A 66759-nucleotide genomic window follows, 5' to 3' on the forward strand; every position below is an offset into this window, starting at 1 on the left:
AGCCCTAGCCACAGCAGTCAAACAGGAAAAAGAAATATTAAGAACAGGCATCCAAATCAGAAGGGGAAAAGTAAAAGTGTCACTATTTGCAAGTGACATGATACTATATATAGAAAATCCTAAAGTCTCCACAAAAAGACTATTAGATCTAATAAATGAATTCAGTAAAGTTGCAGGATACAAGATTAATATACAAAAATTTATTGTATGTCTGTACACTAATAATGAATTATTAGAAAGAGAAAATAAGAAAACAATTCCATTTACAACCACATCAAAAAGGACAAAACCTAGGAATAAATTTAACCAAGGAGATGAATGACCTACACTCTGAAAACTAGTAGACATTGTGAAAAGAAACTGAAGATGATAAAGATAAATGGAGAGAAATTCAGTGTTAATAAATTGTAAGAATTAATCTTGTTAAAATATCCATACTGCCCAAACTAATCTACATATTTAATGTAATCCCTATCAAAATACCCATGATAATTTTCACAGAACTAGGACAAATAATCCTAAAATTTATATTGAATTACAAATACCCCAAATTGCCAAAACAATCTTGGGAAAAAATAACAAAGTTGAAGGTATCATGGTCCCTGACTTCAGACCCTGCATCCGAGGTCAGTGGCGGCGGCTGGGAGGAGCTACCCCGTATCCGAGGTCAGGGGTGGCCGGGAGGAAACACCCCGTGTCCGAGATCAGGGGAGGCCAGGAGAAGCCACCTCCCGCCTGAGGCCAGGGGCGGTGACCTTGAGGAGCCACCCTGAGCCCGAGGCCAGGGGCGGCAGCTGGGAGGAGCCAGCCATGCCAGAGTCTAGGGCCTGCTGCAGGGAGGAAGAACCCGAGGAGTGGTGGCTGCGCAGGCACAGGAGGGCCTAGAGGAGCTATGCTACATTGAAGATCAGGAATGGTGACAGTAAGGAGATACCCCTCGTCCAAGGTAAGGAGCAGCAGCTGTGCGTTGCTGGAGCAGCCGTGAAGAGATACCCCACGCCAAGGTGAGAGAAACCCAAGTAAGATGGTAAGTGTTGCAAGAGGGCATAGGAGGGCAGACACACTGAAACCATACTCACCGAAAACTAGTCAATCTTATCACACTAGGACCACAGCCTTGTCTAACTCAATGAAACCAAGCCATGCCTGCAGGGCAACCCAAGACAGGCAGGTCATGGTGGAGAGGCCTGACAGAATGTGGTCCACTGGAGAAGGGAACGGCAAGCAACTTCAGTATTCTTGCCTTGAGAACCCCATGGACAGTAGGAAAAGGCAAAATGATAGGATACCAAAAGAGGAACTCCAAGGTGATTAGGTGCCCAATATGCTACTGGAGATCAGTGGAGAAATAGCTCCAGAAAGAATAAAGGGATGGAGTCAAAGCAAAAACAATACCCAGCTGTGGATGTGACAGGTGATAGAAGCAAGATCCAATGCTGTAAAGAGCAATATTGCATAGGAACCTGGAAGGTCAGGTCCATGAATCAAGGCAAATTGGAAGTGGTCAAACAAGAGATGGCAAGGGTGAATGTCGACATTCTAGGAATCAGCAAACTAAAATGGACTGGAATGGGTGAATTTAACTCAGATGACCATTACATCTACTACTGCGGGCAGGAATCCCTCAGAAGAAATGGAGTAGCCATCATGGTCAACAAAAGAGTCCGAAATGCAGTACTTGGATGCAATCTCAAAAACGACAGAATGATATCTATTCATCTCCAAGGCAAACCATTCAATATCACAGTTATCCAACTCTATGCCCCAACCAGTAATGCTGAAGAAACTGAAGTGGAACAGTTTTATGAAGACCACAAGATCTTTTATAACTAACACCCAAAAAAGATGTCCTTTTCATTATAGGGGACTGGAATGCAAAAGTAGAAAGTCAAGAAACACCTGGAGTAACAGGCAAATTTGGCCTTGGAATGTGGAATGAAGCAAGGCAAAGACTAATAGAGTTTTTCCAAGAAAATGCACTGGTCATAGCAAACACCCTCTTCCAACAACACAAGAGAAGACTCTACACATGGACATCACCAGATGGTCAACACTGAAATCAGATTGATTATATTCTTTGCAGCCAAATATGGAGAAGCTCTATACAGTCAACAAAAACAAGACCAGGAGCTGACTGTGGCTCAGATTATGAACTCCTTATTGCCAAATTCAGACTGAAATTGAAGAAAGTAGGGAAAACCGCTAGACCATTCACGTATGACCTAAAGTAAATCCCTTATGATTATAAGGTAGAAGTGAGAAATAGATTCAAGGGCCTAGATCTGATAGATAGAGTGCCTGATGAACTATGGAATGAGGTTCATGACATTGTACAGGAGACAGGGATCAAGAACATCCCCATGGAAAAGAAATGCAAAAAAACAAAATGGCTGTCTGGGGAGGCCTTACAAATAGCTATGAAAAGAAGAGACGTGAAAAGCAAAGGAGAAAAGGAAAGATATACCCATCTGAATGCAGAGTTCCAAAGAATAGCAAGAAGAGATAAGAAAGCCTTCTTCAGCGATCAATGCAAAGAAATAGAGGAAAACAACAGAATGGGAAAGACTAGAGATCTCTTCAAGAAAATTAGAGATACCAAGGGAACATTTCATGCAAAGATGGGCTTGATAAAGGACAGAAATTGTATGGACCTAACAGAAGCAGAAGATATTAAGAAGAGGTGGCAAGAATACACAGAAGAACTGTACAAAAAAGATCACGACCCAGATAATCATGATGATGTGATCACTAATCTAGCACCAGACATCTTGGATTGTGAAGTCAAGTGGACCTTATAAAGCATCACTACGAACAAAGCTAGTGGAGGTGATGGAATTCCAGTTGAGCTGTTTCAAATCATGAAAGATGATGCTGTGAAAGTGCTGCACTCAATATGCCAGCAAATTTGGGAAACTCAGCAGTGGCCACAGGACTAGAAAAGGTCAGTTTTCATTCCAATCCCAAAGAAAGGCAATGCCAAAGAATACTCAAACTACCGCACAATTGCACTCATCTCACACGCTAGTAAAGTAATTCTCAAAATTCTCCAAGCCAGACTTCAGCAATACGTGAACTGTGAACTCTCTGATGTTCAAGCTGGTTTTAGAAAAGGCAGAGGAACCAGAGATCAAATTGCCAACATCCACTGGATCATGGAAAAAGCAAGAGCGTTCCAGAAAAACATCTATTTCTGCTTTATTGACTATGCCAAAGCCTTTGACTGTGTGGATCACAATCAACTGTGGAAAATTCTGAAAGAGATGGGAATACCAGACCATCTGACCTACCTCTTGAGAAATCTGTATGCAGATCAGGAAGCAACAGTTAGAACTGGACATGGAACAACAGACTGCTTCCAAATAGGAAAAGGCTGTATATTGTCACCCTGCTTATTTAACTTCTATGCAGAGGACATCATGAGAAACGCTGGACTGGAAGAAACACAAGCTGGAATCAAGATTGCTGGGAGAAATATCAACTCCTCTGGGAGTTGGTGATGGACAGGGAGGCCTGGCATGCAGCGATTCATGGGGTTGCAAAGAGTCAGACACGACTGAGCGACTGAACTGAACTGAACTGACTTCAGACTATACTACAAAGCTACAGTAATCTAAACATCATAGTACTGGCATAGAAACAGATACATGGATCAATGCAAAAAATAGAGAGCCAAGAAATAAACCCACATATCTACAGTTGATTAATCTACAATAAATGAGGCTAGAATGGAGAAAAGATGGTCTCTTCTTTTAATAAGTGGTGCTGGGAAACCTGGATAGCTACATGTAAAAGAATGAAATTAGAACATTCCATCATACCATATACAAAAATAAATTCATGTTTAAAGACATAAGTGTAGGGCCAAAAGCCATAAAAATTCTAGAACAGAACATAGGTATAGCACTCTTTGATATGTCATAGCAATGCTTTTTAGACCTATCTCCTCAAGAAATGGAAGCAAAAGCAAAAATTAATAAATTTTACCAAATTAAACAAAGATTTTGCACAGCAAAAGAAAGCATTGGTAAAATGAAAAGACAAGCTACAGGATGGAAGGAAATATTTGCAAATTATATAACCAATAAGGAGATGAGATCCAAAATATAAAAACATCTCACGCAAATTAATATTATAAAAACAACTCAATTTTAAAATTGGCAGAAGACCTGAATAGACATTTTTCTAAAGAACACATACAGATGGCCAACAGGCACATGAGAAAAATGGTCAACATCACTAACTTTCAGGTAAATACAAATCAAAATCACAATGAATATCAACTCATTGTCAAAATGGCTATTGTCAATAAGACAACAAATAAATGTTGATGAGGACACAGAGTAAATGGAACCTTGATACATTGTTGGCGGGAGTGTAAATTAGCACAGCCACTATAGAAAACAGCATGGAGGTTCCTCAAAAGACTAAAAATAGAACTACCATCAGTTCAGTTCAGTTCAGTCCAATCGCTCAGTCGTGTCTGACTCTTTGCAACCCCATGAATCGCCACATGCCAGGCCTCCCTGTCCATCACCAACTCCCAGAGTTCACTCAGGCTCATGTCCTTCGAGTCAGTGATGCCATCCAGCCATCTCATCCTCTGTCGTCCCCTTCTCCTCTTGCCCCCAATCCCTCCCAGCATCAAAGTCTTTTCCAATGAGTCAACTCTTTGCATGAGGTAGCCAAAGTACTGGAGTTTCAGCCTCAGCATCATTCCTTCCAAAGAAATCCCAGGGCTGATCTCCTTCAGAATGGACTGGTTGGATCTCCTTGCAGTCCAAGGGACTCTCAAGAGTCTTCTCCAACACCACAGCTCAAAAGTATCAATTCTTCGGCGCTCAGCTTTCTTCACAGTCCAACTCTCACATCCATACATGACCACAGGAAAAACCATAGCCTTGACTAGATGGACCTTAGTCGGCTAAGTAATGTCTCTGCTTTTGAATATACTATCTAGGTTGGTCATAGCTTTCCTTCCAAGGATTAAGCGTCTTTTAATTTCATGGCTGCAGTCACCATCTGCAGTGATTTTGGAACCCAAAAAAATAAAGTCTGACACTGTTTCCACTGTTTCCCCATCTATTTCCCATGAAGTGATGGGACTGGATGCCATGATCTCGTTTTCTGAATGCTGAGCTTTAAGCCAGCTTTTTCACTCTCCTCTTTCACTTTCATCAAGAGGCTTTTTAGTTCCTCTTCACTTTCTGCCATAAGGGTGGTGTCATCTGCATATCTGAGGTTATTGATATTTCTCCCAGCAATCTTGATTCCAGCTTGTGTTTCTTCCAGTCCAGCGTTTCTCATGATGTCCTCTGCATAGAAGTTAAATAAGCAGGGTGACAATATACAGCCTTGACGTACTCCTTTTCCTATTTGGAAGCAGTCTGTTGTTCCATGTCCAGTTCTAACTGTTGCTTCCTGACCTGCATACAGATTTCTCAAGAGGCAGGTCAGATGGTCTGGTATTCCCATCTCTTTCAGAATTTATGATCAGGCAATTCCACTCCTTGGTATATATGTGAACAAAATGAAGACACTAATTCAAAAAAGCTATAAGTACCCGAGTGTTCATAGCAGCATTATTAACACAGCCAAGATATACAAGCAGCATTGGTATCCATCAACAGATGAATGGATAAAGAAAATGTAATATAACTACACAATTAAATACTACTCAGCCACAAAAAACATAAAATTTTGCCATTTGCAACAACATGGATGGACTTGATGGGTATCATGCTTAGTGAAATGAGATAGAGCAAAGCAAACACTGTATATTTTCACTTACACGTGGAATCTAAACTATAAAACTAATGAATCAATACCAAAAAAAAGGCAGAAACAGACTCACAGATACAGAGAACAAACTAATGATTATCAGTGGGGAGAGAGGTCATGGGATAAGATAAAGAAGGGAATTAAGACATATGAACTACTGTGTATAAAATAAGCTACAAGGATACATTACACAGCACAGGAAAATGTAACCATTATTCTGCAACAACTTTAAGTATAATCCATAAAAATATTGAATCACTATATCATACACATGAAATTAATGTTAATACTATAAATCAACTATACTTCTAATTTAAAAAGTAATGTTTGGGTCATCCCCATGCACCAGCCCCAAGCATGCTGTATCCTGCGTCAGACATAGACTGGCGATTCAATTCTTACATGATAGTATACATGTTAGAATGCCATTCTCCCAAATCATCCCAGAGAGACGTTATGGGGAGGGAGGTGGGGGGGGGGGGGTTCATGTTTGGGAACGCATGTAAGAATTAAAGATTTTAAAATTAAAAAATAAAAAAATAAAGTAATGTTTGCTATCGAAATCAATAGAAATTATTCTTGTTCGTAAAAAAGCAAATGAATTTTGTCCCTTTATAGGATAAAAATCTCTGCAAAAAAAATTGTCAATTCAGCTCAGTTCAGTTCAGTCACTCAGTCACATCCAACACTTTGCAACTCCATGTACTGCAGCACACCGGGCTTCCCTGTCCATCACCAACTCCCAGAGTTTACTCAAACTCATGTCCATTGAACTGTTGATGCCATCCAACCATCTCATCCTCTGTCAGCCCCTTCTCCTCTTACCTTCACTCTTTCCCAGCATCAGGGTCTTTTCAAATGACTCAGTTCTTCTCATTAGGTGGCCAAAGTATTGGAGTTTCAGTTTCAGCATCAGTCCTTCCAATGAATATTCAGGACTGATTTCCTTTAGAATGGACTGGTTGGATCTCCTTGCTGTCTAAGGGACTCTCAAGAGTCTTCTCCAACACCACAGTTCAAAAGCATGAATTCTTCCATGCTCAGCTTTCTTTAGAGTACAACTGTCACATCCATACATGATTACTGAAAAAACCATAGCTTTGCCTAGATGGAACTTGTTGGCAAAGTGATATCTCTGCTTTTTAATATACTCTCTAGGATGGTCATAACTTTTCTTCCAAGGAGCAAGTGTCTTTAATTTCATGGCTGCAGTCAACATCTGTAATGATTTTGGAAGCCCCAAAAGTAAAGTCTCACTGTTTCCATTGTTTCCCCATTATTTGCCATGAAGTGATAGGACCAGCTGCCATGATCTTAGTTTTCTGAATGTTGAGTTTTAAGCCAACTTTTTCACTCTCCTCTTTCAGATTCATCAAGAGGCTCTTTAGTTCTTCTTCACTTTCTGCCATAAGGGTGGTATCATCTGCATATCTGAGATTCTTGATATTTCTCCTGGCAATCTTGATTCCAGCTTGTGATTCATCCAGTAAAGCATTTCTCATGATGTACTCTGCATGTAAGTTAAATAATCAGGGTGACAATATACAGCCTTGACATACTCCTTTCCCAATTTGAAACCAGTCTGTTGTTCCATGGCCAGTTCTAACTGTTGCTTCTTGACCTGCATACAGATTTTTCATGAGGCAGGTCAGGTGGTCTGGTATTCCCATCTCTTTCAGGATATTCCACAGCTTGTTGTGATCCATACAGTCGAAGGCTTTGGCATGGTCAATAAAGACAGAAGTAGATTTTTTTCCGGAACTCTCTCGCTTTTTGATGGTCCAATGGATGTTGGTAATTTGATCTCTGTTTCCTCTGCCTTTTCTATATCCAGCTTGAACATCTGGAAGTTCACAGTTCACATAGTGTTGAAGCTTGGCTTGGAAAATTTTGAGCATTACGTTCCTAGCATGTGAGATGAGTGCAATTGTGCAGTAGTTTGAACATTTTTTGGCATTGTCTTTCTTTGGGATTGGAATAAAAACTGTCTTTTTCCAGTCCTGTGAGCACTGCTGAGTTTCCCCAATTTCCTGACATATTGAGTGCAACACTTTCACAGCATCATCTTTTAGGATTTGAAATAGTTCAACTGGAATTCCATCACCTCTACTAGCTTTGCTTGTAGTGATGCTTCCTAAGGCCCACTTGACTTCACCTTCCAGGATGTCTGGCTCTAGGTGAGTGATCACATCATCGTGATTATCTGGGTCATGAAGATCTTTTTTGTATAGTTCTTCTGTGTATTGTTGCCACCTCTTCTAAATATCTATTGCTTCTGTTAGGCCCATACCACTTCTGTCTTTTATTGTGCCCATCTTTGCATGAAATGTTCCTTTAGTATCTCTAATTTTCTTGAAGAGATCTCCAGTCTTTCCCATTCTATCCTCTATTTCTTTGTATTAATCACTGAGGAAGGCTTTCTTACCTCTCCTTGCTATTCTTTGGAACTCTGCATTCAAATGGGTATATCTTTCCTTTTCTGCTCTATCTATTGCTTCTCTTCTTTTCACAGCTATTTGTAAGGCCTCCTCAGACAATCATTTTGCCTTTTTGCATTTGTTGTTCTTGGGGATGGTCTTGATCCCTGTTTCCTGTACAGTGTCACAAACATCCATCCACAGTTATTCAGGCACTCTGTCTATCAGATCTAATCAGACAGTGAATCTATTTGTCACTTCAACTGTATAATCATAAGGGATTTGATTTAGGTCATACCTGAATGGTGTAATGGTTTTCCCCACTTCAATTTCAGTCTGAGTTTGGCAATAAGGAGTTCATGATCTGAGCCACAGTCAGCTTCCAGTCTTGTTTTTGCTGACTGTGTAGAGCTTCTCCATCTTTGGCTGCAGAGAATATAATCAATCTGATTTTGGTATTGACCATCTGGTGATGTCCTTGTGTAGAGTCTTCTCGTGTTGTTGGAAGCGGGTGTTTGCTATGACCAGTGTGTTCTCTTGGCAAAATTCTATTAGCCTTTGCCCGGCTTCATTGTGTATTCCAATGCCAAATTGCCTGTTACTCCAGGTATTTCTTGATTTCCTATTTTTGCATTCCAGTCCCCTATAGTGAAAAGGACATCTTTTGGGGGTTAGCTCTAGAAGGTCTTGTAGGTCTTCCTAGAACCATTCAACTTCAGCTTCTTCATCATTACTGGTCAGGGCATAGACTTGGATTACCATGATATTGAATGGTTTACCTTGGAAATGAACAGAGAACATTCTATCGTTTTTGAGATTGCATCCAAGTACTGCATTTCAGACTCTTTTGTTGACTGTGAGGGCTACTCCTTTTCTTCTAAAGGATTCTTGCCCACAGTAGTAGATATAGTGGTCATGTGAGTTCAGTTCACCCAATCCAGTCCATTTTCGTTCACTGATTCCTAAAATGTCAATGTTCAATGTTATCAGTTCAAATCATTTTAATGTTTTATGGGTTACCTTGCAATGAGTTAAATGAAATCTTTGACATGTGCTCATTTTATATGAGTATGAGTGTTGTGATTTTTATTGAAGTTTACCTCTTAAAAATAGTGGAATCTGGGCTCTGCCTGAAGTATGTTCTTTGCTCTGCCCTGCAGTACCTGCCAGGAGGAACATCTCTGCCCACGGTGCAGGTGGTCAGTGAAGATGCCTTCTGTTTCCTGTCCCTACTCAGTGTCCACATCTGAGGTGGACATTAGAGTATCTGCTCTCTTCGGTGCTGTAGGTTTTCCATCTCCCCACCATCAGTTCAGACTAGGGGAGCCTCAGGGCATTTTGGAGGGCTTCTCAGGTGGCTCAGCAATAAAGAATCCACCTGCCAATGCAGGAGACATGGATTCCATCTCTAGGTAGGAAAGATCCCCTGGAGGAGGAAATGGCAACCCACTCCAGTATACTTGCCTAGGAGATCCTATGGACAGAGGAGCCTAGCAGGCTGTACAGTCCATGGGCTTGTAAACAATAGGACATGACTTAGTGACTAAACAATAACAACAACAACAATAGGGCTTATTGAAGCTAGTATCTGAGTTTCTTTGGCAATAAAAGTCCCCCAGGAACTTGGGAAGTTTTGTGTATTGACTTTGAACCAGCATTATGTACTTGGAGCCTTAACTGAAGTTGTATTCCAGAGCGAATATTTACACCTGTCTTGTGTTTACTAGTTCATTGCTTGTGTCAAGGATTTCTCCCCCATTTTTTGAGGACTACCTTGATGCCCACAATATTATCTGAAATAATAGGCTTGAGCTGGATAACAATCTTTTAGCCTGATTTTGCTATAAAGCAGGAGCGTTTTATTTAGCTGATAAGATGCTGAGTAAGTTTTGTCTCCAAAGTTTGAATTTGGAAGCATTTGGATTTCAAACCTAAACCCATTTGCTTCCAAATATGCTTCAAAATGAACCAGTTCTTGCCAGCTCATCCCATTTTTATTACACCTTGTTAAATGCAACTAGGAGAGGCTCCTGGCAACCCCTTCCGCTAAGCAATAGGCACCAAAATCTCATGATCTGACTTTCAAATTATCATGGGTGGGAGCCACATGCACCAACTGACTTGAGTCATCTGATTCCAGTTTTCCAGAAATAATGTTCCTCACCATCCACTGCCCAACCATTAAGCCAATGCCATATGGCTTTAACTTTTTATTACAGCAACACTCTGCCTGCAGAATTAATTTCTGTATTAGGGTTAAAAGGCTGTCATAATTGTTTTTACTGGAGTCACTTAAGTAAGATAATGGTCTAGCCCCTCATGTGGTGTAGTAGCTTTGCTTTCATGGACACTTAAGGTCACAAATTCATTTTATTTTTTGTTTAGCAATATTCTAAGTAGATGTGGGCAAGTTTTTTCCTGGAAAGGGCTAGATAGTAAGTATTTCACACTTTGCAGGCCATAGCATCTTTGTTACATCTATTCAACCCTGCTGCAAATGCAACCACGTAAGTGAAAAAAAATAATGAGTATGGCTAATGGGTATGGCTAAAATAATGAGTTCCAATAAAATTTTATTTATAGACACTGAAATCTAAATTTCATATAATTTTCATGTGTTGAAATATTATTATTCTTCTGAGTTTTTCCAACCATTTAAAAATATGAAAATAATTCCATAAAGAGCCAAGGGCTATAGTTTGCTGACCCCTATATGACCAGGTTGTCCTCCTCTGCATGGTTGAACCTGGGTCATGGGCATGGCAAGGATCAAGCTCATGTGATAGGAAAAGAGGGACTTCAAAGCAAGCAATATTTTTATTGTTGTTGATAATAAATAGAAATGTATATCTCACAGAGGCTGAAAGTCTCAGATCAGGGTGCCAGCATAGTTGGGTGACATCCTCAGCCAGGGGGCAGATTTTTCACTGTGTCCTCCATGGTGGAAGGGCTAGGAAACACTCTGGAGTCTCTTTTATCAGGACACTAATCTCATTCATGAGGTCTCTACCCCCTTGACCTAAGCACCTTCCAAAGGCTGCATCTCCTACCATCACTTTGAAGATTAGCATTCCAGCAAATGAATGGGGGGAGGAGGGGAGGGGAAGCAGACACAGACATTCAGTCTTTAGCACACAATGAACTATCACTAGACACTTGCCAGAATAGTTAAGTTTTTAGAAGGAGACAATCCCCAAAGTTGATAAGGTGGAGCATCTGGAATTCTCATGCACTGCTAATGAAAAGGTAAAGTAGCAAATAACCACTTAGGAAAATTATTTGATTGTTTCTATCAACACAAAATATGTATATATCCCGCCTGCATGCTAAGTCACTTCAGTCGTGTCTGACTCTTTGTGACCCTAGGGGCTGTTCCCCGCCAGGCTCCTCTGTCCACAGGATTCTCCTGACAAGAATACTGGAGTGGGTTGCCATGCGCTTCTCCAAGGGATCTTCCCAACCCAGGGATCTAGCCCACATTTCTTATGTCTCCTGAATTGGCAGGCAGTTCTTTACCATGAGCACCACCTGGGAAGTCTTAGCAATTTCATCTCTAGGTATATATCCAAAATATATATGTATTTTCACCAAAAGATGTGTACAATAATGTTCTTGAATGCAACACTCTTAGTTGCCAAATAGTAGAAACTTTCCACATGTTCATGAACAGTACAAGGGATACACGGTCACATACAAGATGCTACAGTCATATGCTGGAATGCAGCAACAGGACTGAGTAAAGTACTGCTACTAACAATGTAAGTAAATCTCTCAACGTGATGTTGTCGAAAAGAAAACAAAGTGAGGCAAACTGCCTGGTTCCATTTTATATAAAGTTCAAAAACAGGCAGAAGCGACCTGCAGTATTCGAAGTCAGGACAGAAATCAATTTTAGAGAAGAGGGAGGAAGTAGTCACTGAGGAAGGAGTGGGGAGTGCTTCTGGGGTCCTGGGAAGAGCCCGCTTCTTGACCTAAGTGGTGATGACACAGATCTGTTCCCCGTGACTGCATCCTCACCTCTCAGCTGAGGCATCATCCAGAGTAGGCCTTATCTGCACCCGTCTCCTTACAGACTCTTCTTACAAAGGAGCGCAGGTCTGCCTCCTGGGTTACACTTCCTCCTTCCTCGTGTGGGAAGATCTTCCAGTCCAGGTGGTACACCTGCTTCTCTTCATCAATCACAGTCAGCAACTTGAGGGCACGTCTGAGCCACATTTCTAACTGGTCCATCCCTTCCAGCCCTCAATGAAAGCCCCTGCCCAAGAACAGGCTCCACACTCCCAGGACAGTGCCTCTCTAGTTGAACATGTGCACCCTCCTTCATCCCATCGGATCAGAAAAGCTGTGTGGCTTTGGAGGCAATCAACCCAAATTTGTTTTGAATGAACACATGCAGCTGGGACAACAGATGCCCTTGGCATGGGACCACTGCCCCAGCTCACTCCACTGAAGCCACAAGGGACAACAAGCTGAGCTAATAGATTTCACAGGTTCAAGACAAGAACATGGGTGCAAAGCCAGTGCTCTGGTTCTAAGGCCACAGGCAGAAGAGCAAAAGTGCTAGGGAAGAGCATGAGCACAAGCTGTTACGTCTAATGCAGGCATCATACCCAGTTATGCCAGCAGAGAACATCACTTTCCATTGGCTAGAACTGGGTCACATGGCCCCTGGTCACAAAGGACACTGGAAAACAAAGATAAAGCTAGGTGTCCGTGTGCTCAGAAGACCAGAAGAATATCTGATAATCAGCTGTCCCCACTCACCCCCAAGATGACTTCCTAAGAGCATTGTTAGGGTCACCAGCCTGATGTACTTCCTATAAAGTTGCTTGAGACCCATGGCCTGAATTCTATAGGTCCCTAGCTCTAGTTTTGCCTTAATAATATCTCTTCCATTCTCCCAGCTAAAAGACCACAACTATGCGAGGTGAAATTCTCTCCACCTCTATGTGTCCATCTTCTAACAACCACATCCATCCAGAGAGAAGCTAAAGATTCTTGGCTCTAGTCTAAGAATATACTATACACAGAAGGCAATGTTAAAGCTATGAAGGTTGACAGATTTTCATGTCCTAGATGAGCCCTCACATATAGCAGTTAAAACTGCATAATAGCTACTACATACGAGCTAGTGACCCATGGGATCGTGTGTTCCCATGCAGTAATCTCTGCTTTGGCACCCCAAATACAGCTGGATTTTTTTCCTACCCGCCACGCACTAGGAGTCCTACTCCCACAGCCTTTGAAGTACGAAAGTATTAATTGCTCTACCGTGTCTGACTCTGCAACCCCATGGACTTTAGCCTGCCAGGCTCGTCTCTTCATGGAATTCTCCAGGCAAGAATACTGGAGTAGGTAGCCATTAACTTCTCAAGGGGATCTCCCTGACTCAGGGATCTGACTCAGGGATCTAACTCAAGTCTCCTGCATTGCAGGTGGATTCTTTACTGTCTGAGCCACCAGGGAAGGCTGCAACTTTTGGACTTACAAATATCCTGGAACAAGTTTCCACATACAATACAGAAAGGTGCCGGGGGCCAGCGTGAGGAATTCCGCCCATGGCAAATGTCATGAGGAAGGAGGCTTGGCATACGCAAAGGCGTGATCAAGCCTCAGGAAACCCCCTGTTCCCGAGCATCTAACCCCAAAACCAGAGTCTGTTTTATGCTCTCACCTACACCTCTGACTTTACGGGGGGCTCTCCCCCATAACCGTTTCTCTCGGAGAAGGAGTAAACGTGCAGCTCCAAGGCAATAAAAATTCTTGGGCATGACAAGAGTGTTTCAGCTTACGGACTCCTCTGAAGGTTATCTAGCCCACCTGTATAGGTTTGTCCGGCCACATGTGATTGCTTGCAGCCTCCCAACCTGAGAGGCACGAGATGTTTTAGACTTACTAAAGGCAAATTATTTTGGGGAGTTAAAATTATTAGTATAGTTGGTTAGGAATTATATTGGTGAAGGGTTTTTCATTTGTTGTGTCAATAATTGCTACTAATTCCCTGCTCTGGGTGGGACAAGGATGTCTCAGGTCAAACCTCTCTGCTGACAGACTAGCTTGTGTGACAGGATTATCCTTACTGCCGCCACTAGGCACATGACTGTTTACTACCTCTCAACCATAAACAGCACAGAGAGTTTTGGAGTATTTTGAGAGTCTTAATTAGCCTAGGACTTTTTCTTCTTGTTGAGTCAATGATTGCCGCCAGGCTTCTATATCCTTAGGTACCTGGGAATATATTAATCAATGTATTTGGAATATAGCAAAGGAAATATGGTAGTTTTTGATGTTAGCAATACTAGACTTTTTGAGTTAATGGATTTTCTCTTTTGTAGTAGATCACTGTACTTTGTTATATATCACTGTGTCCTTGCTGTGTAAGAATGTAACTTTATCATATCTTAAGACTAAATAGATCTTAAGGGGAGCACTGGTGAAAGGATTTTCATTTGTTGGGCTGATGTTTGCTGCTAAATCTCCATGTTCCCTACTCTTATAATGAATATAACTAGCATATAGGAAGAAATAAGTATTAACCTTTAAGCATATAGGAAAAATAAGTATTAACCTTTAAGACTAATCATGGTAACCTTGGGTTAAATAAATTCCTTTCTTGATTGTGACTCACTACACCCTCACCCTATAGGAATGTAACTTTATTTGGAGGGTGGTGCCTGGTTTAAGAAAAAACACCCTTGGAAGAAATAAGTTTTTTTGGTTATCAGAAAGAAAGGATCATAAAATGTAAGCAGGTCTCACTCATGGCCAGAAGATGATGTAATATCCCTAAGACCTTTTTTTTATATTTATGTGAACACCTGATTTTGACAAAGGTCAGGACTGCTGACCCCCACGTGACTCTGTATTCATCCCTATGTGTAACAAAAGGTATATAAGCAAACCCAAAAATAAAGAAATCGGATCAGTTTCCGGAAAGACTGATTCCCCCATGTCGCTTCTTTCTTGCTCCCGTTTTTCTGGCTGAATTCCCATCTGGAGCATGGATGCTATTCCACGTAATCCAAGTTATTCAGCCTCTTTTTCTCCACTGATCTTCCTACTACACTATCCATTTCTAATCTCTCTATATCTGTGATTAAATATGTATTTTTCCAAAGACGCCGACTCCGTCCCCACCTTCGAATCACCCTGGATCCACCGGGGCTGGACCCCGGCAGAAAGGTGTCCCACTGGCCTGTCAATAGCTGAGATAATGGTGCAGGTGAAGCAGAAGCCCTCCAGATCTTCAACTGGAATATCCCCCAATTGTTGGCTTTGGTAGTGGGGATTCAGGTAATGGGAGGCTGCCAGAACCCACAAAGTCAGCCTCTACCAGATAAGAGCCAGTCTAAGCAGCTGCACTGACATTAGTCTAACTTTGAGAAATTGGATAGAATGTAGATGGTTGGGATCTGATTTTCTGGGAAGGTCACAAATGAGATGAAATCTTCCAAGTGGTAAGAGAACTACTGGTCAAAACTGAATTGTGGCAGGGAGGGAACCCTGAAAGTGTAACTAGTTCATGGAAAGGGCCAGATCTGATGGAATTATATTTAGGAAGCAGATCCTTTTTCCCCCATTTTTTGGCCGTGCCACCCGGCATGCAGGATCCCAGTTTCCAAACCAGGGACTGAACCCATGCTCCTCACAGTGGAAGTGCAGTTCCAACCACAGGACTGCCAAGGAAACCCTGGAAGCAGGTAAATTTTCTCCTTACTGCCAACAGACAGACTCTGTGGGCTCCCCTTTCCCTGCCCCTTGACAAGACCTGGGGCAGACCGCAAAGTTTTGGGGTCATTTAAGGACAGCCTCATTCTCATATATAGGAAGCTCAGCCTCGTATGACTTGAAACCCTAGTCTTGTCCAGTCAATCCACTACGGCAGGCCAATCCACAGCTGCTGAACACCGGGATGAGCAATTCCCTGTTGGGCCCACCACCTCTGACCATCCTGCTCTGGGCTCCCATCCAGCACTGCAGCATGCTCTAGTGAAGTATGTGTCCACTCTCCTCCTGAGCCTTGGCTTTCTTACTTATTTGTAAAGGGTTCAGAGCTTTTTCCTGTCATACCACCCATGCCTCCAACCCTCTCACCCCACTCCTCCTGGCAGATTCTAATTTACTTGGTAAGAGGCAGAGCCCAGGAATCTGAATTTTTAATAAGCCCTTAAAGTGATTCTGATGCAAATAATCCATGGAACAGGATCTGAGAAACAGTGCTCCAGGGAACAGCTGGCATAACAACGAGGACACACATCCCTGTTTTCCTCGGTTCCTGTTCTAACATTAAGCCTTTTGGTTATTTACACACTCTTATCACACAAACGGAGAAGGCAATGGCACCCCACTCCAGTACTCTTGCCTGGAGAATCCCAGGGAGGGTCTGTGGGGTCTCACAGAGTCGGACACGACTGAAGCGACTTAGCAGCAGCAGCACCACACAGATAACCTGTGTGACTACTTCCTTGAGCAACTCACTTCTTTTCCACCTCTCAAGCCTCTGTAATGGCTGGATCATCACAATTCCTTCTGACCTTTAAACTTTGTACCACGCTCCCTGGTCTTACCAGGCTCTGGCTTTGCTGCAGCCTGCGTACCACTGCAGATGGCTACTCCTGTAGCTTCCTTAGGCAACAATTGCCCATCCTCCTACACCCCACTTACCTTGCACTTGAGAAATGAGGTTGGCATCTTCATTTCTCCCAAAACCACATCCACACCATGGCTCATACACTTTCTTCAGCGGGCCCTACTCCCTGGAGACTCAGGCAATCTGACCCCCCTCTATATCCTGTCTCTGGGCACACTCTGCATCTGCCTTTGCTGCCACTATTATGGGCCAGCTTCCTTCACTGCCAGGGCACCCAGCTCAGAATATTTTTCCCATACCAAGTTCCAGGGAACCTCCCATCTACAGAAGCCTCTGTGTTGTGCTGTGCTTAGTTGCTCAGTCATGTCCAACTCTTTGTGACCCCATGGACTGTAGGCTGCCAGGCTCCTATGTCCATGGGATTTCCCAGGAAAGAATACTGGAATGGGTTTCCATGCCCTTCTCCAGGGGATCTTCCCAACCCAGGGATCGAACCCAGGTCTCCCATATTGCAGTGGATTCTTTACCATCTGAGCCAGCAGTGAAGCCCAAGAATACTGGAGTGGGTAGCCTATCCCTTCTACAGGGGGATTTTCCTGACCCAGGAATTGAACCAGGGTCTCCTCTATTGCAGGTGGATTCTTTACCAGATGAGCTACCAGGGAAGCCCACAGAAGCCCCTACCTTCACATTAACCATCAGCTGTTTTATTGTGTCCCATCACCTGCACCCTTTTAGATACAATCTCAACTCCTCTCTTCCTAATGTTTGCCACAGACTGCTCATTGCCTCCACATGCAAAACCCTGATCCTGGATAGATACAGCTACCCCTTCTCATCTGTGTTTGCACCCCAAATGCTAAATATTAATAAAGAAGAAACTAATTCATAGTGTAGACTGGTCCCAACCTGTAGTTACCAACCTCAAATGGGCCTATGTCACTGTTCAGGGATGCTATACCACTGCTCTTTTTTCCATATTGAACATTCAAATCCTGTTCTTTCATATCAAATGCCCAATCCTCCACATCCCCCTTCTCCTTCATCATTTGACCTCCTAATTCTCTAGAAAAATAAATAGATAAGCCCTCCTATACCTGCAACAAGATTTTCCTATTTCCACACATATGTCTGTACACTGGGTGGCAGGTGGTACAGCAAAAGTTAAAAGACCAGAAACTTAAAACAATCTTGGGGTGGGATGGTGTGGGTGGGAGAGAGGTTAAAAAGTGTAGTATACTTATAGTTGATTTACACTATTATGAAACCAACATAACATTGTAAATAAAGCACTTATTCTCCAATTAAAAATAAGTTTAAATAAAATAAAGGAAAACAAAAATCAATACATAAAAAATAAAATAATCTTGCTTATATATAGACTGCTCTATCAAAACCTCATGGCAACCACAAACCTAACATCTATGATAGATGTGTGCATGCATGCCAAGTCGCTTCAGTCATGTCTGACTGTTTGTGACTCTGTGGACTGTGGCCTGCCAGGCTGCTCTGTCCATGAGACTCTCCAGGCAAGAATACTGGAATGGGTGGCCAGGCCCTCCTCCAGGGGGCCTTCCTGACCCAGGGTTGAACCCACATCTGTTATGTCTTCTGCATTGGCAGGCAGGTTCTTTACCACTAGTGCCACCTGGGAAGCTCCCTACAATAGATACACACACACACAAGAGAAAGGAATCCACACACAACACTGAAGTCAAATCACAGGAGAAAAGAACAAAAGAGGAAGAGAAGAAAAAAGACCTACAAAAACAAACCCAAAACAATTAACAAAATGCAATATATCTATAATTACTCTAAATGTATTAAATGCTCCAGCCAAAAGACATAGACTGGATAAATGGTACAAAAACAAGACCCATAGGAACTTCACTGGTGATCCAGTGGTTAAGACTCCATGCTTCCAAAGCAAGGAGTGCCTGTTTGATTCCTGGTCAGGGAACAAAGATCCCACATGCTGTGTGGGGAAAAAATAATTCATAACAACCTAAAAACAAGAACCATACATGTGTTACCTATAAGAGACCCACTTCCAATCAAGAGGCACATACAGTCTGAAAGTGAGAGGAAGGAAAATGGTATCCCATGCAAACAGAAATCAACAGAAAGTTGGAGTAGCAGTATTCATACCAGACAAAATAGACTTTAAAAATAAAGACAGTTACAAGAGAAAAAGAAGGACAGTACATTATGATCAATGTATCGATCCAAGAAAAGATATAACAATTGTAAATATATATGCACCCCACTTAGGAGCACCTCAATATATAAAGCAAATGCTAAAGCTATAAAAGGAGAAATCAACAGTGACGCAATAATAGCAGAGAACTTTAACACCTCACTTACATCAATGCACGGATCATCCAGAAAGAAATCTGTAATAACTAACATCATACTGAACACTGAAAATTTTAAATCATTTCCTCTAAGATCAGGAAAAAAAACAAAGATGCCCACTCTTGCCACAATTATTCAACACACGTTTGGAAGTCCTAGCAATGATAATTCGAGAAGAAAAAGAAATAAAAGGAATCCAAAGTGGAAAAGAAAAAGTAAAACTGCCACTGTTTGCAGATGCCTGGATTTGAATGTTTACTATCAAGAACCAAGCAGTAGTGCAGTGTCCCCAAGGAGTAACACAGAACCATTTGAGGCTGGTAAGCACAGGTTGGCACCAATCTACACTATGAATTAGATTCTTCTTTATCAACATTTAGCACTTGTATGATACTATATGGGGCTTCCCAGATAGCGCTAGTGTTGAAGAACATGCCTGCCAATGCAGGAGACTTAAGAGACACATCTTCAATACATGGGTCAGGAAGATCCCCTGGAGGAGGCACAGCAACCCACTCCAGTATTCTTGCCTAGAGAATTCCATGGACAGAAAAGCCTGGTGGGCTGCACTCCACAGGGTCACAGAGAGTCAGACACAACTGAAGTGATTTAGCATGCATGTACACACACATGATACTATACATAGAAAATCCTAAAGATGTTACCAGAAAACTCCTAGAGCTCATCCATGAATTTGGCAGGGTTGATGTATACAAATTAATATGCAAAAATCTGTTGCATTACTATACACTGATAGCAAAACACTGGAAAGAGCAATTAAGGAAACAATCTCATTTACCACTATCATCAAAAAGAATAAGATACCAAAGAATAAACCTGCTAATAAAGCAAAAGAGCTCTATTCCAAAAAACTGTAGACACTGATGAAAGAAACTGAAGACATGACAAACAGAAAGATATACCAGATTCTTGAACTGGAGGTATTAATGTTGTTAAAATGATCATACCACCCAGGATAATCTACAGATTCAAGGCAATCGCATTCAAAATACCAATGGCATAGTCACAGAACTAGAATTTAAAAATTTAAATTTATGTGCAAACACAAAAGACTCTGAATAGACGAAAGTATCATAGCAAAGAACTGAGCTGGAGGACTCAGCCTCCCTGACATTATATTGCAAAGCTATAGTCATCAAAAAAAGGTATGGAACTGGCAGAAAAAAGACAGAGATCCACAGAACAGGATAGAAAGCTCAGAAATAGGCGCACAAACTTGCGGTCACCTGACCTATGGCAAAGGAAGCAAGAGTACACAACAGAGAAGAGACAGTCTCTTCCATAAGTGATGCAGTGAAAACTGGACAGCTACACGTAAAAGAATGACAATAGAGTGTTCTCTAACACCATACACTAAAGTAAATTCAAAGGCATATGAAAATATGGTCAACAACACTAACTATTAGATAAAGGCAAATCAAAACTACAATGAGTTATCACCTCACAGCAGTCAGAATGGCCACCATAAAAAAAAAATGCTACAAATAATAAATGCTTGAGAGCGTGTAGAGAAAAGGGAGCCCTTCTACACTGATGTTAGGAATGTAAATTGGTGATGAACAGTATGGGGATTTCTTAAGAAACTAAAATTAGACCCACCAGATGATCTACAAAACCCACTCCTGTATATATATCCAGTGAAAACCTAATCTTAAAAGATATGTGTACCCTAATACTCACAGCAGCAAAATTTACAATGACCAAAACACTGAAGCAACATAAATGTACACTGGCAGATGAATGGATGAAGAGCGCGCGCGCGCGTGTGTGTGTGTGTGTGTGTGTGTGTACACACACAGTCAATGGAATACTACTCAGCAATAAAGAAGAATGAAAAAATTCCACTTGCAGTAACATGGGTGAACAGAGGATTATCATACTAAGTGAAATAAGTGAGCCAGCAAAAGACAAATATCATATAATACCACTTATAGGTGGAGTCTTAAAAAATTATACAGATAAATTTATTCATGAAACAGAAGTAGATTCACAGACATAGTAAAGAAACTTATGGTTACTAAAGCAGATAACATGGGGATAAATTAGGAGTTTGGATCAAAATATACACACTATTATATATAAAATAGATAAAGTTCCAACTGTATAGCACAGGGATCGAAACTCAAAATTTTTTAATAACTTATAATGAAAGCTGTGATATATATACACAATGGAATATTACTCGCCATTAAAAAAATACATTTGAATCAGTACTAATGAGGTGGATGAAACTGGAGCCTATTATACAGAATGAAGTAAGCCAGAATAAAAAACACCAATACAGTATATTAACACTGTATTGTATTTTTTTTCATATATAGAATTTAAAAAGATGGTAATGATAACCCTATATGCAAGACAGCAAAAAAGACACGAATGTATAAAACAGTCTTTTGGACTCTGGGGGAGAAGGCAAGGGTGGGATGATTTGAGAGAATAGCATTGAAACATGTACATTATCATATGTGAAACAGATCGCCATTTCAGGTTCGATGCATGAGACAGGGTGCTCAGGGCTGGTGCACTGGGATGACCCTGAGAGATGGGATGCGGGGGAGGTGGGAGAGGGTTCTGGATGGGGAACACATGTACACCCACGGCTGAGTCATGTGAACGTATGGCAAAAACCACTACAATATTGTAAAGCAATTAGCCTCCAATTAAAATAAATAAATTTAAAATGAATAAAAAAATATTTAAAAAATAACATATAATGAAAAACAATCTGAAAAAGAATATATATGTTTAACTGAATCACTTTGTTATACACCTGAAACTACACAATACTGTAAATTAACTATTTTCAATTTTAAAAAGAAAAGATATTTTGGAGTCTTATCCCCTAGTATTTAGGAGTGTGACCTCCTTTGAACAGAGTCTCCATGGAGGTAACCAAGTTAACATGAGGCGATGAAGGTGAGCCCTGGTCTAATGAGACTGGTGTCCTTATAAGGAGTTTGACAGCAGGGGCGTGCACACGACAGGGAGACGCCATGTGAAGACAAAGGCCGACATCACGGTGATTAAGCCGCAGGACAAGGAATGTTCAACCATGCCACACACTACCAGCATCTAGGAGAGAGACCTGGAACAGATTCAGAGTCACAGGTCTCAGAGAGAACCACCCCTGCCGACGCCTTCATCCTGTACTTCCAGACTCCAGCCCTGTCATTTTTCTCCATCATCACTTTAAACGTGATACAGCTCCTAGAACAGAGGAAGTGAAGTGAAGTTGCTCAGTCGTGTCCAACTCTTTGCAACCCCATAGACTATAGCGTACCAGGCTCCCCGAACATGGGATTTTCCAGGCAACAGTACTGTAGTGGATTGCCATTTCCTTCTCCAGGGGATCTTCCCAACCCAGGGCTCGAACCCAGGTCTCCCACATTGTAGACAGACGCTTTACCGTCTGAGCCACCAGGGCACTCAACAAATATTTAGAGAATGACAGGGTCCAGAACTCTTGGCCTTTTAATTCATTCTGTCCCCGGGAGTCCTAAGCCAAGTCTTTAAAAGGCAGCCTGAGCTGTGAAACTTGATCACTTGTTCCACACCCTCAGGAGAATTCCTCCTGCGGTTGCTCCTGACAATTTCAAAGTCTGGTCTCTTTGATTTTTCTAACAACCAATTATCTCTTCAGTTTTCAGCTTCTGATCCTCAGGTGAGCTGTCCCTAGATTAGCCCTCACCTACCCTTTCCCACCACACTGGCCACTCTCTGCCTTGAATTTCCAAGCACAGCCTCAGGTCCCCTGCATTTCAGTAGCTGCTCTGATGGGCAGAAGGGGACACGAAGCCTGACCATGTGAGTGGGACTGACCAGCAGCAGAAGAGATCTTTCCTGGGCGAGAATTAGGTGGCAGGACTGATGTGGATCCTTGTTTCGTTTTCCTAGTCTTCAACCACCAAAGGAGGGGCTTGGTACTTGGATCCAGAATGAATTACACACGGTTCATCACAGCCAAGAGTGCAGCCAGAAAACCTTATTCCATCAGAGTCATGTGTGAGTCCAAGCTGCGCCCCTCTCCCCCAGAGTGGAAGTGGAGGGGGGCACCCACACAGCAGCTCCAGGCTGGGTGAACCTGGCTCTGTGCAGACTTGACACAGAAGTCAGGCTGAAATAGGCAGGAGGGCAGTAAATCAGGAACAGAGACCAGGCTGCGGTGGGCATGTCCTGGTTAGGGTCCAGGAGGCTCTTCTGGGCACAGGAGATGGGGTTCAGCACAGCCTGCAGACATGTGCAGAGCAGGGAAGGTGGGTACACAGGACAGGAAAGGGGCACAGGGAGCCTGGCGAGCCAGGAGGGGCCGAGTGGAGGAGGGTTTTCTGTTACTGTGGCCCCTGGCTTGCCGCCTGATCAGTCGGCCTTCTTAGCTGCACCTGTTGACTCCTTACTTCCTCCACCAGTGAGGTCAGCCCAGAAAAATTCATCTTCTACGTTTCTTTCAGACTAGCAATGGCAACTCACTCCAGTACTCTTGCCTGGAGAATCCCATGGATACAGAGCCTGGTAGGCTGCAGTCCATGGGGTCGCTAAGAGTTGGGCATGACTGAGCAACTTCAGTTTCACTTTTCACTTTAATGCATTGGAGAAGGAAATGGCAACCCACTCCAGTGTTCTTGCCTGGAGAACCCCAGGTCGGCAGAGCCTGGTGGGCTGCCATCTATGGGGTCGCACAGAGTCAGACACGACTGAAGCGACTTAGCAGCAGCAGCAGCATTCTATCACTAGACATTATTACACTGTAAAGTTGCATTGCCTTTAACACAACATACTGACCATCTCTGTTTATGAAAGTCTTCACTGAAAGTGTTTCTTCTTCTCTTCCATGTTGTTTAAGATGAGAAATTGGACAAGGCCCTGAAATCTGTCATCTCCTTGGCGACTGGATTACCAAACCCTAACATGTTCCCTTTCAAGACTGCAGTTATCACCATAGAAAACGGGAAAGCTATCCAGTTTGACGAACAGTTGATGAAAAAAGCACTGCAGCATTCTCAGAGTGCTGGGTCCTCATCAGTAGATAATTTAGCTTACTTGATTCATTTTCCTCAGCAATGTTCTACAGCCAGCTGACAGTGTCACTTGTGTCTTTTTAATTGGATAGTCAGCAGGTAAGAAGGTCTGAGAAAGCAGCAAGGACACTGACAGCTTAAGAGCCCTACTGATTGCTTCTAAACCATACATAACTAGGAGAAGGAGAGGAGGCTTTTGAAGGAGATTATCATCTGAGCTGAGACTGGGGGCGGGGGTGAGGGGGGCACGTGGGAAATGAAACGGGGTAAAAAAGGAAGATAAGCCAACTGAAGAAGCAGGCTAGGAGAAAGGAGGAAAAGGATGATCCAGGAAGCAGCCATTTTATTTCCCGGGGGAATTTTTCACTAATTATATTCCCATTCTAAACAGGCAGCTGTGCAAATATGTCGCCTGAAGTTCAGATGTGTTTAGTTTCATAAAGGCAAGTGGAACAAACTTTCAGAGGATTTACCTAGCGGGTCTTCTTCCAGCAATGAAGGGTAACCTACAGAGTATCAATTATACCTTATTAAAGCCTGTTTCCTCTGTGATTAAAGAACAATGCATGTTGGGTGAATAAGAATTGTATTGTATACAATGTACACCTAGGTTCTTCTTTTCATGATGCGAAGAACTTAACCTGGGCTTCTAAGTATACTAAGAAAATCTCCCTAAGGAAAACAAAACAAAAAGAAAAGAAAAATAAATTATACAGGGAGTGCTTAATATAAAAGAAACAGTACAGGCTTTGGAATAAGAAACCCGTGGATTCAAATCTCAGCTGTTTTACACCAATCAATTAACTTTATGTGTATTTCTTAATCTCTGTTACCTTGTCTTTAAAGACATTAATATTGCCAAAAAGCATTTGAAGATTTTTAACTAAAATGTGTAAAGTGCCTGGTATGAAGTAACCATTTAGTTGCTGTCTACTACTATTCTGATTTTCACTACTGTCGATTTTTAAATGCATTTATGCTTTAGAATCCCAGAGCTGTTATCCTGGCTAAAACAGTTACAAGTAAAATTGCATAATCCGCCCACCATCCATTATGCACCCAGCCGAGGACAGATGGACATGTGTGTCACATGTGGCAGTCAGGAAGGTCTCTGTAAGGTAAGACTGGAGGGGAAGGGCACCCACGGCAAGAATCCAACGTGTGCACCCACACAGCCATCTCTCCCTTAACCACAGAGCAGCATGTTTTGTGGGATACCAAGTCTTCACTAGAATCATAAGCAGAACTTGAAGACATTCACCAACCTGATTTCTCTTAAACAGAGAGCCCAGAGCTCTGAGTCCTTGGGACAAGATTCCCTGCAGCTTAGTGAGCACGGATCAGTTTCATGTGGCTCAGAGGTTCAGGCCACGTTGAGTTAGGCCGTGGTTACGTCCATATGACTTTTTAACTCCTCGAGGGTGTGCCCTGACCCTCCTGAGCTGAGGCCTCATCCCTTTGTGTGTCTGCTGCTGTCATCGTCTCTACCAGCTGCCTCTTGTCTCCCTCTTGGCTGTGCTTCTCCAGATCTAAGGGTACGTCTGGTCTGTGGCTGACCTCTCCTCTGGGTTAGTGTCTTCTCTCTCTGTCTCTCTCTCTCTGTTTGTCTGTCTCTCTCCCTGCCCCTCCCCTGGATTCCAGGAAGTCCCCTGAGGTAACCACCACTGGGGGTTCCTCTGATAAAGAGACTGCGTATACAGTTCTCAGTTTCATTTATCATTTATTTTTCTTTCTCTTGAATAATTAGTCTGGGATAAGGAGGTTCTATATTCAGTCTTCACATCGAGATTAAAGTATGACTCTTGTTTCTATCAAATCAGAGTGGTTTTCTTGCTCTTCTCTTTTATGTAAATGTGAAACCTACAATCTAGTTACTTTTAATAAATTTCATTTAAATTATTATTACATAATAACATATTAAAGTAATAACACTTTATCATTTTCCTCCCTCTTTTTGTACTAAACTAGGAAAAAACAAGGATTAGGTGCTGTTTGAGTTTTTCCCTTTTTTTTTTTTTTTTTTTTTTGAGGAGAAATATTTGTGATGCCCGAGACCAGTAGGTAAAAAGTTCTTTTCAGTGAAATACTTATGTGAGGAAATTACACCATGAGCCTTTTTTTCCCCCAGAAACATGGTCTGGAAAGTTCCTTCTTTGTCTATCTCAACATTACTCCTGTCAAAAAGGAAGAGAGCATAAAAGGTCAAAAACATTAGTAACTCACTGGCTTATAGCCATGCTATTGCCAAGACCTCCTGGAAATCTGTTTTAATATTTCTTGCTCTTTTCTCTCCAGGATAAATATAATTTTAGGTGCATAAATCTCAAATAATAAACAGCATTCACTCCTCGTTTAAGATATTGGTCTTTGTCATGTCCCCTTGCCAACAAAGGAAATGTTGGTCATGAATTTTTCATCTGATCCATGGACTATACATGGATTTGCTTGGTCCTAGGAGCTCCTGTAAAATGTAAATCAACTAACTTGTCAGAGGAGGACTGTGTTTGTCATAAAATGCCTAAAGCTCATAAGGAATAGTAAATGGAATATCCTAGGCCAAATCAGGAAAAAAAGTCAGATCTTCTGTCTCAATGGATACTGGCCATGATGTTTCTCAAGAGCTCTAGGCCGTTAAAATGACACAGAGGAGAGGCTTGACCTGGGGATGATGAAACATCACAGGGAAGGAAAGGATGGTTCTGTGCCTTGCGTGAGATTAGTTGGAACGGAACCTTCTGATTCAGGCCGGGAAAATCTCTGTCTGGCTCTGCTGCTGTCCTGAGGCATCACAGCGTCCTCAAGATCTACTCTGATTTGCAGGCCTGGTCTCCCTTGACCTCCACGTCTCCTGAGCCCTTGCTGAAACCGTCCTTTCTGGAAACTCCCCCGTCCTTGCCCTGCCCACCCTGCAGTGTCCATGGTTCACAGGAGCCCCGCAAGACTGGGCCTCAGACCTCTTCCCTTCCCACACACACCTCCCCTGGGCATCACGCCAGGTGCCCCTGCCCACGCCTCCATCGCCAGGCGCCCTCCACACCCGCGTGTCCACCGCCCCCACTGGCCTCACCGCAGGCTGTTTCAGTGGCACCTCACACCAAAACACACTCAGCTGCTCTCCCTCAGAGACAGACAACACCGGGGCGTTTCCCGGTGAAGGGCGCGCCTCCCATCACCTCCTTACTGCACAGCCAGAAGTCCAGAGGCCCCTCCTTACCGCTCCTTCTCCACTTCCCCTCAGCCCACACTTACGTCCCTGCTTCTGGTTTCCTCAAGCCCCTCAGCTCTCTTCAGCTCCACCACCACCACCCCGTCCAGACCTCCCTTGCCTTTCCCTGGGACTGCAGCAAAAACCTCCCAAATGAGCCTAAAATCTTCCCAGACTCCACCTGTATTCTCACTCCTCTCTGATACTTTGATTTTGCGGCCAGAACGACCTTCTCAAATGCCTGTCTGATCTCATGACTCCTGCGTCCCGCCCTCTACTTCAAACTCTCCCTGGCTCGCTTGTCCAAAGGCCTCCAAGGGATGCTCTCTGCCCACTTCCTTCTGACCTCCCTCCACTCTCCTCTTCACACTCCACCTCAAGCCACAGGATTCCTTCAGTTTCTCAAATGTGTACCTATCGTCACCTCTTCCCCAACGCTTCACCTCCTCAAAGAAGCCTTCCCTGATACCCCAAGTCTGCTGAGTGCCCAGGTGCTCCTACAATGAGCGCCAGAACACTGGCATCCACACAGCAGTGCTTATCACGGATCTTACATGCATGTTTATCTGAGCAGTGTCTAGCTCAGTGCTCTGGCACCTTCGTGAGGGTAAAACCATCCCATACAATCTCCACTTTCTCTCCATACATTACACAGGCCTGGCTTATAACAGAGACAAAATTTGTCAAAGAAGGCATAAAAGTGTTTAGGATCCAGATCAGTTCTGTTATTTTTCAGTATAGAAGAGAGGTTGGCAAACTATGGCTTGAGAGCCAAAGAGAATCATCCCTTGTCTGATCCTGTAAGTACAGCTTTACTGGAACTCAGCTTACATGCTGTCTATGGCTGCTCTCTCACCACAGAGGCAGAGATGAGTGGTGGCAACACAGACACCGGGGCCCACAGAACATGCCCCATCTGGCATTTACGGAAAACTTTCCAACTCCTAATCTGGAACCCTGAAAGTGAAAGTGAAAGTCGCTCAGTCATGCCCAGGCAAGAATGCTAGAGTGGGTAGTCTTTCCCTTCTCAGGGGGTCTTCCCAACCCAGGGATCAAACCCAGGTCTCCTGCACTGCAGGCAGATTCTTTACCAGCTGAGTAACAAGGGAAGCCCAAGAATCCTGGAGTGGGTAGCCTATCCCTTCTCCAGGTGATCTTCCTGACTCAGGAATCAAATCAGGGTCTCCTGCATTGCAGCAGATTCTTTATCAACTGAGCTATCAGGGACACCCACTCTAGAACCCTGCTGCTGCTGCTACTGCTAAGTCGCTTCAATCATGTCCGACTCTGTGCAACCCCACAGATGGCAGCCCACCAGGCTCCCCCGTCCCTGGGATTCTCCAGGCAAGAACACTGGAGTGGGTTGCCATTTCCTTCTCCAATGCATCAAAGTGAAAAGTGAAAGTGAAGTTGCTCAGCTGCGTCCGACTCCTAGCAACCCCAAGGACTGCAGCCTACCAGGCTCCTCCGTCCATGGGATTTTCCAGGTAAGAGTACTGGAGTAGGGTGCCATTGCCTTCTCCTAGTGAGCTCAAAAAAAAAAAGAGCTGGAGAGGGTGTTCTAAGACGTGAAACTATATTTTCCAAGCTAACCTGTGTTTCTTTTGTTAGGGGTTTGAAATGATCGGTAATTTGGAGATAATATCCTTGTAAACAAACCTGTTTATTCAGGAACAATTCATGCTGTGAGTACATATTCTTACAAAATGCAAGTCTCTTTCTTATAATAAAGAAAGAGAAACCACTGCACCTTTAAAATTATCTGCCCCGTGAAAAATAAAATAGCATCTTTCTTTTGTAAAGAAGAGAAGTTTTAGCATAAGGAAAATATGCTAAACATACCCTCTGATTATACATTTCTTTTGACAAAATCTAAATGTAAATGTGCTAAAATTCAGTCAGGAAAATCATGTCCCATTTTCTTAGTATTTCGCTTGAAATGCCTCTTAATTTACAAAGACATTTTTCACTACTGTCTATATTACCACATGTCTAAGACAAATCATGTGTCAATGTAATATAACTAAACCTATCAATATGACCAGGACTTTCATATCTAGTGTTAATTATGGGACTCTAGACCCAGAATAAGGAGGTGGATCATCTGCTCTGCTGGGCCCTGGTCAGAATTCAGCACTGTCTGGGGCACAGTACTTTGGGCTGATGTGAACACAGTCAGAGAAGCAACCCACAGTCACAAAGAAGTAGAAATGAGACCATACATTGAATGCTTTTAGGAACCATGCTCTTTCCCGCAGAAAGAGGAGATCCACGGGGACGTGAGGATTGTCCTCAACCATATAAAAGTTAGCCGTGTGACGGAGGAGTTGGATTTGTCTGTGTGTGTCCTTAGGTGGGCAGAACCAGAACCAAAGTGTGGAAACTGCAGGGAAGCAATTTCAACTCAACGTAACAACTTTCTAACCACCAGTCTTACCCACTCTCTGTGGAATAAGGCAGGCCCATCACTGCAGGTGCTCAGAGAAAGCAGCCAGACACAAAAGAACAAACATTGTATGATTTCCCCTTATACAAAATATATAAAACAAGCAAATTCATAGAGACCAGAAGTTGATTAGAGGTGACCAAGGACTGGGAAGGGGAATGGGGAGTTCTTGCTTAGTGGGCACATGGTTTCTGTTTGGAGTAATGAAAAGATTCTGGAATTAACAGCGATGAGAGTTGCACAAACTGAACACAATTATTGCCCCTGAATCACACACTTTAGAATGGCATGTTTTTTAGTAATATATATTTTACCATAACTTTAAAGTGAAAGTTTTAGTTGCTCAGTCATGTCTGCCTCTTTGTGACCCTATAGACTGTAGCTCCCCAGGCTCCTCTGTTTATGAGATTATCCAGGCAAGAATACTGGAGTTGGTTGCCATTTCCTCCTCCAGGGGACCTTCTTGACCCAGGGATTGAACCCGTGTCTCCCACATTGTAGACAGATTCTTTACTGGCTAAGCCACCAAGTGTGCTGTGCTTACTCACTCAGTCAAGTCTGACTCTTTGTGACCCCATGGACTGTAGCCTACCAGGCTCCTCTGTCAATGGAGATTCTCCAGGCAAGAATACTGGTGTGGGTTGCCATGCACTCTTCCAGGGGATCTTCCTAACGCAGGGATCAAACCGGGGTCTCCTGCATTGCAGGTGGATTCTTTACCATCTGAGTCACCAGGGAAGCCCTCAACAGAAGCCCTTTTAAAATGAAAGCAAAATAATTGCCTTTTCTTTGTGATTGGAAATTAATTATTAACTACTTTCCTAAACTCATATGGCATTAGATTAGACAATGCCTATATTAAAAGACGCTTACTCCTTGGAAGAAAAGTTATGACCAACCTAGAGAGCATATTGAAAAGCAGAGACATTACTTTGCTGACTAAAGTCCGTCTAGTCAAGGCTATGGTTTTTCCTGTGGTCATGTATGGATGTGAGAGTTGGACTGTGAAGAAGGCAGAGTGCCGAAGAATTGATGCTTTTGAACTGTGGTGTTGGAGAAGACTCTTGAGAGTCCCTTGGACTGCAAGGAGATCCAACCAGTCCATTCTGAAGGAGATCAACCCTGGGATTTCTTTGGAAGGAATGATGCTAAAGCTGAAACTCCAGTACTTTGGCCACCTCATGCGAAGAGTTGACTCATTGGAAAGGACTCTGATGCTGGGAGGGATTGGGGGCAGGAGGAGAAGGGGACAACCGAGGATGAGATGGCTGGATGCCATCACGGACTCGGTGGACGTGAGTCTGAGTGAACTCCAGGAGATGGTGATGAACAGGGAGGCCTGGCATGCTTCGATTCATGGGGTCGCAAAGAGTCGGACACAACTGAGCGACTGAACTGAACTGATACACGTAAAACTTGCATTTATGTAAATAACTGGATGCACATACATTGTCACATGCCAAAACACAAATCCGTACCAGCCTCTAAGGGAATAGGCTGAAGTTCCACGTGCATTTATCTCATCACCAATTATCAACTTCTTATATTCATGTAGATGTGTTTGGAAAGTCTAAGATCTTTTAAAGTTGATGCAAATATGGTCTAGACTATTCTCAGTGCGTAAATATACATTTGACCTCTAGTAACTATATTTGCACCCCACTCCAGTACTCTTGCCTGGAAAATCCCATGGATGGAAGAGCTTGGTAGGCTGCAGTCAGACATGACTGAGCTACTTCATTTTCATTTTTCACTTTCATGCATTGGAGAAGGAAATGGCAACCCACTCCAGTGTTCTTGCCTGGATAATCCCAGGGACAGTGGAGCCTGGTGGGCTGCCATCTGTGGGGTCGCACAGAGTCAGACACGACTGAGGCGACTTAGCAGCAGCAGCAGCAACTATGTTTGCTTATCCCTTGAAAACTATTTTTCTGAGAAGCTAATCTCAATTATTATTATTTTTAATTTTATTGAAATATAGTTTATTAACAATGTCATTTTAGTCTTAAGTATGCAGGAAACTGACTAAGATATATATATATATGTGCATATATATATACATATTTATATATACTACAATACATATCTGTTCTTTTCAGATTCTTTCCCATTATAGGTTATTATGACATTGAATATAGTTACCTATGCTATAAAGTAGGAAATTGCTGTTGATTTTATATATTGTAGTATGTATAAGTCAAACCCAAATTCCTACTATATCCCTCCCCACATTTCCCCTTTAATAATCATAAGTTGCTAAAATATGTCTATAAGTCTATTTGTTGTGTAAAATAGTTCAAAATAGTTAATTTGTATCATTTTTTAGATTTTTTTATATAAGTGATATCATATAATACTTGTCTTTCTTTGATTTACTTCACTTAGTATGATAATCTCTAGACCCGTCCATGTGACTACAAATGGCATCATCTCATTCTCTTTTTATGGCCAAGTGACATAGACGTGATCAAACAGGAGATGGCAAGAGTGAACGTCAACATTCTAGGAATCAGCGAACTAAAATGGACTGAAATGGGTGAATTAAACTCAGATGATATTATATATACTCATTAAATCTACTACTGCGGGCAGGAATCCCTCAGAAGAAATGGAGTAGCCATCATGGTCAACAAAAGAGTCCGAAATGCAGTACTTGGATGCAATCTCAAAAATGACAGAATGATCTCTATTCTTTTCCAAGGCAAACCATTCAATATCACGGTAATCCAAGCCTATGCCCCAACCAGTAATGCTGAAGAAGCTGAAGTTGAATGGTTCTATGAAGACCTACAAGACCTTTTAGAACACACACCCAAAAAAGATTTCCTTTTCATTATAGGGGACTGGAATGCAAAAGTAGGAAGTCAAGAAACTCCTGGAGTAACAGGCAAATTTGGCCTTGGAGTACAGAATGAAGCAGGGCAAAGGCTAATAGAGCTTTGCCAAGAGAACGCACTGGTCATAACAAACACTCTCTTCCAACAACACAAGAGAAGACTCTATACATGGATATCACCAGATGGTGAACATCGAAATCAGATTGATTCTATTCTTTGCAGCCAAAGATGGAGAAGCTCTATATCGTCAGCAAAGCAAGACCAGGATCTGACTGTAGCTCAGATCATGAACTCATTATTGCCAAATTCAGATTTAAATTGCAGAAAGTAGGGAAAACCACTACACCATTCAGGTATGACCTAAATCAAATCCCTTATGATTATACAGTGGAAGTGAGAAATAGATTCAAGGGCCTAGATCTGAACTATGGAATGAGGTTCGTGACATTGTACAGGAAACACGGATCAAGACCATCCCCATGGAAAAGAAATGCAAAAGAGCAAAATGGCTGTTTGGGGAGGCCTTACAAATAGCTGTGAAAAGAAGAGAAGTGAAAAGCAAAGGAGAAAAGGAAAGATATAAGCATCTGAATGCAGAGTTCCAAAGAATAGCAAGGAGAGATAAGAAAGCCTTCCTCAGCGATCAGTGCAAAGAAATAGAGGAAAACAACAGAATAGTAAAGACTAGAGATCTCTTCAAGAAAATTAGAGATACCAAGGGAATATTTCATGCAAAGATGGGCTCGATAAAGGACAGAAATTGTATGGACCTAACAGAAGCAGAAGATATTAAGAAGAGGTGGCAAGAATACACAGAAGAACTGTACAAAAAAAGAGCTTCATGACCCAGATAATCACAATGGTGTGATCACTCACCTAGAGCCAGGCATCCTGGAATGTGAAGTCAAGTGGGCCTTAGAAGGGATCACTACGAACAAAGCTAGTGGAGGTGATGGCATTCCAGTTGAGCTATTTCAAATCCTGAAAGATGATGCTGTGAAAGTGCTGCACTCAATATGCCAGCAAGTTTGAAAAACTCAGCAGTGGCCACAGGACTGGGAAAAGGTCAGTTTTCATTCCAATCCCAAAGAAAGGCAATGCCAAAGAATGCTCAAACTACCGCACAATTGCACTCATCTCACATGCTAGTAAAGTAATGCTCAAAATTCTCCAAGCCAGGCTTCAGCAATACATGAACCGTGAATTTCCAGATGTTCAAGCTGGTTTTAGAAAAGGCAGAGAGGTGGGAGGGGGGTTCAGGATGGGGATCACGTGTACACCTGTGGTGGATTCATGTTGATGTATAGCAAAACCAATATAATATTGTAAAGTAATTAGCCTCCAATTAAAATAAATAAATCTATATTTAAAAAAAAAGAAAAGAAAAGTCAGAGGAACCAGAGATCAAATTGCCAACATCTGCTGGATCATCGAAAAAGCAAGAGAGCTCCAGACAAACATCTATTTCTGCTTTATTGACTATGCCCAAGCCTTTGGCTGTGTGGATCATGATAAACTGTAGAAAATCCTGAAAGAGATGGGAATACCAGACCACCTGACCTACCTCTTGAGAAACCTATATGCAGGTCAGGAAGCAACAGTTAGAACTGGACATGGAACAACAGACTGGTTCAAATAGGAAAAGGAGTACATCAAGGCTGTATATTGTCACCCTACTTATTTAACTTATATGCAGAGTACATCATGAGAAATGCTGGGCTGAAAGAAGCACAAGCTGGAATCAAGATTTCCAGGAGAAATATCAATAACCTCAGTTATGCAGATAATACCACACTTATGGCAGAAAGTGAAGAGAAACTAAAAAGCCTCTTGATGAAAGTGAAAGAGGAGAGTGAAAAAGTTGGCTTAAAGCCCAACATTCAGAAAACAAAGATCATGGCATCTGGTCCCATCACTTCATGGCAAATAGATGGGGAAACAGTGGCAGACTTTATTTTGGGGGGCTCCAAAATCACTGCAGATGGTGACTGCAGCCATGAAATTAAAAGACGCTTAATCCTTGGAAGAAATGTTATGACCAACCTAGATAGCATATTCAAAAGCAGAGACATGATTTTGCCTACTAGGTCCATCTAGTCAAGACTATGGTTTTTCCTGTGGTCATGTATGGATGTGAGAGTTGGACTGTGAAGAAAGCTGAAGGCCGAAGAATTGATGCTTTTGAACTATGGTATTGGAGAAGATTCTTGAGAGTCCCTTGGAATGCAAGGAGATCCAACTAGTCCATCCTAAAGGAGATCAGTCCTGGGTGTTCATTGGAAGGACTGATGCTGAAGCTGAAACTCCAATACCTTGGCCACCTCATGTGAAAGACTCATTGGAAAAGACCCTAATGCTTGGAGGGATTGGGTTCAGGAGGAGAATGGGATGACAGAGGATGAGATGGCTGGATGGCACCACCGACTCGATGGACATGAGTTTGAGTGAACTCCGGGAGTTGGTGATGGACAGGGAGGCCTGGCGTGCTGTGATTCATGGGGTTGCAAAGAGTCGGACACGACTGAGCAACTGAACTGACCTGAATATAGAAGTAGGCCGTCTTCAATGAACAATGCAAAGAAAAAGAGGAAAACAACAGAAGGGGAAAGATTAGAGACATCTTCAAGAAAATTGGAGATATCAAAGGAATATCTAACCCAAAGAAGGGCACAATAAAGGACAGAACTAAAGACACTGTAGAAGCAGAAGAGATGGAAAGAGTAAACAGAACTGTGCATAGAAGGTCTTAATGACCCAGATAACTCTGATGGTATGGTCACTCACCCAGAGCCAGACATTCTGGAATTTGAAATCAAGTGGGCCTTAGGAAAGCACTGCTATCAATAAAGCTAGTGGAAGTGATGAAATTTCAGCAGAGTTACTTAAAATCCTAAAAGATGATGCTATTAAAGTCATGCACTCAATATGTTCGCAAATTTGGAAGACCTAGCCATGGCCACAGGACTGGAAAAGCTCAATCTCCATCCCTGTTCCCAAGAAGGGCAGTATTAGACAAGGTTCAAGCCATCAGACAGCTGCACTCATCTCCCATGCTAGCAAGGCTAGGCTCAAAATCCTGAAAGCTAGGCTTCATCATTATGTGAACCAAGAACTTCAAGATTTCAAACTGAGTTTAGAAAAGGCAGAGGAACCAGAGATCAAAATGCCAATACTGCCTGGATCATAGAGAAAGCAAAGGAGTTCCAGAAAAACATCTCTCTGTTTCATTGACTATGCTAAAGCCTTTGACTGTGGATCATAACCAACTGTGGAAAACTCTTAAAGAGATGGGAATACCAGACCATCTTACCTGTCTCCTGAGAAATTTGTATGCTGGTCAAGAAGCAACAGAACCTTGTATGTAACAACTGACTCATTCAGGATTGAGAAAGGATCGACAAGGCTGTTTATTGTCATCTTGTTTATTTAACTTATACACAGAGCCCATCATGAGAAATAGCAGCCTGGATGAGTTACAGACTGGAATTGAGATTGCCAGGAGAAGTATCAACAATCTCAGATATGTGATGACACCACTCCAATGGCAGAAAGTGAAGAGAAACTAAAAAACCTCTTGATGAGGGTGAAGGACAAGAGTGAAAAAGCTGGCTTAAAACTAAATATTAAGTAAACCAAGACCATGGCATCCAGCCCTATCACTTCATGGCAAATAGAAGGGGAAAAAGTGGAAGCAGTGAGAGATTTCCTGTTCTTGGGCTCTAAAATCACTGCAGATGGTGACTGCAGCCATGAAATTAAAGACGATTGCTTCTTTAAGAAATGAAAAGCAATGAAAACCTGGACAGTGTGTTTAAAAGCAAAGACATCACTTTGCCAACAGAAGTCCATACAGTCAAGGCTATGGTCCTTCCAGTAGTCATGTACGGTTGAGAACGCTGAGTGCTGAAGAAGTGATACTTTCAAACTGTGGTGCTGGAGAGTCCCTTGGACTGCAAGGAGATCGAACTAGTCAATCTTAAAGTAAATCAACCCTGAATACTCATTGGAAGGACTGATACAGAAGCTGAAGCTCCAATACTTTGGCCACCTGATGTGAAGAGCCAACTCACTGGAAAAGACCCTGATGCTGGGAAAGATTGAAGGCAGAAGCAATAAAAGGTAACAGAGGATAAGTTGGTTGGATGTTATCACTGATGCTATGAACATGAACTTAGGCAAACTCCAAAAGATGGTGAGGGACAGAGAAGCCTGATGTGCTGCAGGCTATGGGGTCACAAAGAGTCGGACACACCCTGGTGATTAAACACACAATATTCCACGTATATATGTACCACATTTTCTTTATGCATTCATCTCTCAGTGGACATTAGGTTGCTTCCATGTCCTGACTATTGTAAACAGTGCTGAACATTGGTGTGGATATATATTTTTGAATTGTCCAGGAGTGGGATCACTGGGCCACATATGTAACTCTGTTTTTAGGCTGTTAGTGAACCTCCATGCAGTTCTCCATAGGATCTATATGATTCACATTTCCATCAACAGCGTAGGAAGTTTCCATTCTCTCCAAACCCTCTCCAGCATTTATTGTTTACAGACCTTGATCATAGCCATTCTGACTGGTGTGAGATACGCCTCATTGTAGTTTTCATTTGCTTTCTCTATAATTAGCCATGCTGAGCATCTTCTCAAGTGCACGTTGGCCAACTGTATGTCTTCTTTGGAGAAATATCTATTTAGGACTTCTGTCTACTTTTTGACTAGGTTGTTTTTGTTTTTTTGATATGGAATTGTGTGAGTTGTTTGTATAATTTGGAAATTCATCCCTTGTCGGATGCATTGTTCTAAATATTTTCTCCCAATCCATAGGCTGTCTTTTCATTTTGTGGATGGTTTCCTTTCCTTCTTATTTACTAAGTCTCATGTTTTTTCTTTTGTTCATCCATAAACATAAAATATGAAAACACAAGTCTTTCGCAAAACTCTGTCTATAAGTAAGGCCACTACTTTTGACTTCAGCCTCTGTAGTCGGTACAGTATTGAAATACTTGCACACCCTTTGCAGAGCCACAGCCCTGATGCTCCTTGGTGCCCCAGCACCACCCTGCCCCACCCCCCCGACCCGTCTACTGAGACCACCCTGAACCCCATACAGTGCAGAGCTAATGCTGGCATGGCAGGGGTCTCCAGGACCCCATTCCACCCTGCTCTGTGTCTGTTGCTCCCATGCTACACCGCTTGTCCAATATTTTGAATATCACCTCTGCTTATAACTTCTTATGTATTAGCACCACAGGTGCTATCTAAGTTGATTTCCTCTCAAAATCATTCCCTAATAAACACCTATTTTATGAACCAGTTCTAATCATAATTGTGAAGATAATGCAGCGTGGGCATAGAGCTGAGGGCAGGCTTGTGTTTAAGGGTGTAAATGGTAGCATTCTCCTTAGTGTAAGAACCCTTGGCGCTGATGTTTTATAGTCATGTCTCCATCTCAGACTTGGTTTCCTCTCTGTACTTGACAGCTGCAACCCCTGGGCTGCAACATGATTAATGTTTCCAGTGATGAGCACGGGATTATCCCAGACTCCCTCAGAGAAACACTCTCCAGATGGGAGCCGGAAGATTCAAAGGACCCCGAGAAAAACTGCCCCAAATTTCTTTACACTGTCCCAAATGGCAACAACCCTGCTGGGAACTCAATAACAGCTGAGCGCAAAAGGGAAATCTATGAGGTATTTTCAAAGAAGGTGTTACGTACTTGTGTTCTTGATTCCTTCTGACTCTAGAAGAGTGCTCTTAAGTTCCTTCTCTTATTAGCCTCTTGCTCTCAATGAAGATGGTTTTTAATAAAACGAAGTCATCTATATCAGTGTTGCCACAAATTTAAACACAAGAATTTACTACAGTCTTGTTGACTATGATATGTTTCTTTCCCTTTAATTGATATTTCCGCTGCAAGAGATGCTTTTCTTGGTGGGCTGTTACAGTCACCTCTTACACCCGTCTCTTCCTTCTGTCTTCTCTTCATCCCCCGCCTGCAGCCCATACAGTGGCTCCCACCACCCACGTTACTCAAACCCACCATCTCCTCGCCCACGCTCCCTCCCTGACCTGTGAGCCCCTCGGAGTCGCCCACCCCGACCCCCACGCCAGCCCGTGACATCCTTCCTGCTCTCGCATGGACCTGCAGTGCCTCCTCCAGCCGCTTCACCCCACACTGCAAACAGTATCAAAAGTCCTTCACCTGCCGCACACGATGATGGAACCTGGGCCTCTGTATAAGGCTAGGGTCTCTGATATCCTTCCTTCTGTCCCTTAAACATCTTGCCTTCTAGAAACTTCTGTCCCTAAAACATGCCAAGCATTTTCTGACTCCAGGGCCAATGCTCCCTGCTCTCAGTCTAAACATCTTCTCCCCCAGCATCTGCACAACTGAGGCTTCCGGTCAGCCTGAGCTCTCCTGCAGCTTCCCTGTCTCTCTCTCTCAAACACCAGCCTCCTCAACCATCTGCCGGGCCCTCCGAACCTCCCACCTAATCCTCCTCTGGTCACTATCTAGGAGCTCAGGTTCTGTCTTTACCACCAGAATGAAAGTTCTGTGGGGACAGAGCCTTTAGGGCTGGTTCCCCCTCCTAGGACAGCGGGGACTCAGTAGTTGCTGGGATGATTGAATGAGTGAGTACAAAGAATTCTGATTCCAAGTGATTTTCATCTTAGATAACTCTTAAGAAATAAATATGCTCCTTTAACCTTTTTGTAGCTCACAAGAAAATATGACTTCCTCATCACAGATGATCCTTACTATTTTATGCAGTTCAACAAGGTAAGTGATGGTGTCAACTCTACAATCAGTAGATAAGTGGTTGTAAGTTATTGCACGGTTTTGATTTTAACCTGGGTCCTGAGTGTTTTCATCTCTGGAGCCTTACTCTTTTTCTAGAAATTCCCTACTATTAGAATAGTGGCTGGCTCTCTGTGTCAGGCACATGAGGAACACGTGAGTGAAGGTGAGTGTCGTCTTGACTCCACATCCTGACCGTAGTTCCATAGACATGGTACCAGGGATGTGCAGTGGGTGCCTCCTGGGGTGTCAGCCTCAGTCTCTGAGGGGAGGCTGATGGGCTGCAGGACTTGGGAGCTGTGGTCAGAGAGAAGGCGGAGGGCTGTGCTGTCAGTGATGTCCTGTGAGCAGAGGAGGGCATTCCTAGCATCATGCTCCCTGCCTGCCATCCCTGTCACGTAGGGACGGGAATGCACCTGCACAATAAAGGACTTCCAGATCCTTCCCCAGTGTCCACGTGCACCCCTGTCCACGAGCATTGTTCCCTAGGAGACAACAGTAATGGCACAGATGCCAACGCCCAGTTCCTCAAAATCTAACACTAGAAATGCTCTCAGGGCTGCAGAGAACAGACACACGGATTCAGTCCCCACTACAAATCTACTGCAAAGAAACACAACTCTTGGCTTTTTATCTATTTGCCTGACTGTCATGTCTGCCTGCCACCCACCCTAAACACAACCATGGCCCCCTTCCCTGTGGGCATTTACTTTGAAATAAACGTGGAAGGTTCAGCATTGCACGCTGAAAACATGGCTCATCTTCATTTATACTTTTTCAGGGCTTCTAGTTTTTCTAAGGGTCAGCATCCCCTTTCCAAACAGCCCTGCATGCTGATGACCCTCTTCCTTGTGGTCTTTTCCAAACTAGTTTTCCTGGAATCCTTCCTAGAAAACTGTTCATCCTGGATCTCAAGCCTTGGGACAAGGAGGTCCTATGTGAAGTTTCCCCACTCTGCACAAAGTAGGGATACAGACTCTAACAGATATAAATATTGTATTTACCTTCCATTTCAAGCCCTGGGCACCAACATTTCTCTCCATGGAAGTGGATGGGTGTGTCATCCGAGCTGACTCTTTTTCCAAAGTCCTGTCCTCGGGGTAAGGCCCTGGCTCTGCCTTCAGGCTGCAGATAAAGGTGACAGGGGCTGCCGCTCAGCATCTTTAGTGCAGACAGTGCTTCTCACCTAAGATGCTTGCATACACTCACCCTAACACATCTGTTTGATTATTACTGTTACTACCAGACTTTCTCCCAATCCATCCCCACTGGTCAAATTAAGTTATAGGTGTAGGGGGACTGGTCAGGTTTTTGGTTGCATGTATGAAAAAACACATTTAGAAATATATGGTCAGATATGCATTCTATTTTAAGTGTACAATTAAATTTAAATGTGTATTTTAAGCAAGAAGTAGTGTCACTAGAAGGTGTTAACTGTCTAGATTCCTTTGTCCCCAGGTTACAGCCTCCTTCCACATGAAATCAGCAATATGATGTTAACTGATGTAGCAGGATTGGGAATATGCCTTTTCTATCTTTGTGCAGGTTGAGAGTAGGGTTTATAACTGGTCCAAAGCCCTTGATCGAGAGAATTGTTTTACACACACAAGTTTCAGCAATGCACACCAGCACTTTTACTCAGGTAAGGACAATTTAGGAAACAGAAATGTTTAAAGTCAGATCATAAAATGGATGCGGGCAAATAAGACAATGTGAAGGTGTCAGGGAGCGAAGTCACTGACTGCTTCTCTATTTCCCTATGGGCTAAATTAGAAGATCAGATACCACAGATGTTTGCTCCAAAAGGCAAAAGAGATTTAAATATACCTGAGCTGTTTCAAGCTGTAGACCCAGCTCCTAGAGTCAGAGATCTTATTCATGTTGTATCTTGGCATCTAGCCCAGGAACACCATAAAAACTCATCAGGACGGAAGAGGTTTGATGAAGTAACACACCATTATTTTGAGAAGCCATGCAGAGCGGCAGTTATTGAATGGATCTGGGCCTGGACATTCTGACTTGAGTCCAGGATTTGCGGCCAGCAGTGATCACAGGAAATTTAACTTCACCTAATGCCTCAGTCTCAATATGAGTAGAGAGAAATAACGGCCTGTCTAATAAGGGTATTGCAAAGACCAACTTTGCTGAAATATATGGTATAGCAGTTTCTCGCATATACCAAGGACCATATAGATATTTGTTATTTTCAGTATTATTGTTGTCACTGTTATTAAGCAACATTGTTATAAGTCATTGGCCCTATAAAGCTTGGTGCAGCTTATTGCATCCTCTTAGTGTGGTTTGTACATAATCAAGAGTGATTTGCTGTTATATTTGACAAAAAGTACATTTTAGAGGATGAACCTTGTTACTGTCTCATGCCTTTTAGCTCCTGGTATCACAACTTCTACATCAGTGGGGAGAAGAGGGCTTTCTAGCTCACGTCGACAGGTACTGTATTTTACGTTCCATAGTTTATATAGAAATGGACTTCACTTGACTAATTTTCTATTTTGAATTATTCCAAAATAATGGAAAAATCACAATGATACAAAGTTTACTACCTGACAGGTCAAACAAATGTGCTCTGTTCCTTCATTGAGTTTCAACATTTTCATCAAAATACAAAACAGGTTCTTATAGACTGGACTCCAGAGCCTTTTGGTTTCTGCAATCAGTGTAGCAAACACATATTTTTCATTGTTTTCTTCCTCTAGGGTTATCGATTTCTACAGGGAACAGAGGGATGCATTACTGGCAGCAGCAGACAAGTGGTTAAGTGGTGAGTGGAACACACATCCTGTCCTGGGATGAGCAGCAGTCCTTCTATGAGTGAGTGATACCACAGACTATTGTTAATAACCCTGGGGAAGGAAATAGGGTCCAGGCCTATTCTGGTCAAGAAAATGTTACTCTAGGGTTTCCCTGGTATGCAGTGGTTAAGAATATGCCTTGCAATGCAGGGGACACCTGTTCAATCCCTGTTCTAGGAAGATCCCATATGCCCCAGGCAGCTAAGCCCAGGCACCACAACTGTCAAACTGGCACTCCAGAGCCCACACTCTGCAGCATGAGAGGCCACCACAGTGAGAGGCCTGTGCACTGCACCCGGAATAGCCCCTGCTTACCACGACCAGAGAAAGCCCACTCGCAGCAGCAAAGAGGCAACACATCAGAAATAAGTACTTTTTCAAAACGAAAGTGGTACCCTATAAACAATGTCAGAAGCAACAGCAATAACCCTGCCACAATTACAGCATTTCTACTACACCTAACTGCTGCACAGAGTATGTGGTTTAAGGAAGAAAAGACCAATCAATCTAACAATCAACCAGCAATAACCTACTGAGAGCCAGATAAAACCTTTTGGTTCTCTGAACCAAAAAGGTTTTCAAATGTTGCTCCAAAGAGAAGGGGAATTGTGAGATCAACAACATAATTCTTTCCTGACTCTATAAAAACAAAATACTACAATCTTTGGCAGGTTTTTCATTACGTATGATTTGCCTTTTAATCATTAACTTCATTTATCTACTATCTAATCTTTTCTATTGCTAATTTGATTTCAGGATGGTTTAGATTTAATTTTCTATTAAGGAAAAAAGTAAAATGAATTTCATAGCTTTAATTACACCACTAAAAATGCCTTTGGCAAAAATAACAGTAAATACGCAGTGAAGTGAAAGTGGCTAAGTCCAACTCTATGAGACCTTGTGGACTATAGCCCACCAGGCTCCTCTGTCCATGGGATTCTCCAGGCAAGAACACTGGAGCGGGTTGCCATTCCCTTCTCCAGGGATCTTTCTGACCCAGGGATCAAACCCAGGTCTCCTGCATTGCTGGTGGACTCTATAGGACTCAGCCACCTGGGAAGCCCTAATATAAGTTATCAATTCCTTATTTCCATCATACCTTCTTCCCTATGAAGTCCTGGTAAAAATACAATTAGTATTTTTTATAAAGTACTATTTTACCACACTGTAAAGTTGAAAAAAGGTTTTAATCAACAGCAAGTTCTTTTTTTTTAAATGGTAACAATTAAAACCAAAATAATTTTGTTCCTTGGTTTCTCTATCCTTATATTCAATGAAACATAAAGCCTACAAATGCACCCAGAATTCCTTAATTTTAAGTATTACTTTTATAACTAATTATATTCGGATAAAAATGTCAATTCATTACACTTCTGAACGATTTACTGAAACACTAGTAATATTCTGGAAGGAGTTGAGGAATCCTCTCCTACAATTTGAAGGAGACATGTGTGTCTTAGGGACAGCTCTAAGGAAGAGAGATGGGCATGACACAGGAGTTCCTGCATGGCCCTCAGTTCAGTCCAGTTCAGTCGCTCAGTCGTGTCCGACTCTTTGCGACCCCATGAATCGCAGCACGCCAGGCCTCCCTGTCCATCACCAACTCCCGGAGTTCACTCAGACTCACGTCCATCGAGTCCGTGATGCCATCCAGCCATCTCATCCTCTGTCGTACCTTTTCCCTCCTGCCCCCAATCCCTCCCAGCATCAGAGTCTTTTCCAATGAGTCAACTCTTCGCATGAGGTGGCCAAAGTACTGGAGTTTCAGCTTTAGCATCATTCCTTCCAAAGAAATCCCAGGACTGATCTCCTTCAGAATGGACTGGTTGGATCTCCTTGCAGTCCAAGGGACCCTCAAGAGTCTTCTCCAACACCACAGTTTAAAAGCATCAATTCTTCGGTGCTCGGCCTTCTTCACAGTCCAACTCTCACATCCATACATGACCACAGGAAAAACCATAGCCTTGACTAGACGGACCTTAGTCAGCAAAGTAATGTCTCTGCTTTTGAATATGCTATCTAGGTTGGTCATAACTTTTCTTCCAAGGAGTAAGTGTCTTTTAATTTCATGGCTGCAGTCACCATCTGCAGTGATTTTGGAGCCCAAAAATGTAAAGTCTGACACTGTTTCCACTGTTTCCCCATCTATTTCCCATGAAGTGATGGGACTGGATGCCATGATCTTCATTTTCTGAATGTTGAGCTTTAAGCCAACTTTTTCACTCTCCACTTTCAGTTTCATCAAGAGGCTTCTTAGTTCCTCTTCACTTTCTGCCATAAGGGTGGTGTCATCTGCATATCTGAGGTTATTGAGATTTCTCCTGGCAATCTTGATTCTAGCTTGTGTTTCTTCCAGCCTAGCGTTTCTCACGATGTACTCTGCATCGCCCTAAAACCCACTAAAATCCTATACATACACGAGTCCTCTTTCTCCCTTTCTTCTTTCAAAACTTCCCGTCACTTTTTGAAATAAAACTCAGAACATCCAATTTCAGGACTCATAAAAATATATTTTTTTAAATTCTGTCACTGAAGGAACTTTTTTGGAAATGCTAGTTTATAGTTACTGTCACTTGTCATTTAAGTGATATAACTGACATCATGAAAACTGGACTCAGAAAATATTTCTTCTCTTCTTTGTAGGTTTGGCAGAATGGCAAGTTCCTAATGCTGGAATGTTTCTGTGGGTGAAAATTAAGGGCATTCATGATGTAAGAAAACTGATTGAAGAAAAAGCCGTTAAGAATGAGGTAAGACAGGAGGAAAAGTTAAACTTTTTCTGTAATTTCTTAATAAAAATTATAAGATGTTTATCGTTGCCAACTAGCACAAGGCATTACATTTGCTTATCAGATACATTATCTCATTAAGATCACAATAGATTTTGGGTTACAGAATTAGTCTCCTAAGTAGGGGAAATACAGTCATTCAGCTCAGCTACTGGTTAGCTTAGTGGCCAAGAGCACAGTTTCGGGAGCCACAGTCCTTGGGTGTGCACCCCAGCTCCAGCCCTTCATGATATGTGGTGTTGAGTGAGGCGTCCTCCTTGAGTCTCATCTGAAAAAAAGAAGATAACAGGAATCTCTCCTTCTTACAATTGTTATGATGAAAGGAGTCAACGTGGAGAAAACTCCTAGACTAGTGCCTGGCACATAGTAAATACTTGATAAGTGTTAGCCATTACTATTTAAAATAGAAGGGTTTTTCCCTTATGAAAGTAAAGCATACTCAGGGTGGCACTGTCCTTCATTAAAGAATAATGTCCCTTTTTAATTTTTATTTTATATTGAGGTATAGTTGACTTACAGTGCTGTGTTAGTTTCAGGTACACAGAAAATTGATTCAGTTATACATACGCATATATTTATGCTTTTCAGATTCTTTTCCCATATAGGTTATTCTAAGATACTGAGTCAATTGCTTGTGCTATACAAGTAGGTTCTTATTGATCATTTTACATATGGATTGGAGAAGGAAATGGCAACCCATTCCAGTGTTCTTGCCTGGAGAATCCCAGGGATGAGAGAGCCTGGTGGGCTGCCGTCTACGGGGTCGCACAGAGTCAGACACGACTGAAGCGACTTAGCAGCAGCAGCAGTGTGTATATGTTAATTCCAACCTCCTGATTTATCCTTTCCACACACACCCCCAACATTTTCCCTTTGGTAAACTTTACTAAATCTTCAAGTCTGTTTCCGTTTTATAAATAAGTTCATATGTATCATTTCTTTTAGATTCCACGTACAGTTTAATCACGTATTTGTTTTTCTCGGTGTGACTTCACTTAGTGTGACAATCTCCAGGTGTGTCCATGCTGCAGATGGCGTTATCATACACATTTTTAGGGCTGAGTAATAGTACCACGTCTTCTTTATCCATTCGTCTGTTGATGGATATTTCGGTTGCTTCCACATTTTGACTACTGTCTATAGTGCTTCAGTGAACAGGGAGGCACATATAACTTTTTGAATTTTGGTTTTCTCCAGACATTTTCCCTGAAGTGGGACTGCTGAATCATACAGTAGCTCTATTTTCAGTTTTTTAAGGAATCTCAATACTATTCTCCATAGTGACTATACCAATTTACTTTCCCACCAACAGTGTAGGAGTGTTCCTTTTTCTCCACACCCTCTCTACCACTTATTGTTAGTAAAATTTTTGATGATGGCCATTCTGACCTGTGTGAGGTCATTCCTTACTGCAGTTTTGATTTTTCATTTCTCTAGTAATTAGTGATGTTAAGCATCTCTACATGTATTTTTTGGCCATTCGTATGTATTCTTTGGAGAAATGTCTATTTAGATCTTTGGTCCATTTTTTTATTGGGTTGTTTGATCTTTCTGATACTGAGCTCATGTGTTGTTTCTATATTTTGAAGATTAATCCCCTGTCAGTCACATTGTTTGAAAATATTTTCTTTCATTCCATTGACTGACCTTTTATTTTGTTAATGGTTTCCTTTGCTGAATAAGCTTTAAGTTTAATTAGGTCCTATTTGTTTATTTTGCTTTTATTTCCCCTACTGTAAGAGGTGAATCCAAAAAGATATTACTGAAATTTATGTTAGAGAGTGTTCTGCCTATGTTTTCCTCTCAGAGTTTTATAATTTCTGGTCTTACATTTAGGTCTTTAATAAATTTTGAGTTTATGATTGTGTATAGTGTTACAGAATGTCCTAATTTTGTTTCTTTATATTTATCTGTTTGGTTTTCCCAATATCATTTATTGAGGAGACTGTCTTCTCTCCATTTTATAGTCTTGCCCCTTTTGTCATAGATTAATGGATCATAGGTGCATGAGTTTATTTCAGGGCTTTCCATACTGTTCCACTCATCTATATTTCTGTTTTTTTTCACCAGTACCACATTGTCTTAATTACTGTAGCTTTGCATTATAGTTTGAAGTTAAGGACCCCAAGTCCTTGATCTCCCTTTTTCTTTCTCAGGATTGCTTTGGCTATTTGGGGTCTTTTGTGTTCCCATATATATCTTAAGATTTATTCACTCTATGTCTGCAAAAAAAAAAAAATGCCACTGGCAATTTGATAGGTATTGCATTAAACTTGTAGATTGTCTTCGGTAGTATAGTCATTTCAACAATATTGATTCTTCTAGTCCAAGAACATGGTGGTGTATCTTTTTACCTGTTTGTGTCATCTTTGATTTCTTTCATTTGCATCTCATACTTTTGGAATTCAGGTCTTTTGAGGCCTTGGTTAGGTATGTTGCCTAGTCATATCCGACTCTTTGCAACCTCATGGACTGTGCCCGCCAGACTCCACTGTCCATGGGGATTCTCTAGGCAAGAATACTGGAGTGATTTGCCACACCCTCTTCCAGCGGTTAGGTATATTCTTATGTATTTTATTCTTTTCAATGAGATGGTAAATGTGATTAATCCTTAATTTCTCTTTCTGATCTTTCATTATTAGAGTATGGAAGTTAACAGATTTCTATGCATTAATTTGTACCCTGCAACTTTACCAAATTCATTGATGAGCTCTAGTAGTTTTCTAGTAGCATCTTTAGGATTTTCTATATATAGTACCATGTCATCTGCAAACAATTTTAGTTTTACTTTTTCCTTTCTGATTAGGATTCATTTCTTTGTCTTCAATTTGATTACTATGTATCTCATTGTGTTCCCCCTTGGGTTTATCCTGTATGGGACTCTGTACTTTCTGGACTTGGGTGAATGTTTTCTTTCCTACATTAGGGAAATTTTCTGCTAATTTCTCTTCAAATACTTTCTCGGGCCCTTGCTCTCCCGCTTCTCCTTCTGGAACCCTTATAACACTAATGCTAGTGCATTTAAAGTTGTCCCAGAGGTGTCAAACTGTCCTCATGTCTTTGCATTTTTTTTCTTTAATCTGTTCTGTGACAGTGATTTTCACTGTCCTCTCTTCCAGCTCACTTATTCATTCTTCTGCCTCATTTATTCTGCTATTGATTCCTTCTAGTGTACTTTTCTTTTCAGTTATTGTATTGTTCAACTCACTTCTTTATGTCTTCTAGATCTTGGTTAAACATTTTTGCATCTTCTTGTTCTGTGCCTCTATTCTTTTTCTGAGATCTAGAATCATCTTTAGTGCCATTCCTCTGAATTTTAGCGGGGTAGATTGCCTATCCCCACTTCACTTGGTTGTTCTGAGGTTTCATCTTGTTCCTTCATCTGGAGCACATTCCTCCACCATCTCACTTTGTCTAACTTTCTGTGTTTGCAGTTCTCATTCAGCAGGTTGCAGGGTTGTAGTGCTTCTTTGCTTCTGGTGTTAGCCCTCTGGCAGATGAGGCAGGTATAAGAGACTTATCCAGGCTTCCTGCTGGGAGGGGATGTTTCCTGCCCACTAGCAGACAGGGCCATGTAAAGGGGTGTGTTCAGAGGTAGTTGTGAGCTGAGAAAGATTTTAGGCAGTCTGTCTGCTGATGGGTGGGGCTGTGTTTCCATCCTATTGGTTCTGTGACCTGAGGTGTCCCAGCACTGGAGCCACTGTTGGGTGGGGCCAGTCTTGGTGTCAAGGTGACAACCTCCAGGACAGACCATGCCAATGAGTACTCCCCGGTACCACTGCCACCAGTGTCTTTGCCCCCACATTAAGCTACATCTGCCACCCACTCACCACCCCCCAGTAGACCTACCAAGACATACAGATAGGTGTAGCCCAGGCTCCTGTGAAGTCACTGCTTTTACCTCTGGGTGCTAGTGCCCCTGAAACCTTCTTTGTGCCATTCAAGGGTGGAGTTTCTGTCCCCTTCAAAGCTGTGGAACTCCTGCAATCATGCCCTGCTGGCCTTCAAAGACAAATGCTCTAGTGGAGCTCCTCCCCCTGATGCTACGGAGAATCTGGTGGGGGTCTCAGAACTCTCACTCCTGTGGGAGAACCTTTGAGCTGTAATTATTTTCCAGCTTGTGGGTCACCCACCTGGCAGGTTTGAGATTTGATTATCTCACAAATGCGCCCCTCCCAGCATCTTGTTGTGGTTTCTTCTTTGACTTTGAATATGGAAATATCTTTTTATTGTGGTCTCCAGTCCATTTTGTTGATGGTTGTTCAGCAGTTAGTTGTGATTTTTGTGTTTTCATGAGAGGAAGTAAACTCAAGTCCTTTTATTCCACCATGTTCTGTGTTACTTCTGAATTTTTTTAAATAGCCCATAATTTTACCACCCAGGTTTTTTGACCATTTATGGTACATTTTCTTGAAAAGCTTGTATGTATCTAATTTTTTTTAATGAAATGAAATTATTTTTTTACTAAAGTATAGTTCATTGACAATATTACATTAGTTTCAGGTGCACAGGTGATTCAATACTTCTAAAATTATACTCTTTGTAAAGTTAATATAAAACATTAGCTATATTCCCTATACTGTATAATATATCCTTATGTTATTTCTTTTATACATAATAGTTTATACCTCTTAATCCTCTACTCCTATCCTGCCCCTCCTCCCATCCCTCTCACCACCAGTAACCACAAGTTTGTTTTCTATATCTATGAGCTTATTTCTTTTTGTTATATTTATTCATTTGTTTTAGGTTCTGCATAGAAGCGATAACATACGGCATTTTTCTATCTCTGACTCATTTCACTAAGCATAATACTCTCCAAATCTGTCCATATTGTCACAAATGGCAGGGTTTAATTCCCTTGTATGGCTGAGTAGTATTCCATCATAGGCATATACCACAAATTCTTTATCCATTCATCTGCAAATGGATATTTATGTTGCTTCCATATCTTGGCAATTGTAAATAATGCTCCTATAAATATAGGCGCCCATGTATCTTTTATTTTTTTTTAGAAAGAAAATCATTTTATTCTAATCAATTCACAAACAATAACATCAGAAAAGCACGCTTAAGAGGCCACAACCGCCTCTTCTGCCCAATCCCAAACTCAATACCATCTCAATGAACTTCTATATAGTGACAATGCCCTCTTCCACTGCAATCGTGAAGCACAAAAGCTATTAATGATTAAGGAGAGGTTTAACAGGTGGTCTCACACTTCACATCTTCACTACTAATTATACTTTAAATGCTAAATCAACATGGTCACGAGAGGTGATTTTTCATATCATGTCTTCAATTGGAACTTCTTGATTAAGCTAATCCGTTGGCCAATCTGCACTGTTTCAGCACCTCGCTGAAACCCTCGCAAAGTTTAAGGTCACCCTGGCTCTGGGCACACTCCAAAAACTGTTTCACCTCATAGAAGCAGGGGCCATTCTGCTGCAGTTGTGCCGGCTGGGTTCCCTGAGGCTCCTGGTAAGTGATGTCAGGCCTTGCGGGTTCAGCACCGCTTCCTCCACTGAACCCCCAGTGATGGCGTGACCCAGTGTGGCCGACGGCAGAACCCACAGCCACGCCGGCAGCAGTGGTTGCCATCTGGGCCATCAGGCCTGGCTGCCGGGGAGCAGCAGCAGGGGAGCCTTCGGCAGACGGTGGAGCCACTGCTGGTGGCTGAGCTGCGGGCGCTGGCCTGGGCGCTGCTCTCATCTGAGGCGCGGCTGGCAGGAGGGGCCACGCGGGAAGTGCGGCTTCGGCTTCCACGAGGCATCTCGACTGCACGCCTAAGCGACGTCCACAAGCCGCAGCCCATGTATCTTTTAAAATTAATATTTAAATTATTGTATATATACCCAGGAATAGAATTTCGGGATCATAGTATAGGTCTATTTTAGTTTTTTGAGAAATCTCATACAGGTTTCTAAAATAGCTACTCCAGTTGAAATTTCTACCGACAGTTTACGACAGTTCCCTTTTCTCCACATCCTCAACAACAGTTTTTATTTGTGGTTTTTTTGATGAGAGCCATTCGGAGAGGTATGATATGATATTTCATTGTGCTTTGATTTGCATTTCCCAGATGACTAATGATGTGCAGCACCTTTTCATGTGCCTATTGGCAATCAATCAGCATATCTTCTTTGGAAAATGGTTATTTGGGTCTACTGCTGTTTTTTTAACAGGACTTTTAATTTGTTTGTTATAGCTATACATTTATTTTACACGGTTAAAATTACATGGAAAGATTTTCATCCACCTTTTTTCACTTAATTAGTCTGCAAGGATGTCTGTACATTTTGTACTTAAACCATAAATCTATTGAGATTTCATTTAGGGGCATTGATAAAGCTGAAAAATCTAAAAAATTTTTGTGCAGCTTCCCAATTTATCAAATAAATCATCCTTTCAACATTAATTTTTTAACATATTCATCAGTCTTATGTAAACACTAAGATATGTTTCTAGTATCATGTTTGTCTTGAGGTACTAAGTGCAAGAGAAAAACCATGTTGATGCTAGCAAAATCCTATGCTAGAACATAAGCGACAAGGCAGGCTAGCAGTCAGAGCAGGAAAATGGCTGTCTGGAAGCAAAAGCAAATCCACTGTCCTGGGAAACTCACTCACCCTCTCTAAGCATCATCCTTGAGTGTAAGACCCATGCTTTATCAATTCTTATAATGCTAATGACAGCACATGGTAATTGCTTAATAAATACTTACATGACTTGAAGAATTGCATTTTAGTTTAATAAGTCATTTTGGACCTCTCACAGGAGAAGATGAGCGCATGTCCTTCTAATCTGCATTCTCATTGTATCAAATTGAAGAAAGTAGGGAAAATCACTAAACCATTCAGGTATAACCTAAATCTAATCCCTTACAATTATACAGTAGAAGTGACAATTATATTCAAGGGATTAGATCTGATAGAGTGCTTGAAGAACTATGGGCAGAGGTTCATGACATTGTACAGGAGGCAGTGATCAAGAGCATCCCAAGAAAAACAAATGCAAAAAGGCAAAATGAATGTCTGAGGAGCCCTTACAAATAGCTGTGAAGAGATGAGAAGCTAAAGGCAAAGGAGAAAAGGAAAGATATATCCATCTGAATGCAGAGTTCCAAAGAATAGCAAGAAGAGATAAGAAAGCCTTCCGTGGTGATTAATACAAAGAAATAGAGGAAAACAATACAATGGCAAAGACTAGAGATCTCTTCAAGAAAATTAGAGATACCAAGGGAACATTTCATGCAAACATGGGCACAATAAAGGAAAAAGATTGTTTCGGACCTAATGGAAGCAGAAGATATTAAGCAGAGGTGGCAAGAACAATCTTCATGGCCCAGATAACCTAGAGCCAGACATCCTGGAATGTGAAGTCAAGTGGACCTTAGGAAGCATCACTACAAACAAAGCTAGTGGAGGTGATGGAATTCTAGTTGAGCTATTTCAAACCCTAAAAGATGATGCTGTGAAAGTGTTGCACTCAATATGCCAGCAAATTTGGAAAACTCAGCAGTGGCCACAGGACTGGAAAAGGTCAGTTTTCATTCCAATCCCAAAGAAGGCAAGGCAAAAGAATGTTCAAACTACTGCACAATTGCACTCATCTCACACGCTAGCAAAATAATGCTCAAAATTCTCCAAGCCAGGCTTCAACATTATGTGAAGCGTGAACTTCCAGATGTCCAAGCTGGATTTGGAAAAGGCAGAGGAACCAGAAATAAAATTGCCAACATCCATGGGATCATTGAAAAGGCAAGAGAGTTCCAGAAAAACATCTATTTCTGCTTTCTTGACTATGCCAAAGCCTTTGACTGTGTGGATCACAACAAACTGTGGAAAATTCTTAAAGAAATGGGAATACCAGACCACCTTACCTGTCTCCTGAGAAATCCATATGCAGCTGAAGAAGCAACAGTTAGAACTGGACGTGGAACAACAGACTAGTTTCAAATTGGGAAAGGAGTACGTCAAGGCTGTATATTGTCACCCTGCTCATTTAACTTCTATGCAGAGTACATCATGCAAAATGCTGGGCTGGATGAAGCACAAGCTGGAATCAAGATTGCTGGGAGAAATATCAATAAGCTCAGATATGCAGATGACACCACACTTATGGCAGAAAGTGAAGAACTAAAGAGTCTTTTGATGAATGTGAAAGAGGAAAGTGAAAAAGTTGACTTAAAACTCAACATTCAGAAAACTAAGATCATGGCATCTGGTCCCATCACTTCATGGGAAATCTATGGGGAAATAGTGGAAACAGTGTCAGATTTTATTTTGGGGGGCTCCAAAATTACTGCAGATGGTGATTGCAGCCATGAAATTAAAAGACGCTTACTCCTTGGAAGGAAAGTTATAACCAACCTAGATAGCATATTAAAAAGCAGAGACATTACTTTACCAACAAAGTTCCATCTAGTCAAGGCTATGGTTTTTTCAGTGGACATGTATGGATGTGAGAGTTGGACTGTGAAGAAAGCTGAGTGCCAAAGAATTGATGCTTTTGAACTGTGGTGTTGGAGAAGACTCTTGAGAGTCCCTTGGACTGCAGTGAGATCAAACCAGTCAATCCTCAAGGAAATAAGTCTTGAATATTGTGTGGAAGGACTGATGTTGAAGCTGAAGCTCCAGTACTTTGGCCACCTGATGTGAAGAACTGACTGAATGGAAAAGACCCTGATGCTGGGAAAGATTGAAGGCGGGAGGAGAAAAAGGGATGACAGAGGACGAGATGGTTGGATAGCATCACCGACTCAATGGACATGAGTTTGAGCAAGCTGTGGGAGCTGGTGATGGACAGGGAAGCCCTCTGTGCTGCAGTCCATGGAGTCGCAAAGAGTCAGACACGACTGAGCAACTGAACTTATAATAAGTCAGTTTTATTACATTTTGTTTGCTTTCTTATCAATGCCATTATCATCCAGAATATTTGATAAGTGGCTATTTCTGCATATCCCTGAACTAAGAGCTAAGGATAGAGACTTCCTATTTTATAGTCGTTTTCTTCAGTCCCCTTCACTTATTCCATTAACCCTGCGGCATGTACTTTAACTTCTAAATAATCTGGAACTTTATCACTTCTGCCTTAGACCAGATTTGTGCCATCATTCAAAGAGATTACCACCACTTCCTCCTTCTCTACAGAAACTTGCTTCTGGCACATCCCATAACAAACATTTTCATTGTTAATGAGGACAAAAAACTCTTCTTCCACCTTGAAATCTTCTTCCCTTAGTTCCCCAAATCATTTCATTCCCAGTTCATCAAACTTCAGTGACCAGAGCCCAGATTTATAACAAGTAATAACAGTTACTTGAACTTCGAGTATCATGATTTTACTAGACAACAATTCCAAAGACTTAACACAAGCCAAGTTTTATTTCTTTCTCCGGCACAATTTTCAGAGGCACGGTCTACAGGCCCTTCTGCTCCCTCCTTGAGTCGGAGACCTGGGCTCCTGCCACCGTCTTGCATGGCATTTCAATTCATGGACCACAATGAAAACAGCATGCAGAGGGTATGGTGGGTCACATGGGGAGATGTTCACAGGCCAGGCCAAAAACTAGCACCAAGACTTCCCCTCCCTGGTTGGGATTCAATCACTTGGCCAAGAGCATCTAGAAAGAGGCTGGGAACAGTGTGTTTGCATGCCTAGGAAGCAGAGGACACTTGCTTGGGGGCAGCAAGCTGGCAGCCACAGAAGTCACAGAAAGGAGACGGTGTCCCAGAGTTTTGACAGAATTACTTGCCATTTTATTCCTCCAGTCTAAGTATTGTTTCCACCTCTTTGAGTGACCCATTTTCTTTGCATCTTCGGGCCTCTACACTCTGTATCTTCTCCCTAAAGGACTCTTTCCTTACATTTTGTTTGGTCAATACCTACTTATCTTTGAAGTCCCAACTTAAAGGTCACTTCCAAACTTGATATCTCATAAAGAATATTTCATTGTTAGAATTCATTTTACTTTTCTAGTTACATTAGATGGTTACTATGTTTATTACAATTTCTGTTGCCTGTAGGATCTGTCCTTCATCCATTAAAGCTAAAATTTAGTGTTTTCCTTCTGCTTCTGTGCATTATTTTAGGGTACAGAGAAGAGACAGGACTGTCATATTTATCCTAAATACTTTTCCTGTTTCTGTGCTTTTAGTTTTGTTTATTGTATGACATGCAGAATTTTTCTGTAAGTTGTTTTTTCTCTTGAAATTTCTTTCATTGCTTTTAAACTCAGAAAGTCCTCTGACACTCTGAGGTTAGATTTACCTCTATTTTTATTTTTCCTTTAATTACCTATTTTCCAAAACTCTCTCAGATATTCATGCTTCCAGGATATGGTTTCTGCATTGATAGTTCAGCTCCTTGCCCCTACTTCAGAGCATCCTTCTCTTCAGCTTCTCCAGAACAGATGGACATGGTGAGTCATCAATTTATTTTTTGTGTTCATTTTGTGAGTTACAACATTTTTTGATGTCTCCTTTGGTTTCTGAAAAATGGGAATAATTGGAAGGTCGTGAAGTACAGCTCAAAGAAGTTGCCAGACTTCTATGGAAAGGTGATGAGACCAACTTGGAGTTGAATTTTATTGATTCTGTGAGTAGATTTCAGACCTAACTCAACAGTGTTGACAGTTCATCAACATGTTATAAAGACAACCTCTTTCCCCCCTGCATAAAATTAACATGTCAGAGTACAAATTCATGAAGCCATCGGACTCTTTCCCTGAAGAAAAAATATCAACAAGGGTCAAATAGACTAATATTGATGGTTAGAATTAACTAATTGATTAATCAAAAAGTCCAGCTTTAATCAAGAGAATATGAAGAAAAGAAGCAAGTTCCTAACTACTACCATGTCAGGAACGCACAGAAGAACCATACACTGAAATCCAGTAACTGCAAGAAGAGTGTATACTTATCCTTGGAGATGGGCTGTTTCTGGGTGTGGGTCTTGATTTACTTGCTTTCTCACATCATTAAATATGCTTTTCCTAAGTTATATATGAGTAGAGTTAGACAACTAAAACTATATATAAGGCATATGCAGATGAGAGAATATTTGAAAAAATAAAATAATTGGTGTTCTGGGAGAAAATGATGATCTTGTGGGAAAAAAAAATTTCTTTTTAATGTCTGGGATTCTGACATGTTTCCATATATTAGTGGACATGATGGCATACAACCCAGATAAACCTGAGGTTAACCCTGAGCTTTCATTATCTGATCTCAACATAAGATGGGACTCCTTTTTAAAATTTTTAATGTTATGGCAGAATTCTCCTAAAGTCTTTTGAAAGTGAAAGTTGCTCAGTCAGGGCCAACTCTTTGTGACCCCTATGGACTATATAGTCCATGGAATTCTCCAGGCCAGAATACTGGAGGGGGTAGCCTTTTCCTTCTCCAGGGGATCTTCCCAACCCAGGGGTAGAACCCTGGTCTCCTGCATTGCAGGTGGGTTCTTTACCAGCTGAGCCACAAGGAAGCCCAAAAACCATGTTAATTTCAGTAATTCTCCTCTGTGTCTTATTTTAGGCCTTTCAGAGATTAGCTCAACTTATAGAAGAACCTCTATGAAGAAATCAAACTCTTTGTAGCACTCATGGATTTCAGACAAATTATTTCTATGTTTTAGCAAGAAGAAATGATCATTGGTGTAAGACTTACAGATTGGGTTTCAACAAATATGTCACATTTGTAATAATTTAACTACACAACTTTTAAAGTGCCCTTGAAACCTTCAGAATGCCAAAATATATTTATAATCATTTTGATAAAATTTCAACCCCCAAAATGTTATCCTTATCATGGGTTTTATTGTAAAGAACTCTATAGTCACTTTGTGCCTTTTCATACTTATTGTAGTAAAATGCCAGGCTGGATGAAGCACAGGCTGGAATCAAGACTGCTGGAATCAAGATTGCTGTGTATCAATAACCTCAGATACACAGATGACACCACCCTTATGGCAGAAAGAGAAGAGGAATTAAAGAGCCTCTTGATGAAAGTGAAAGAGGAGAGTGAAAAAACTGGCTTAAAACTCAACATTCAAAAAACTAAGATCATGGCATCTGGTCCCATCACTTCATGGCAAACAGATGGGGAAACAGTGGAAACGGTGACAGTCTTTATTTTCTCAGGCTCCAAAATCAGAGCAGATGGTGACTGCAGCCATGAAATTAAAAGATGTTTGCTCCTTGGAAGAAAAGTTATGACAAACCTAGACAGCATACAATAAAGCAAAGACACTACTTTGCCAACAAAGGTCTGCCTAGTCAAAGCTATGGTTTTTCCAGTAGTCGTGTATGGATGTGAGAGTTGGACTATAAAGAAAGCTGACCACCAAAGAATTGATGCTTCTGAACTCTCAAGAAGACTCTTGAGAGTCCCTTGAACTGCAAGGAGATCCAACCAGCCCATCCAAAGAAAATCAATCCTGAATATTCATTGGAAGGATGGATGCTGACGCTGAAACTCCAATACTTTGGCTACCTCATGCAAAGAGCTGACTCATTTGAAAAGACCCTGATGCTGGGAAAGATTGAAGGCAGGAGACGAAGGGGACAACAGAGGATGAGATGGTTGGATGGCATCACTGACTCAATGGACATGGGTTTGAGCCAGCTCTGGGAGTTAGTGATGGACAGGGAAGCCCTGCATGCTGCAGTCCATGGGGTCGCAAAAAGTTGGACAAAACTAAGCAACTGAACTGAACTGATAGTCGCTTTATAATTTCCAGTAAATTTTCTTTGAAACTAATATTTTACAGTAAGTTATTTGTAAGAATATAATTGAATTCAAAATGGTATATCATATAAACTCTATTTTTAATTAAATTTAATTAAAATGTATTGCAAAAGTTGTTAGAATTTGACCATTAGGCATAATTCTCAATAAGAGGATCACAGACATTATGCTATGGCATAGGAATCTCTTTAAAATAAAATTCAAAAACAAAACATACATAAAGGTCTGCTTGCTAATTCTAAATGAGGATGAGAGATCCAGGACATAGAAAAAGGTACTAAATTGTACTTTTATGATACTACATAACATAGAGGAAAACAACAGAATGGGAAAGACTGGAGATCTCTTCAAGAAAATTAGAGATACCAAGGGAACATTTCGTGCAAAGATGGGCTCGATAAGGGACAGAAATGGTCTGGACCTAACAGAAGCAGAAGATATTAAGAAGAGGTGGCAAGAATACACGGAAGAACTGTACAAAAAAGATCTTCACGACCCAGATAATCATGATGATGTGATCACTAATCTAGAGCCAGACATCTTGGAATGTGAAGTCAGTGGGCCTTAGAAAGCATCACTACGAACAAAGCTAGTGGAGGTGATGGAATTCCAGTTGAGCTGTTTCAAATCCTGAAAGATGATGCTGTGAAAGTGCTGCACTCAATATGCCAGCAAATTTGGGAAACTCAGCAGTGGCCACAGGACTGGAAAAGGTCAGTTTTCATTCCAATTCCAAAGAAAGGCAATGCAAAAGAATGCTCAAACTACCACACAGTTGCACTCATCTCACATGCTAGTAAAGTAATGCTCAAAATTCTCCAAGCCAGGCTTCAGCAATACGTGAACCGTGAACTCCCTGATGTTCAAGCTGGTTTCAGAAAAGGCAGAGGAACCAGAGATCAAATTGCCAACATCCACTGGATCATCGAAAAAGCAAGAGAGTTCCAGAAAAACATCTATTTCTGCTTTATTGACTATGCCAAAGCCTTTGACTGTGTGGATCACAATAAACTGTGGACAATTCTGAAAGAGATGGGAATACCAGACCACCTGACCTGCCTCTTGAGGAATCTGTATGCAGGTCAGGAAGCAACAGTTAGAACTGGACATGGAACAACAGACTGGTTCCAAATAGGAAAAGGAGTACGTCAAGGCTGTATATTGTCACCCTGCTTATTTAATTGCTATGCAGAGTACATCATGAGAAACGCTGGACTGGAAGAAACACAAGCTGGAATCAAGATTTCCAGGAGAAATATCAATAACCTCAGAAATGCAGATGACACCACCCTTATGGCAGAAAGTGAAGAGGAACTAAAAAGCCTCTTGATGAAAGTGAAAGAGGAGAGTGAAAAAGTTGGCTTAAAGCTCAACATTCAGAAAATGAAGATCATGGCATCCAGTCCCATCACTTCATGGGAAATAGATGGGGAAACAGTAGAAACAGTGTCAGACTATTTTTGGGGGCTCCAAAATCACTGCAGATGGTGACTGCAGCCATGAAATTAACAGACGCTTATTCCTTGGAAGAAAACTTATGACAAACCTAGATAGTATATTCAAAAGCAGAGACATTACTTTGCCGACTAAGGTCCGTCTAGTCAAGGCTATGGTTTTTCCTGTGGTCATGTATGGATGTGAGACTTGGACTGTGAAGAAGGCTGAGCACCGAAAAATTGATGCTTTTAAACTGTGGTGTTGGAGAAGACTCTTGAGGGTCCCTTGGACTGCAAGGAGATCCAACCAGTCCATTCTGAAGGAGATCAACCCTGGGATTTCTTTGGAAGGAATGATGCTGAGGCTGAAGCTCCAGTACTTTGGACACCTCATGCGAAGAATTGACTCATTGGAAAAGACTCTGATGCTAGGAGGGATTGGGGGCAGGAGGAGAAGGGGACGACCGAGGATGAGATGGCTGAATGGCATCACGGACTCGATGGACGTGAGTCTGAGTGAACTCCGGGAGATGGTGTTGGACAGGGAGGCCTGGCGTGCTGCGATTCATGTGGTGGCAAAGAGTCGGACACAACTGAGCGACTCAACTGAACTGAACTGAACACAACTTCAAAAATGTATTCATAACAGTTACATGATTTCTGGCTACTACACTCCTTTCAGGTACTTAGAACTTACTTTTTAATGATTTTCTTTCTCACCTTTATGATCGTAATTTTCCTCATCTGATTATTAAATATATGCTGATCTAAATGTTCTCAAACAATCCAGGAAGAATAAGCAATAAAGTTAACGTTGCTGGCTGTCTCAGCCTCAGCATTCATCATCCAGCCTTTTAGATGTTTCTGTGCATGTAAGCATAATGTGTACAAGAATAGGATGTCATTAGGACAGTATCAGAAATACCCCGTATCTCTTTTATGTTGCTGTAGAAAACTTTACCTACGTTCCATCTAGTCCTTATAAAGTTATCAGGTTCTTTGAGGAATTAGGACACTTATGTCACTGTTATTCCCACCCTCCTTATATATATAAATATCTCCATCATGGCTATTATTTCCCCAGCATCTGAATGAGCTGGAGCATTGAGTCCTGGTGAGAATCACTATGGTTATTTCAAGCTAACCTAAAATTAAGAGTTGTCAGGAGGTTCAGAGAGCCCCAGGCAGGATAAACCCAGGGAGGAACACACTGAGAAGCATAGTACTCAAATCGACAAAAGTAAAGAAAAAATATTTAAAGTAATAAGGGAAAGGCAATAAATAATGTGCAAAGGAATCCCCATAAAATTGTTGGCTGGTTTCTCAACAGAAATTGTTCAGGTCAGAAGGGAGTGATGAAAGGGAAGGACTTACAACTGAGAATACTATACCCAGCAAGGCTCTCATGCAGATTCTACAGAGAAATGAAACGCTTTATAGACAAGCAAACACTAAGAGAATTCAGCACCACCAGACCAACTTTACCATCTGAGCCACCAGGGAATTCTTGGTGGCTCAGATGGTAAAGAATCTGCCTGCAATACAGGAGACCCAGGGTGAGGAAGATCTCTTGGAAAAAGGAATGGTTACCTACTTCAGTGTTCTTGCCTGGAGAATTCCATGAACAGAGGAGACTGGTGGGCTACAGTCCATTTGGTCACAGAGTCAGACACGACTGAGCAGCTAACACCTTTTTTCACTTTCAGACCAACTTTGCAACAAATGCTAAAGGAACTGCTCTAGGTGGAAAAGAAAAGGCCAAAACTAAAAACAAAGAAATTGTGAATGGGAAAGCTCATCGGTAAAGGCAAACATACAGTAAATGCTTCTCACCAGCAATCGTGAGAAGAGTACAGCATAGATGTAGGATACTGGAAATACCTTTGAAATTAAAAGACCAGTAACTTAAAACAATCTTGTATATAGATGGTATGTCAAAACCTCATGATAACCACAAATCAAAAATCTAAAATAGATACACACAAAAAAGTAAAAGGAATCTAAACACAACACCAAAGTTAGTCATCAAATCACAAGAGAACAAAAGAAGAGGGGAAGAAAAAAGGTCTACAAAAACAAACCCCCCAAAATTAATTAACTGTCAATAAGTTAGCATATTCAAAAGCAGAGACATTACTTTGCCAACTAAGGTCTGTCTAGTCAAGGCTATGGTTTTCCTGTGGTCATGTATGGATGTGAGAGTTGGACTGTGAAGAAGGCTGAGTGCTGAAGAATTGATATTTTTGAACTGTGGTGTTGGAGAAGACTCTTGAGGGTCCCTTGGACTGCAAGGAGATCCAACCAGTCCATTCTAAAGGAGATCAGCCCTGGGATTTCTTTGGAAGGAATGATGCTAAAGCTGAAACTCCAGTACTTTGGCCACCTCATGCGAAGAGTTGACTCATTGGAAAAGACTCAGATGCTGGGAGAGATTGGGGACAGGAGGAGAAGGGGACAACAGAGGATGAGATGGCTGGATGTCATCACCAACTCGATGGACGTGAGTCTGAGTGAACTCCGAGAGTTGGTGATGGACAGGGAGGCCTGGCGTGCTGTGATTCATGGGGTCACAAAGAGTCAGACACAACTGAGCAAGTGAACTGAACTGAACTGAAGAATATATATACTGAAAATTACCTTAAGCCTAAATGGATTAAATGCTTCAACAAAAAGACAGACTAGCTGAATGGATACAAAAACAATACCTTATACATAAGAGACCCACTTCAGATCTAGGGACACACACAGACTGAAAGTGAGGAGATGGGAAAATGCATCCTATGCAAATGGAAACCAAAAGGAAACTGGAGTAGCAATATTCATATCAGACAAAATAGACTTTAAAATAGAGACTGTTACAAGAGACAAGGAAGGACAGTACATTATGATCAAGAGATCAATCCAAGAAGAAGAAATAACAATTGTAAATATATACGCACCCAACCTAGGAGTACCTCAATATATAAGGCAAATAGAACAGCTGTCACTCTGCAGGGTTTCCTTCGGATTTAAATTTAAATATTGACTTGTCAATTACGAGTCCCTCCTCTGGCCCCATGTAAAAAAGTCTTTAATGCTTCCCTGTAGATCACTGAAACTGAAAGCTGCTGCTGCTAAGTCGCTTCAGTCGTGTCCAACTCTGTGCGACCCCATAGACGGCAGCCCACCAGGCTCCCCCGTCCCTGGGATTCTCCGGGCAAGAATACTGGAGTGGGCTGCCATTTCCTCCTCCAATGCATGAAAGTGAAAAGTGAAAGTGAAGTCACTCAGTCATGTCTGACTCTTAGCGACCCCATGGACTGCAGCCTACCAGGCTCCTCTGTCCATGGGATTTTCTAGGCAAGAGTACTGGAGTGGGGTGCATTGCCTTCTCCAGAAACTGAAAGCTAGTTCTTTGAAAAGATAAACAAAATTGATAAACCACTAGACACACTCATCAAGGGAAAAAAAGGAGAGGACTCAAATCAATAAAATTGGAACTGAAAAAGGAGAAGTTGCAACGGACACCACAGAAATACTAAGGGTCATGAGAGACTACTACAGGCAACTAGAATATACACCAATAAAATGAACAGCCTAGAAGAAATGGACAAATTCTTAGGAAGGTACCAAGACTGAACCAGGAGGAAAGAAAAAATATGAATAACCAATTACATGTATTGAAATTAAATCAGAAATTTAAAAGCTCACAACAAGCAAAAGTCCAGGACCAGATAGCCTCACAGGTGAATTCTATTAAATATTTACAGAAGCATTAACACCCATACTTCTGAAACTATTCAAAAAATTGCAGAGGAAGGACACTTCTGAATTCATTTTATGAGGCAGCCATCACTCTGATACCAAATCAGACAAGATACCACAAAAATAGGAAATCACAGGCCAATATCACTGATGAACACAAATGCAAGAAATCCTCAACAAAATACTATCAAATCAACTCCAACAAAACATTAAAAAGATCACACACCATCATCAAGGGGATTTATCCCAGGGAAGATAGGATTTTTCAATATTAGGAAAATAATCAATGTGATATACCACATTAACAAATTAAAGGTGTTTTTTATTTTTAATTTGGATCATCTCAATAGATGCAGAAAAATCTTTTGATAAAATTCAACATCCATTTGTGATTTTAAAAAATCTCTTCAGGAAGTGGGCATAAAGGGACCATATGGGCTTCCCTGGTGGTTCAGATGGTAAAGAATCTGCCTGCAATGCAGAAAACCTGGGTGCAATCCCTGAGTCGGGAAGATCCCCTGGAGAAGGAAATGCCTACCCACTGCAGTATTCTTGCCTGAAGAATTCCATAGACAAAGAAGCCTGGTGGTCTACAGTCCATAGGGTCACAAAGAGTCAGACATGACTGAGCAACTATCACTCACTTACTTTGATGTCAACATAATAACATGATATATAACAACCCACAGCTCATACTGTACTCAACTGTGAAAAGCTGAAATTATTTCCTCTAAGTAAAACTCTCACCGTTTGCAGATGACATGACGCAGTACATAAAAAATCTTAAAAATGCTACCAGGAAACTTCTGGGGTTCATTGGTGGATTCCATAAGCTTGCAGGACACAAAACTAATATATAGAAATCTGTGGCATTTCTATACACAAACAAAAGAAAATATCAGAACAGAAATTAAGGAAACAATCCAATTCACTATAGCAAATAATAATAATAATAATAAAATACCTGTGACTAAACTTACCTTAGAAGGCAAAGACCTAGATTCTGAAAACTATAAGATTTGATAAAAGATATTGAAAACATAGATGACACAAACAGATGGAAAGATACAGTGTGTTGTTGGACTGGAAGTATCAGTATTATTCAATTGACCATATTATCCAAGGCAATCTACAGATTCAATGCAATATCCATTGAAGGCATTTCTCATAAAACTAGAACACATAATTTTAAAGTTTTTTATGGAAATACCAAAGATCTCAAATAGCCAAAACGATTTTGAGAAAGAGGGATGGAGTTGGAGGAAGCACGCTTCTTGTCTTCAGCCTACGCTACAAGGCTACAGTCATCAAAACAGTATAGTACTGGCAGAAAATGGGACATTAGACCAGTGGGACAGGACAGAAAGTGCATAAATAAACTCAAAGCCTGTGTCACCTCGGCTATGACAAGGGGGCCGAGAATATACAATGGCAAAAGACGGTCTCAACAGGTGGTGTTGGGAAAACTGGACAGCTACACATAAGAGAATAAAATTAGAACAGTCTCTAATACCATACACAAAAATAAGCTGAAAATGGCTTATAGACCTAAATGTAAGAAAGGCTACTATAAAACTCCAAGAGGAAAACACAAGTAGAACATTCTTGACATAAGTGGCAGCAATGTCTTTTTGGATCCATCTTCTAGAGTAAATGTAAATAAAAACAAAACTAAACAAATAGGACCTAATTAAACTTACAAGGCTTTTGCACAGCAAAGGAAACCATAAATAAAATGAGAAGATAACTTAGGGAATTGGAGAAAACATTTTAAAAGACGTTCCTGACAAAAGACGAATTTCCAAAATATTCAAAGAGCTCATATAGCTTAATATCAAACAAAAAAAATCCAATCAAAAAACGGAGAGAAGACTTAAATAGACATTTCTCCAAAGAAGAGATACAGGCTACCAACAGACACATTAAAAGATGCTCAACATTACTAATTATTGAAAGTGAAAGTGAAGTCGCTCAGTCGTGTCCGACGCTTTGCAACCCCATGGACTGTAGCCTACCAGGCTCCTCTGTCCATGGGATTTTCTAGGCAATAGTACTGGAGTGGATTGCCATTTCCTTCTCCAAGGGATCTTCCCAACCCAGGGATTGAACCCAGGCCTCCCGCATTGTAGACAGACGCTTTACCGTCCGAACCACCAGGGAAGTGAAATGCTAATCAAAATTACAATTAGGTATCACCTCACAAGGGCTGCCCAGGTGACTCAGTGGTAAAGAATCCACCTGCAAAGCAGGAGACATAGGTTCCATCCCTGGGTCAGGAAGATCCCCTGGCAGAGGAATTGGCTACCTACTCCAGCATTCTTACCTGGGAAATTCCATGGGCAGAGGAGCCTGGCAGGCTACAGTCCATGAGGTCACAAAAGAGTCAGATACGACTTAGCAACGAAACAACAACATCACATCACAGTGGTCTTTATTAAAAAGTCTACAAAGCATAAATGCTGGAGATGGTGCGGAGAAAAAGTACCCCTCCTGCGCTGCTGGGGGGAATGTAAACTGGCACGACCACTATAGAGGATAGTCTGGAGGTTTCTTAAAAAACTAAAAATAGATCTACCATGTGATCCTGCTGTCCCACTTCTTGGCATTTACCTGGAGGAAACTCTAATTCAAAAAGATACATGCCCCTCACTGTTCATTCCAGCACTACTGTCAATAGACAAGGCATTGAAGCCTAAATGCCTGTTGACAGATGAATTGATAAAAAAAAGATATGGTACATAGTATTCAGCCATAAAAAAAGAATGAAATACTGCCATTTGCAACATGGGTAGATTCAGAGATTATGATATTAAGTGAAGTCAGACAAAGACAAACATTATATGATAGTACTTATATGTGGAATCTTATTTTTAAAAAAAATACAAATGCACTTATATACAAAATAGAAATAGACTCATAGACATAGAACATAAACTTGTGCTTACCAAAGTCACTGGGAGGAGAAAGGAGAGAGAAATCAAATTAGGAGCTTGGATTAAAATAAACAAAGTATGTTATATATAAAACAGATAAGTTCCAACTGTATAGCACAGGGATCTATACTCAATATCCTTTAATAATGGAAAAAATCTGAAAAAGAATATAGATCTTTAATTGAATCACTTTGCTGTACACTTGAAACCACACATTACAAATTAACTATACTTTAATTTTTAAAAAGAGACATTTTGGAGTCTTAACCCCTAGTACCTAGGAGTGTGACTTTATTTGAACACAAAGTCCTTACGGAGGTAACCAAGTTAACATGAGGCGATGAAGGTGAGTCCTGATCTAATAAGACTGGTGTCCTTATAAGAAGTTTGACAACAGGGGAGTGCACACGACAGGGAGACGCCATGTGAAGACAAAGGCCGACATCACGGTGATGCAGCCACAAGGCAAGGAACGTTGAAAATTACCACACACCACCAGCATCTAGGAGAGAGGCCTGGAACAGACTCTGGGTCACAGGTCTCAGAGAGAACCATGCCTGCCGATGTCTTCATCCTGTACTTCCAGCATCCAGACCTGTCCTTTGTCTCTATCATCACTTTAAACAACATACAGCTTCCAGCATAGAGGAAGCACTCAACAAATGTTTAGAGAATGACTGGGTCCAGAACACCTGGCCTTATAATTCATTCTGTACCCAAAAGTCCTAAGCCAAGCCTTTACAAGGCAGCGTGAGCTGCGAACCTTGATCACTCATTCCACACCCTCAGAATTCCTCCTGCGGCGACTCCTGACAGTTTCAAAGTC

At 41.6% G+C, this 66759-nt stretch overlaps 1 protein-coding gene and 1 pseudogene across 1 annotated transcript; one reads left to right on the forward strand and one right to left on the reverse strand.

Annotated features, from left to right (window-relative positions):
- Positions 1–23096: 23096 nt before the first annotated feature.
- LOC138433701 (kynurenine/alpha-aminoadipate aminotransferase, mitochondrial-like) lies at positions 23097–56650 on the forward strand. Its single transcript, XM_069576772.1, is given in 14 exon segments — positions 23097–23163; positions 24002–24170; positions 25162–25294; positions 28993–29011; positions 29014–29066; positions 38151–38360; positions 39389–39451; positions 40487–40569; positions 41015–41111; positions 41859–41920; positions 42187–42251; positions 44926–45032; positions 55393–55494; positions 56609–56650. Coding segments are annotated over 14 exon segments (1272 nt in total).
- LOC138433702 (coiled-coil-helix-coiled-coil-helix domain-containing protein 2 pseudogene) lies at positions 50071–50875 on the reverse strand (annotated as a pseudogene).
- Positions 56651–66759: the final 10109 nt, after the last annotated feature.

This window comes from Ovis canadensis, chromosome 2 (genome assembly GCF_042477335.2).
Source record: "Ovis canadensis isolate MfBH-ARS-UI-01 breed Bighorn chromosome 2, ARS-UI_OviCan_v2, whole genome shotgun sequence".
Taxonomy (NCBI): Eukaryota; Metazoa; Chordata; class Mammalia; order Artiodactyla; family Bovidae; genus Ovis; species Ovis canadensis.